Genomic DNA, 72,089 nt, shown 5'->3' on the forward strand with positions numbered 1-72,089 from the left:
CTACAAAATGTATGAAGGCCAAGGATGCCCACGATTTGACGATCTGGTTAATCTGCACAGATAGCTACTATTTCATCAGTCTCACATGAAGCTGTACTCTTTTTTCAAATTTTCCAAGAAATGCTGCTTGAAACTAAAAGCGTAGTGTAAATATTTTGAGCTAAATGTACTCTCTTCTTAATTCCCTTTGCTTTAGTTTCTCTTTTTCTTTAATTTTTTATGGCTGGAAGAATGTAATTAATTCAAGATGGTTTCTCAGAGAGACACTTTCTAGATCCTCCTGGGCATCCTGAAGACATTTACTTGAAATTGGACCAAGGGAAGAGAACCTCTAGTAAATAATTTATTATAGTTGATATTAACTCATCTAGATTGTTTTACTTTTTTTGAAAACTGCATGCTAATGTTCTTAAACAGTGTGAACTATCTGTAGCATCTGGTATTTCTGGAATATCTTTATCACCCCACAACTCTGTTTAGACAAGCACAAATTGGAGTTCAGCATCCCAGTGTATTCCTCTGAAAATGTGCTCTCTTGGCAAGATTTTTTTAAGCCTTGTGGACTTTACCCAGAGTATAGTAAATTGAACTTTGTAGGATGAAAGAAAAATATATTTTTCATATTACTGTTATCAGAAAACTGCCTTTTGGGGAGCTCTTCTTGCTAAAATTGGTGCTCACTCATTTGACCCATCTTCTACAATTTATCTGAAATTTTAAAATGTATATATTTCTGAATTTTGATATAGTAAGAGCCCTTTATATTCCTTAAACAACCACTTTGAAAGAATGACTGGCAATTTAAAAACTAGTACTTATTATTTCAGAGCTTTCTAACATATGATTCATAGGCTGAAAGCTTGCCATTCACTCACTTTCGGCTAGCATCAACATTACCTTCTGAAACGCTACAGAAATGTTTATACATACTGTGTTAACTGTGGGCTCTTCTGAGGATTGACTGGAAATTAAATAATTTATGCTTTTTTTTTCTTTTTTGCTTGGATTCCTACAAATTAAAGCAAAAATAGATATTGTGGTTTTAGAATAAACTAGACTTCACTTTAAGAAATGTACAATGACCCAAAAACTCTTTGCTACATTTTACAACAAATGAAATATTGTTAACAAATGTGCCAGTATTTCTCCGGGCAGTTTATTTGGGAGTTTTCATATAAGTAAGTAACCAGAAAATATGTGTCTTTGCTTAGCTCAGACTTTGGAGCTGGAAGAGGCCTTAAAATTATGTGCGTAAAATCTTCATTTTATTGACAAGAATACCCAGAGCTTCAAAAGAGAAGCGAGTCTGCCAAGAATGGCATAATCTCTTCAGAATTTACAAAGGGGCACCAAGAACCTCTCCATGTCCTCCTTGGAAGTTTGCTGAGGATAACAGAATTGGATAAGGCCAAGGAGAATCCTGGCAGGAACACTGGAAATGCTCAGTGACCCCTAAAAAGGAAGAAAATATCCAGGGTGACAGGCTAAAGAGTCAGAATCAGTCATTTCAGCTGTACCTGTTCCCTCTTACTCTTCACCGGGCCCCATGGCTGCAGTCACCTTTTATGATGATCTGAATCTCTGTCCAGCGCTTAGATACATAAATCAGTGTATGGTTTGCCCGCTATAGGATTTCCACAGAAGTATGTTGCAAGGTCACTGCACGGGAGTGTCCTTCCCACAGGGCCCAACTGGGCTGAAAACTACCATCCCCACCTCCACTCCCCAAGGGTGCTCTGGGCCTAGGGACATGCTGAACTGCTCAATGGAAGCAGCAAATATGCACCTCCCCCAAAGGGCTCCCTAGTTCACTATAAGAAGTCATATGAGCTGGTGGAGTCCCGAATAGTCTACCATTTGCAATGTCTTTGGGGAAATCCACTTTTCAAGTAAATAGCTTGACTGAATGAACTTTATTAACAAAAACTCTGACTTTTTTACTTACAGAAGTGAGAAGGAGGGCATCGATCCCTCCTCATTAATGCCAATTCTTCATAAAATTTCTAAAGGAAGATTTGGCTAATTGTTAGGATATCCAGGGCCTCCAAAGCCATTATAAATAGTATTCTTTGAATTTATAACCAGGGGCCCTTTTTCATATTCCAATAACAATTAGTTCTTGGAGATATATATACCGTGGCATTTTCTTAAAGAAGGCACTTTTACAAATCCATGCCCTTGGACATGTTTTAATGCTTCAGTTGTGTTTTGACATTTTCATGTCTTCATTAGTGAATTCCTGCAAATCTCTTCTCCTTGAAACCATAGCCTGACCCCAACACCTCTCTCTGAGAATCATTTGCCCCCTGAAGGATTAGGGAAATTTTTATTATTTCCAACAATAAAATAATGTGATGTCTTTCTTTGCCTGTACTATGAGGACATCCATTATTCTTCTTTACCCTCCCATTATGCTGAAAATTCAAGGTGGTTTAATTTAATTCAATCCATTGAATCACAGAGTGTTAACCCTGGAGCAGTTAAGTATTTACAAAGTACCAACATTCTGGCCACCACGTACATCAACAATTTTTCCTTCCTCTCCTCTCTACTGAGCATTTTTTTCTGTTGAATATCAGAATTAATGTAGAAAATAATTACTTTAAAAAAAATAAATTGTACCTTCAAGAGGCCTAGGATAAAACTGCTCCAGGAGTACTTGGTCCAATAACACACAGACTGAACAGGGAAGACCAGGAAGAATTCTTAGAGCCACATTATGTCATTCCCAACTTCTAAACCCTTTATCTTTCTGCACACCATTTCCGCAACCAGACTACTGAGCCCCAGAGTCTCCATTTACTGTCTTCCCCAATCCAGAGTTTTGGTATCCAAAACTCTCTCCTTTCTATCTACCTTTATACCTTTTCCTCACAATCTAACAAGCCTCATGAGTGGTCATTAATACCTGATCTCAACCTCACTTTTTTCCAATTTAACCTCTACCGAGGTCTCCAAAATCTTTGCCATCCAGGCTCTATTTTCAATAAAGTAGAAGAAAATATATGGAAGAGCTAAAAAAGCACAGATCTCAACTAGGTGAGTGAGGGTGTTGGTAAAGAATGAGATGAGGGAGAAGAAGACAATAAGAAAAAATTAATTCCAGATTGCCATCTAGGAGTCTGCGAATGTCTTCTTTAGCAGGAATGTGAGGGACCTTCCCTGACGGTCCAGTGGTTGGGACTTGGCCTCCCAGTGCCGGGGTCACAGGTTCATTCCCTGATCAGGGAACTAGGATCCCACGTGCCTCATGGCCAAAAGGAGAGGCACTATTGCAACAAATTCAATAGACACTTAAAAAATTATTTAAAATGAATGTGCAATTCAGTAACACTGAGTTCCAATTCACTTCTTCACCACAGAAGTCATTACAGGTAACCAGTGCCCTGTGGGCCTGAGGGAGTCAGCATGGCTGCATGTCTGTCACTGGAAGTACTGCAGGCTTTCCGAGGCTCTTGTCAGCTCAGCCATTTTATTGATGATTATCATGATTACCTGTTCTTAATTCCGCCTGGACATATATAAACTCTTAAGAGTGTCTGCGGGGAAACAATCCCACAGGGCTCTTTGGTAATCCCTTCTTCTCGTCAGGCACCCAAGGCAGTCAGGAACTTTTCCACATGTCAGAGATAAACCCACTTGTGACAGGCTCAGCCCCATCTAGAGAGTCTATCTTGAGTGGAAATAAAGACCACATGTGCCTCTGTCCTCCTCCATTTTCCCACTTCTACTCAACTTAATAACCTGATTTATTACATTGTTACTTTCATGTGAGGAGGGGGCTTCCATGCAAGCCAGGATAATTAATGACCTTCTTCCTTACCTCCTGAGCAAATTGAGAAATGAGTGAAAGAAAGCGGTCAAATATCCCTAATGACTCCTCATGGCTGAGGTAGAAGATATCAGCTAGCATGAGACCTTAGGCTAACTAAAAATTCAGACTAGGTCAGACTTACTCCTCTCTATAGCACCCCCTCCAAGTCCAAGATCCACACAGGTGAGGCTTGCACAACGGAGGGGCACTGAAGAAACCCTCGACCTTGGGCACTGACCTGAGCTTTATTCTTCACAAATCTACTGATCAGTTAGGCGCTTGTCCTCCCCAGGGTGCTGAGTGAATAAAGGGTGGGGAGAACAGCCAGAAAGAATTAGGGAAAAGCCTCTTGTAATGTAAACCAGAGGTTGGAAGAGGCAACATTTACCTAAAAATGGACCAACCCTACAGAGAGAAATTGAACTCTTTCTTAGTTTAAATTCTCATCTAGAGTTACTAGCCCAGCATTTTTTGGTCTACTTAGTCATTCCAGGAGCAGTTTTGGCCATTTCTGAGGTAGATGCAACCATGGATAACTGTCTTATTTCTCCTTCAACAATATTTACTTCTGAACATTCCTGGCTAATTATATGGCTTGGTCAACCAAGCCAGGCTAGCCAAACCTCCCACAGGAGACACTGCAAGAACTGAACTGCCCAGAGACTGTTCGTTTTCAGGAGAGTCATGGCTGAGCCTAGTCCTTCTGGTTCACTGTACAGAACCCTGTTCAGGCTGAGCAGTTAACTCCTTCAGAGCCATGTGTGGCCTCGGTTGCTCCAGTGGCACTGATTTTACTCCTCAGTTGAGACAGGCAGTACACGATGCACTTGTGGGAATACCTCACCCCTCCTTTGTCTTGTTAAAAACAAACAAACAAAAAAAAAACTGGACAGATGTCCAGGTCTTAGTGTTAAGTTTGTAGGAATAAAGCAGGGTAAGGACTGGTGTCCTGGTCAACAGGATCAGCCTGTGTCCTGGTCAACAGGATCAGCCTGTGTCAGGTGACACACAGCGACAACTATAACTGTGTTGCTATTTGTGTATTATACTATATTATGCATTTCCTAAGGGCAGGGAGGAATAGTACCTTCCTTTGCCACAGTTTCCTTTCTGTGCCTGGTATATTTCTTACAAGGGAAAGGACACAGTGTATCCTGCGAGAAATAGCACTTTAGAGCTTTATCAGCTTATGTGGGGTTCAGCTCTCTCAGTGATTTTGGGAACACATCCCTCCACATGTCTGAGCCTCAGCTTTCTCAACGATAAAATGAACACATAGTAATTGCCTCATGTGTTTATGGTGAAGATTGAATGAGTTCACTTATGTAAAGCACTTAGCGCACTACCTTTAGGACAGTGGCATAAAGTTGATTAAATAACCCCTGCTATGACAATCTACCAAACACAGAAAAGGTAGCATTCAGATACACTCTTCTAGCATTCTCTGAGGCAAAAATTTTGACCAAAGAGTTTGTTCTTCAAAGAGCCATAACTCTAAATGTCTGAGTTATAATTCATTCTTGGCTCTTGTGTTCTAGTCTTGACCTTTTTTAATGGCACTAGCCTACAAGAGCAATAATTTACAATGAAAACAGAAATGGAAGCCATGTCAAGGTGAGATTTCCAGAATGAAATAAAAAGGAATAGGATTTCATATCTTAAAAACCTACATGAGACAGGTCCTAACATCACTCAGTTAAGAAGCAACAGAGCTGTATTTGAACCCATATTTATCTGTTTCCAAAGCACTATCCTTCTTGCTTGCCTGGCTAGTTATCCAACCATTTGCCAAGATAGTTAGTGAATGTTCCTTAAATAAACAAACATGGTGGAAAAAGCCTAAGCTAATGGTAAGTCTAGGTGTACTGAATGATAAGCTCTTATTCAATGATTTTTCTGTAGGTGGTAATTAGAGGGGAAATATTAGTGAAATGGACTGACTATAAATAAATCTCACTGCTTTTGTTTCTAACTCCTCAGTATTTATTCCAGCAACCTCTTTCTTTCTCTGCTGATCTACCTGCCTCCACCATTCTACTTCTCCAGTTCATCCAAGTATTGAATATTACTGCGTTTTGACACATATTAAATACTGTATAAGTACTTGTGGAATGAAAAATCTGTCTATTGTTTGTAGTCAGCATATTCTAAATTTAAATTAGCCCAAACTTTACAAACAGCTCATTTGGCTTGAAACATTAAAAACAAACAACAACAATAACAACAACAAAAACTCAATCAAAAAAATGGGCAGAAGACCAAAGTGGACATTTCTCCAGAGAAAATATATGGATGGCCAAAGGTATATGCAAAGATGCTCAATATTGCTAATTATTAGAGAAATGCAAATCAAAACTAATTATTAGAGAAATGCAAATCAAAACTAATTATTAGAGAAATGCAAATCAAAACTGCAGTGCATAAAATGAGATATCACCTTACACCTGTCAGAATGACCATCATCAACAAACCTACAGACAATAAATGTTGGAGAGGGTGTGGAAGAAATGAAATCCTCCTACACTCTTGGTGGGAATCGAAATCAGTACAGCCACTGAAGAATAAAATGGGAGTTAATTTAAAGTTGAAAATAGAGCTGCCATATGATCCAAGAGATTAGATTCAAGGAATCTAATCTAGTTTGTAGACAGACTGCTTGAAGAACAATGTATAGAGGTTTGTGACATTCTAGAGGAGGCGGTGAGCAACACTATCCCTAAGAAAAAGAAATGCAAGAAGGACTGGTTGGCTGAGAAGGCCTAACTGATAGCTGAGGAAAAGAAGAGAAATGAAAGGCAAGGGAGAAAGGGAAAGATATACCCAACTGAATACAGAGTTCCAGAGAGTAGCAAAGAGAGAAAAGAAAGCCTCCCTCAGTGATCAGTGCAAAGAAATAGAGGAAAACAATAGAATGGGAAAGACTAGAGATCTCTTCAAGAAAATTAGAGCTACCAAGGGAGAATTTCATGCAAAGACGAGCTCAATAAAGGACAGAAATGGTATGGACCTAACAGAAGCAGAAGATATTAAGAAGAGGTGGCAAGAATACACAGAAGAACTATACAATAACAGTCATAATGATGCGGATAACCATGATGGTGTGGTCACTCACCTAGAGCCAGATAACCTCTAGTGTGAAGTAAAGTGGGCCTTAGGTAGCATTACTATGAACAAACCTAGTGGAATTGATGGAATTCTAGCTGAGATATTTAAAATCCTAAAAAATGATACTGTTAAAGTGCTGTCCTCAATATGCCAGCAAATTTAGAAAACTCAGCAATGGCCACAGGACTGGAAAAGGTCAGTTTTCATTCTAATTCCAAATAAGGGCAATGCCAAAGAATATTCATACTACTGTACAATTGTACCCATTTCATATTCTAGCAAAGTAATGCTCAAAATCCTTCAAACTAGGCTTCAACAGTAAGTGAACCAAGAACTTCCAGATGTGCAAGCTGGATTTTAAAAAGGCAGAGATCAAATTGGTACCATCATTGGATCATATAAAAAGCAAAGGAATTCCTAAAATACCTCTACTTCTGCTTCATCAACTATGCTAAAGCCTTTGGCTGTGTGATCACAACAAACTGTGGAAAGATCTTAAAGAGATGGGAATTCAAGACCCTCTTACCTGTCTCCTGAGAAATCTATATGCAGGTCAAGAAGTAACAGAACTAGACATGGAACAACAGACTGGTTCAAAGTTTGGGCTAGGAGTATGTCAAGACTGTATATAGTCACCTTGCTTATGAAGTGTACATCATGTGAAATGGCAGGCTGGATGAATCACAAGCTGGAATCAAGATTGCCCGGAGAAATATTAACAGCCTCATGTATGTAGGTGATACCACTTTAATGGCAGAAAATGAAGAGGAGCTTAAAAGCCTCTTGTTGAGTGTGAAAGAGGAGAGTGAAAAAAAACTGGCTTAAGGCTCAACATTCAAAAAACAAAGATTAAAGCAACAACTCCCATCACTTCATGGCAAATAGAAGGGGAAAAAGTGGAAACAGTGGCAGACTTTATTTTCTTGGGCTCTAAAATCACTGTGGACAGTAGTAACCATGAAATTAAAAGATGGTTGCTCCTTGGAAAGAACGCTGTGGCAAATGTAGACAGCATATTACAAAGCAGAGACATCACTTTGTGACAAAGATCTGTCTTTGTTTTTCCAGTAGTCAAGAATGAATGTGAAGTTGGACCATAAATGCTGAGTGCTGAAGAACTGATGCTTTTGAATTGTGGTGCTGGAGAAGAGTCTTGGGAGTCCCTTGGACAGCAAGGGGATCAAACTAATTAATCCCAAAGGGAATCAACCCTGAATAGTCACTGGAAAGGCTGAAGCTGAAGCTTCAGTACTTTGTCCACTTGATGTGAAGAGCCAACTCGCTGGAAAAGGCCCTGAGGCCGGGAAAGATTGAAGGCAAAAGAAAAAGTGGATGACAGGATGAGATGGTTGGATGGCATCACTGACTCAATGGACGAGTTTGAGCAAACACCAAGAAATAGTGAAGGGCAGGGAAGTCTGGCACGCTGCAGTCCATGGGGTCACAACCATACGATCCAGCAATCCCATATCTAGGCATATATCCAGAGATGAATGTGGTTCAAAAAGACATGTGCACCCCAGTGTTCATTGCAGCACTGTTTATAATAGTCAAGAGAGAGAAGCAACCTAAATGTCCATCAACAAATGAATTGATTTGATAAAAAAGATTTGGTACATATAATCAATGGAGTCTTATTCAACCACTAAAATAGATTGAAATAATGTCATTTGCACCAATGTGGATGGACCTGGAGATTATCATATTAAGTAAAGTCAGACAGAGTAAAAAAAATATTACATCTTATCACTTATGTGTGGAATAAAAAAAAATGATACAAATGAACCTATTTACAAAACAGAAGCAGACTCACAGACTTAACTTATGATTATCAGTGAAGAAGGGTCGTGCAGAGGAAAAGATTGATAGTTTAGGATTGACGTGTACACACTGCTATATTTAAAATAGATAACCCACAAAGACCTAATGTATAGTACACAGCAATCTGCTTGATATTTTGTAATAACCTACATGGGAAAATAATTTTAAAAGAATAGATTCGTGTATATGTAAAACCATAAATAAAAAATAAAGTGAAAAATAGGAAACCATGCTAAGTCGCTTCAGTCGTGTCCGACTCTGTGCGACCCCATAGACGGCAGCCCACCAGGCTTCCCCGTCCCTGGAATTCTCCAGGCAAGAACACGGGAGTGGGTTGCCATTTCCTTCTCCAATGCATGAAAGTGGAAAGTGAAAGTGAAGTCGCTCAGTCATGTTCAACTCTTCGCAACCCCATGGACTGCAGCCTACCAGGCTCCTCCGTCCATGGGATTTTCTAGGCAAAAGTACTGGAGTGGGGTGCCATTGCCTTCTCCGATAGGAAACCATGAGATAAAAAAAAAAAAAAAAACAACCTTGCTTTGCTCTCTCCTTGCAACATTTTGATGTATCTTCTTTGCCTTTAGGTTGTTGAAACTATAATGTGTGACATTCAAGAGGCCTCTGACTTGGCCTCTATTTCTGTCTGTATCCTCATCTGTAATGACACCAGGTATGCAAGTCATACTGAACGGTCTGCATGTTCCGAAACATGTTCCTCCTGGAGATCTTTGTACATGCTTATTCCTGGAATGCTCTACCTACATTCTCTTTGCTCCTTTTCCACTTACTTCTTAGGCCTTAATCTAGGAGGAAGTGTTCTCCAAACTCTCATAAGTTAATAATAGGTACCTTTTTGTGCTTCTTTGTTGATGTGTCTGATGGTATCTATCTACTTCTAGCCTTTCTTATTGACCTATCACCGTTAAACCATAAGCATCCTGATAGCTGCTCTTCTCTCGTTACATTTACTTTTGTATCTTAGGGTCTAGCATTAATGGCTTTCTGAATGAATAAATCAAACAATCAATGAGCAGGGTCACAGACATGAATATGAAAACGATTAGGGTAAATTAGGGGACAGCACACATGCATTAGAGCCCAATGCCTTGGAAGAGTTGACCTTGACAGTACCCCTAATGTCACCACCATTTCACACATGCATCTCCTCGGGAACTTCCAGACCATCTCTGACAACAAGAAGCAAAACCAATCAGTATGGAAATGAAAAGCGTTTGTTGAATTAAATTTGAGTGGAACAAGCAGGAGGGAACACTTCTAAGTCATGGCATTTATATTCAATCTTATAGGTCATTTTATAACTAAACAATAAACTGATCGAGATTATCTAGAAAGACACTCATTCTATAAGGATCAGGGGCCTGCTCTGTGCCAAGAATGCTAAGCAAGGAGGTCATAAAAGTGAATCACACTGAATAAAACCCCCTGGGTCTCAGTTCCCTTAACCTGAGGATTTTTAAAGTACCTATCTCACAGAATCATTGGGAGAATGAAACATGCTAATTCATATAGTTGATTAATGTCAAAAATGTTAGCTATGCTCAGGTGATAATGCAGGTGAAATGATGATGATGGTGGTGGTGGTGGTGGTGGTGATATCACCATATGGAGTTTGAAATCTCATAGATACAGAACTGAATTATTGTTCAACAGTGTGAAAAAGCACCACAAAAAAGAATCAAAAAGAGACAACAGGATAACAAAGAGAGTGATCAACTCTGCCTAGGAGTGGCAAAAAAGATGGAACCTATCATTAAAGCATTACGGAAGAAGAGACAGATATGAGGCTTCAAGAAGTAGCAGGAGTTGCTGGCAATTGAAAGCTCTGTCTTAAGTATCTGAAGGATCTCAATCCTCTTTTTACTTCTTCCTATGATAAGAAGTGTCTTTCCTATACAAGAAGGTGTTAACAACAGAGCCATCTCATCAGGAGAAAATAAATACAGAGGTACAGAAAACATCTTCTTCTTCACTAAGGCTTATTTGTCTGTTCAAATTTTCCAGAAAAGAATTTTAAGGTATTTCAATAAAATATGTTAATCAAGTTGAAGTCTGGATATATTTTAAATTTTAATTTTTTTTAAATGGCTCACCTATCAAAGGGGGATTATCTATCTAATTATTTTCATGGCACCTATCACAGGTATCTTCCTGCTTTGACAAATGCATTCACTTTTAGGCAAAACATATGAGCCAAGAAAATTATAGTGTCTGTCAACCATGGAGGAATCTGGAACTCATGCTTTGCTATGAAAATCATAGACTGTGGAGTTGTAAGATTGTGGCCACTATCCTAAGCTGGAATTGTAGGTCCTTGTGGAAATTATTTTGAAAAGAATCTTTTAACCTGTTATTCACAGGTATTAAGGGCTTCCCAGGTGGCGCTAGTGGTAAAGAACTAGCCTGCCAAACGTTGTTCAGTCGCTCAGTCATGTCAAACTCTTTGCAACCTCATGGACTGCAGCACGCCAGTCCTCCCTGTCCTTCACCATCTCCCAAAACTCACTCAAACACATGTCCATTGAGTCAGTGATGCCATCCAACAATCTCATCCCAGTTGTCCCCTTCTCTTCCTGCCTTCAATATTTCTTAGTATTAGGGCTTTTTCTAATGAGTTGGCTCTTTACATCAGGTGGTCAAAGTATTGGAGTTTCAGCGTCAGCATCAGTCCTTCCGGTGAATATTCAGAACTGATTTATTTTAGGATGGAGTGGTTTGATATCTTTGCAGTCCAAGGAATTCTCAAGAGTCTTTTCCAACATCACAGTTCAGTTCAGTCACATAGTCGTGTCCTACTCTATGCGACCCCATGGACTGTAGCATGCCAGGCCTCTCTACCCATCACCAACTCCCACAGTTAACTCAAACTCATGTCCATTTAGTCGGTGATGCCATCCAACCATCTCATCCTCTTTCATTGCTTCTCCTTCCCTCAATCTTTCGCAGCATCAGGGTCTTTTCAAATGAGTCAGCTCTTTACATCAGGTGGTCAAAGTATTGGAGTTTCAGCTTCAGCCTCAGTCCTTCCAATGAACACCCAGGACTGATATCCTTTAGGATGGACTGGTTGGATCTCCTTCCAGTCAAAGGGACTTTCAAGAGTCTTCTGCAATACCACAGTTCAAAAGCATCAATTCTTCGGTGCTCGGCTTTCTTTATAGTCCAACTTTCACATCCATACATGACTACTGGAAAAACCATAGCCTTGATAAGACAGACTTTTGTTGGCAAAGTAATGTCTCTGCTTTTGAATATGCTGTCTATTGGTCATAACTTTCCTTCCAAGGAGTAAATGTTTTTTAATTTTGTGGCTGCAATCACCATCTGCAGTGATTTTGGAGCCCCAAAAAATAAAGTCTGACACTATTTCCACTGTTTCCCCATCTATTTCCCATGAAGTGATGGGACCAGATGTCATGATCTTAGTTTTCTGAATGTTGAGCTTTAAGCCAACTTTTTCACTCTCCAATTTCACTTTCATTAAGAGGTTCTTTAGTCCTTAATTTTCTGCCATAATGGTGGTGTAATCTGCTTATCTGAGATTATTGATATTTCTCCCAGCAATCTTGATTCCAGCTTGTGCTTCATCCAGCCCAGCGTTTCTCATGATGTACTCTGCATAGAAGTTAAATAAGCAGGGTGACAATATACAACCTTGACAAACTCCTTTCTTGACAAACAACCAGTCTGTTGTTCCATGTCCAGTTCTAACTGTTGCTTCCTGACCTGCAGACAGATTTCCCAAGAGGCAGGTCAGGTGGTCTGGTATTCCTATCTCTTTCAGAATTTTCCAGTTTATTGTCATCCACACAGTCAAAGGCTTTGGCATAGTCAATAAAGCAGAAATAGATGCTTTTCTGAAACTCTCTTGCTTTTTCGATGATCCAGTGGATGTTGGCAATTTGGTCTCTGGTTCTTCTGCCTTTTATAAAACCAGCTTGAATATCTGGAAGTTCACGGTTCACATATTGCTGAAGGCTGGTTTGGAGAATTTTGAGCATTACTTTACTAGCGTGTGAGATGAGTGCAATTGTGCAGTAGTTTGAGCATTCTTTGGCATTGCTTTTCTTAGGGATTAGAATGAAAATTGACATTTTCCAGTCCTGTGGCCACTGCTGAGTTTTCCAAATTTGCTAGCATAGTGAGTGCAGCACTTTCACAGCCTCGTCTTTCAGGATTTGGAATAGCTCAACTGGAATTCCATAACCTCCACTAGCTTTATTCATAGTGATGCCTCCTAAGGCCCACTTGACTTCACATTCCAGCATGTCTGGCTCTAGGTGAATGACCACACCATCGTGATTATATGGGTAGTGATGATCACTTTTGTACAGTTCTTCTGTGTATTCTTGCCCCCTCTTCTTAATATCTTCTGCTTCTGTTAGGTCCATACGGTTTCTATCCTTTATTGGGCCCATCTTTGCATGAAATGTTTCCTTGGTATCTCTAATTTTCTTGAAGAGATCTCTAGACTTTCACATTCTCTTATTGTCCTCTGTTTCTTTGCATTGATCGCTGGAGGAAGGCTTTCTTATTTCTCCTTGCTCTTCTTTGCAAATGGGTATGTCTTTCCTTTTCTCCTTTCCTTTTGGCTTCTCTTCTTTTCACAGCTATTTGTAGGCCTCCTCAGACAGCCATTTTGCATTTTTGTGTTTCTTTTTCTTGGGGATGGTCTTAATTCCTGTCTGCTGTACAATGTTATGAACCTTTGTCCATAGTTCATCAGGCACTCTATCAGATCTAGTCCCTTAAATCTATTTCTCACTTCCTCTGTATAATCATAAGGGATTTGATTTAGATCATACCTGAATGGTCTAGTGGTTTTCCCCACTTTCTTCAATTTAAGTCTGAATTTTGTGATAAGGAGTTCACTATCTGAGCCACAGTTGGCTCCCGGTCTTGTTTTTGCTGACTGTATAGAGCTTTTCCATCTTTGGTTCCAAAGAATATAATTGATCTGGTTTCAGTGTTGGCCATCTGGTGATGTCCATGTGTAGAGTCTTCTCTTGTGTTGTTGGAAGAGGGTGTTTGCTATGACCAGTGCATTCTCTTGGCAAAACTCTGTTAGACTTTGCCTTGCTTCATTCAGTGCTGGGAGCCGTGGCTGTGCTTTGCTGGAGCAGCCGTGAAGAGATACCCCACGTGCAAGGTAAGAGAAACCCAAGTAAGATGGTAGGCACTGAGAGAGGGCATCAGAGGGCAGACAGACTGAAACCACAATCACAGACAACTAGCCAATCTGATCACAGGGACCACAGCCTTGTCTAACTCAATGAAACTAAGCCATGCCATGTGGGGCCACCCAAGATGGAATGGTCATGGTGGAGAGGTCTGACAGAATGTGGTCCACTGGAGAAGGGAATGGCAAACCACTTCAGTATTCTTGCCTTGAGAACCCCATGAACAGTATGAAAAGGCAAAAAGATAGGACACCGAAAGATGAACTCCCCAGGTCAGTAGGTGCCCAATATGCTACTATAGATCAGTGGAGAAATAACTCCAGAAAGAATGAAGAGACAGAGCGAAAGCAAAAACAATACCTAGTTGTGGTGATAGAAACAAGGTTCGATGCTGTAAAGAGTAATATTGCATAGGAACCTGGAATGTTAGGTCCATGAACCAAGGCAAATTGGAAGTGGTCAAACAGGAGATGGCAAGAGTGAACATCGATATTCTAGGAATCAGCAAACTAAAATGGACCGGAATGGGTGAATTTAACTCAGATGACCATTATATCTACCACTGTGAGCAGGAATCTCTTAGGAGAAATAGAGTAACCATCATAGTCAACTAAAGAGTTCGAAATGCAGTACTTGGATGCAGTCTCAAAAATAACAGAATGATCTCTCTTCATTTCCAAGGCAAGCCATTCAATATCACGGTAATCCAAGTTTATGCCCCAACCAGTAACGCTGAAGAAGCTGAAGTTGAACAGTTCTCCGAAGACCTACAAGACCTTTTAGAACTAACATCCCAAAAAGATGTCCTTTTCATTACAGGGAACTGGAATGCAAAAGTAGGAAGTCAAGAAACACCTGGAGCAACAGGCAAATTTGGCCTTGGAGTACAGAATGAAGCAGGGTAAAGGCTAATAGAGTTTTGCCAAGAGAACACACTGGTCACAGCAAACATTAAAGCTCAAAAGCACCAATTCTTTGGTGCTCAGCCTTCTTTATGGTCCAACTCTCACATCCATACATGACTACTGGAAAAACAATAGCTTTGACTAGAAAGACCTTTGCTGGCAAAGCTGCCTTTTAACATGCTGTGTAGGTTTGTCATTGCTTTTCTTCCAAGGAATGCCAGAGACATAAGAGATGTGGGTTCGATCCCTAGGTCAGGAAGATCCCCTGGAAAAGGGCATGGTAACCTGCTTCAGTTTTCTTGCCTGGAGAATCCCATGGACAGAGGAGCCTGGCAGGCTACAGTCCATAGATTCACAAAGAGTTGGGCATGACTGAAGCAACTTCACATCATTGGTATTAAAAATCAAATAGATCCTCAGCCAAAGAGGGCCCCTCACTCCATATTGTTTTCTGTTTTCCTCTGAGTGTTAGGATTACTGTAAAAGGATTCATACACCAGCAATGAGCCTTTCTGCTGCTACAGCAATATCTTATTTCATTTTCAACAAGTATGGAAAAGTGTTACAATCCAAATAGGGCTCCATTTCCCAGAAGCACAACTGCCTGCAAGCTAGACTTGTCCAGCTACGTGAATCTTATTAGCCTCAAGTATCTTCTCCTTTTCACTTGGGTCTACTCGCTATCTAAAGTTCATTCAATTGCTTTTCCTCTTTTTATGTTTATGATGTAAAGTCATTATAAATCCACAGCCAATAAACTAACCAGAAATTAATACTAATGGCAATGATATAACAACAGCAGACATAGAAAATACAGCTGGAATCCATCATAAACAGGCAAAACTGAGCTCCAAAGAGTCCTTCACTCTTCAGTTCATAAAAGGCGGAATGCTGTCAGCCCAGCCACAGGAGGGCAATCAAACTGGTTTTCCTGGACAGGCACAGCAACTCATCGATCAACTCTGTCACTTCAGCCAGAGCTAACAAAAGGAAACGGTTCTCTCTCCTTCCACTCTGGCAGTAGGAAGCCAGGGGCAGCAGGGAAAGAGAAGGGAGGAGGGCGTGATGTGTAGATGTTAAGGCGAGCAGCCAGGCTTGGGGAACCACAGGGGAATCTCAGATGAAACTGCTCTGGGACCCTCAACATAATCCATCACTCATTAAGTGGAACTATGCAGCACTCTTACTTAAAGCCTATATCAGGGATGACTAAGTGATGCAGCTTAGAGACCATGAAAGAGAGGACCATGTAAGAAAAATGGAAACCTTCCTAAAATAGGATTATCTCAGAAAATCTATATGCTATGGTTGGGAAACCCATGAGATGACCAGTTTTCTAGTCAAACAGATTACTGTATGTATAAACTTTGCTGATTATAGATGTTCATTGATTTCATTCATGGATATATTTAATTACCAATAACAAACACATGCACACCCACATGCTAAGCCTTTTTCTAGGTGCTAAGATTTACTTTGGCCACCTGATACGAAGTACTGACTCATTTGAAAAGACCCTGATGCTGCAAAAGATTGAGGCCAGGAGAGGAAGGGGATGACAGCGGATGAGATGGTTGGATGGCATCACCAACTCAATGGACATGAGTCTGAGTAATTTCCGGGAGCTGGTGATGAACAGGGAGGCCTGGCGTGCTGCAGTCCATGGGGTCACAAAGAATAGGACATGACTGAGCAACTGAACTGAGCTAAACTGACTGAAGATTTCGTTTGGAGATTTTTTCCTGCTCTTGTTAGTTTGTTGCTATTTAGTCTTCACACAAAGAAGAGTGAAAGTGTGGCAAAATGGAGATGACCAATGTGTTCTGAGATGATTTCAAGTAAGAGCTTGAGGGGACTCTTGGAAGACGAGGCATTTAGACCTGAGACTTTGACAAGCAAAGTCAAGGGTGACAGGATGTTTCAGAAGAAATACCATAAATGATGGTGCAGTGGTGTGCATGTGTATTGGACTAAGAGTGGACCAGGAAGGCTGGAGCAGTGGTATGTGGAAGAGGGCAGTAGAAGGTAAAAATAGAAACCTAGGGAGTGAGCACCTTTTTGTGTGCTCCCTCAGGCGCGTCAGCCTCTCACTCTTTGTGCCCCCTGCCGGACTCCTCTGCCCATGGAATTCTCCAGGCAAGAAAACTGGAGTGTGCTGCCCTTTCCTCCTCCAGGGATCAAGCCCACTTCTCTTGCACCTCCTGCACTGGCAAGTGGATTCTTTACCACTGTGACACCTGGGAAGCCCCATGAGTACATGTTAGGACCTTGGAATTTACCCTATAGGCATACCCTATAGTTTGTCCAACAAGACATGGTATGTCTTAGAATGATCAGTATACATCAGTGCATGCATTCTCAGTCGCTCAATCATGTGCAATCATGTGCAACTCTTTGTGACTCCATGATCTGTATGCCAGACTCCTCTGTCCATGGGATTTTTCAGGCAAGACTGCTGGAGTGGGTTACCATTTCCTCCTCCAGGGCATCTTCCTGACCCAGGGATCGAACCTGCATTTCCTGCACCTCCTGCATTGCAGGCATATTCTTTACCACTGAACCATGGGAGAAGCTCTATACATCAGTATGAAGGCTCAATTAGAGGAGAGAGATTGAGAGCAGTAAATAAGAAGCTACTTAGTAACTTGTAAGTATTACACTTGCTCCTTGGAAGAAAGTTATGACCAACCTAGACAGCTTATTTTAAAACAGAGACATTACCTTGCCAACAAAGGTCCGTTTAGTCAAAGCTATGGTTTTTCCAGTAGGCATGTATGGATGGGAGAGTATAAAGAAAGCTGAGCGCTGAAGAATTGATGCTTTCAAATTGTGGTGCTGGAGAAGACTCTGGAGAGTCTCTTGGACAGCAAGATCAAACCAGTCCATCCTAAAGGAAATCCACCCTGAATATTCATTGGAAGAACTGATGCTGAAGCTGAAACTCCAATACTTTGGCCACCTGATGTGAAGAGCTGACTCATTTGAAAAGACCCTGATCCTGGGAAATATTGAAGGCAGGAGGAGAAGGAGACGACAGTTGGAGCCATTATCAACTCGATGGACATGAGTTTGAGCAAACTCTTGGAGTTGGTGATGGACAGGGAAGCCTGTTGTGTGACAGTCCATGGGGTTGCAAAGAGTTAGACATGACTGAGCGACTGAACTGAACTGAAGTATCATGTAGAAGGTTCTTGTGATATCCTTGATTAATTAAAAGACAAAATTATTTGGTTATTCACTGGATATAGATTTTCAGGAAAAAGAAAGTTCTAGATCTGTGCTTCCCAAATTTTGATGTTCTTACAAATCACTGATCTGGTTAAAATGTAGATTCAACTCACTAGATCTGTGTAGAGACTAAGACTTTGTATTTCTAGCAAGCTGCTGGTCCATGGGACATGTTTTAAGTAGCAAGACTTGGGACAACTCCTAACTATATCATCCTTGTGAGGATGGCTATATGTTTCATTAAATGTGAACTTTTTGGATCAGAGGAAAATATTGATTCCATTTCTGGACACATTCTGTTTGAGACCCTCCAGTCAAGAGTTAGAGATCAGATTGTTGTTCTAAAACAGGCTACCACTTGACCTAAAGAGCTGGAAATCACTAGATGAGAAGAAAAAGGCAAAAATCTGAGTGGATAAGATTTCCTCAGGAAGATAAATAGTGAAAGGCGGGGGGGGGAGGTTAAAATACTAAATTATGGGAAATCTGGAATAAATGAACAATTAATAATTACTTATGGATGAAACTAATGAGTGAATCCATATTCAAAAAGAAAACTGGGGGAGAAAAGAGGAGAAAGAACCAGAGTGGAGACTGGGAAGGAACAATGAAGAAGGCAAAAGATACCTGGGTCACAGAAGGCCAAAGAGGAAAGCCTCTTGCTGGACAGGGAATGTTCACGATGCCAAATGTTGCTGAGAGCTTGCATGGTCTCATAGGACTCTGTAGTGGATGATGTGGAGTGCCACTCAGACCCTGTCAGGATTGAAGCCCTCCTCCTCCCAGCTGCTAGGAAAGTTTGCTATGATGACTCTCAGCTAAGTCCTTTGTCAGGAACCATCTTCCTCAGCCAGGTTAATCCTCCTTCTCTATGCACGCACGCATGACAAATCGCTCAGCTGTGTCGGACTTTTTGTGACCTTATGGACTGTAGCCCACCAGATTCCTCTCCCCATGGGATTCTCCAGGTGACAGTACTGGAGTGGATTGCCGTGCCCTCATCCAGGGGATCTTCCTGACCCAGGGATTGAACCTGCACCTCTTAACGTCTCCTGCATGGGCAGGCGTGTTCTTTACCACTAGAGCCACCTGGGAGACCCCATGCTCCCTCTCTAGAGGCAACCCAAGTACAAGGTCTGGCCCTGTGTGGATATAAAGCACAGACTCCCGGCTTCGAAGCACAGCTACTCTACAGGGGCGCCCAGCTCAAGAGACCCTCCACAGAAACCGGCTGAGCTCCTTGTTGACACTGCAGGACAGTTCGGCTCCTCTCTCTGCCCCTTCCTGCCTCCTTCCCTCCCTCACAGGCATTGTTTCTGAGAGCACCCCCAGTCAAATTGCATCTCATATAGTCTGTTTTCCAGAAACCTGACCCAAGACAGATGTGAGGTTTATTCTTAGAGACTGTGTTGCAAAAATCATTCATAGTGGCATCCCCCTAAGGCCCTTTCCTGAACTGAGATCTCTCTGTCTCACCTTGCTCAGCCTTTGCATTTTTGTTTCTGAAATTGCACAAGTAGGTGCTGCCACACCATCTGTGCGGAAGAGCCTGGCAAACTGGGGGGCATGGGGAGGCATTTGCTACAAGACGGTTACATTCTCAGCTGTTTGCTCATGTAATCCACATCTTTGCTCACTCCTCCCACTCCTTATTTTGCAGAGAGCTGTTTATGGTGCTCCCCGCTCCTTCCTTGTTTCTACTATCCACCTGCTGCTGCAGAGAATTGCCATGATCTTATGTGTTCTTTAAAATGGAAGGACACGAAGCCCACTAATTAAATCTGCAGATCAAGCTGAAACGCAAGGCATAGCAAAACCACGAAGGACAGGCAAGTAACATAAAGGGGCTGCAGAGCACAGAAATATGGGCAGGAAATTACCAAATGAGCCTCAGCATGAAGGCCTGAAAGCTAATACAGCTGGAAGAAGGGAACCTGAAACACGGCTATTTCAATTTCCAGAGAGAAGCCTGGAAAGCAACAAGTCGAGGAAGAAAAAAGGGAAAAAAAGAACAGGAAGGTGATATTAGATACTTCAACATAAGCTTATGGTGCAAGGGAGCGGAATAAAAACCAGAACACATTTCTTGGCTGCATTTTAAGTCTCATGGCCACAGATGGTTGCAAGGTGACCCCTAGGGGAGGCTGCCATGGCTTAGATCAAGTTTGGTTTTCAGGCACTTGGGTGATAGTGAAATAGGTAAACAGCGGGATATTGGAAGTCAGGGATGGAAACAATCAATGGATGGGAGTGATTGAACACCCAGAAAGGGAGATGGACTGATGTAGGTCATCTCATGGTAAGGGACAGTGAAGACGATGATAAGCATGGGAATGACGTGGGCTCTAGTGAGAAAATGCCTGGCTGGGGTGTGTGCTGTGCTAAATCGCTTCAGTTGTGTCCAACTCTGCGACCCTATGGCCCATAGCCCGTCAGGCTCCTCTGTCCATGGGATTCTCCAGGCAAGAATACTGGAGTGGGTTGCCATGCCCTTCTCCAGGGAATCTTTCTGACCCAGGATCGAACCCAGGTCTCTTAAGTCTCCTACATTAGCAGGCAGGTTCTTTACCACAAGTGCCACCTGGGAAGCTGGGCTACTACTTGTCAAAAGGAGACTAAGTCACAGGAAAGAAAAGGTGGTTTTGAAAAGCTGATAAGTGCCTCCAAATGGGCAGCAACCTTAACACAGCCATCCAGAGACCTGTAAAAGCAACACCGCCGCAGATATAAAGGAGAATGCACATGCAGCTCTTTGGAAAGTGCGTCTGAACCCGAGACAGATTCTGACCTTCTGACAAGGCTGCATCTTCAAACCAGGCACAGTCAGTTCAGATAACATCTGGTCTGTTTTCCTGTTTTTAATTGATTCAAGAAAAAATAGTTGAACAAGTAGAATTTGTGTTCCAAGGTAGAGTTGGTGTTTCACTAACCTATAAGCTTATAGAGAACAGGGACCTTGTCTTGTTCATCTCTGAGTCCCAAGCGTTGAGTACATTAGATATGCTTATTCAGTGTTTTCTGTATCAATTAATGATGGAAAACTGGAAAAATATTCTTTGCAGGGATGTGAAAGTACACACTTTTTTAAAATATAAATTTATTTTTAATTGGATAATAATTGCTTTACAATATTGTGTTGGTTTCTGCCATATATCGACATGAATCAGTCATTGGGGTATGCGTGTTCTCTCCCTTTTGAACCTGCCTCCCATTTCCCAGCCCATCCCACCCCTCTAGGTGGTCACAGAGCACCAGGAGGAGCTCCCTGTGTTACACAGAAGCTCCCCACTAGCTGTCTATTTCACACATGGTAATGGATATATTTAATGCTACTCTCTGAATCTGTCCCGTCCTCTCCTTTCCCCACTGTGTCCAGAAGTCTGTTCTCTGTGTCTGCTTCTCCATTGCTGCCCTGCAAATAAGTTCATCATCAGTTCCATCTTTATAGACTCCATATTTATGCGTTAATATACTCTTTGTTTTTCTCTTTCTGACTTACTTCACTTTGTATAACAGAACACACTTTTGGCAGTCCAGAGACTCATCACCTTTGAGGATCTTTGGGAATTTTCCCCAAACTGTTGGTATTCAAGAAAGATTTGTGCTTCTCTGTCTACCTAGGGCAAAGAGCAACCTTTATCAGAGGTAAAAAACCCTTCTGCATAGGGTTGGGCAGGCTCCCACATTTAAAAATTAGACAGCTTCTTTCTTTCTAAAGTCCGAGTGAGAAATGGAGGAAGCTGACGGGACCTGTTCATTAATTTATTGGATAAATGTTAAGATGCTGTATAGTTTAATGGTTAAGAACATGGTCTAAGAGCCAGATGGCCAGACTTCACATTCTGGCTCTGCTACTTCCTAACTGGGTGTATATTTTGGCAAGTTATCTAACTGAACTGTGTTTCCATTTCTTCATTTGTAAAGCAAGGATGATAATAGTTCCTGATGAATGAGGTTGTTGTGAGGATTAAATTAAATAATCCATGTAAAGCATTTAAAAGGGTGTTGATCAGTAATCTTCCCTTTCTGGGTGTTTGTATGTGTGTGTGTGTGTGTGTGTGCGCACGCAGATACATTGAGCACAGGCCAGGGGCTGGGTACTTTTGCATTCTGAGAGGACAGTGATAAGCAAGATAGGCAAGGTATGAGATCATCAGTTCTGATTAGAGTCAGACTCTAAGTCAGGAGGTGAGTAAAGAAAAACAGTAACTTCAGATGCAGATGAGTTATGTGGAGAAATAACATGACACGATGTGCCACAATAAGCTGCGGAGACCGAGGCACACTATTAGAGAGGCCGGAGGAAGACCCTTGAGAAAGTCAGGGCTAAATCTGAGTGACCAGAAAGAGCCAACCATGTGTGGGTCTGGAGCGGAAGAGACACCAAGTGCAGATGCTGCTTTCCGGGAAGCAAGTCTGTCTTGTTCAAGGAAGACAGAGTGACAAGGGATTGGTGACAAAAGAGAGCAGAGACAGGTGAACTTTAGGAGGGAAGCAAGGGCCAGATGGTGTAGAGCTTTGTTTTCCAAGAGAACAACCTTTGGTTTTGGTTTAAGACAATGGGAAGCCGGCAGAGACTTTTAAACAGAAAGTGATATGATCTGGCTTTGAATTTTTCAAGGATGGCTCAGGTTTTGATGTAGCGAGCAGACAATATGGTTCAAGAAAGAAAGCAAAGGGACTAGGTGGAGGCTATTGTCAGCTGCAGAATCCAGAGAAGTTAACAACCCTAGAGCATAGTATTAGAAATGGGAAGAAAAAAAAAATGTAACAGGTTTAAATTACATTTTAGAATAGAACCAGCTGGATTTCGTGATAGGTTGGATATGGCAGGAAGATGAAAACAGAAGAAACTATTCACATCTTAAGTATCTAGCATTTGATTAAGCTCTGAAAGAAAAAAAATTAGTTTCAAATTATTGATTATACACAGCGCCTGCCTTTAAATGACTTCCAAACTATATTGTTCAGGGACCTGAGAGGAAACAGAATCCCTCTCAGACTTTAAAGAAGGGATAATCTACACAGGTCTGAGCAAAACAAGAGGAGTCAGTAGGCAGGTGAAGAAGACAGTAACCAGCCAGGGTGAGGAGTGAGGGGCCACCACCATGCCGACATTTGAAAAGATGGGAGAAGGGTGTGTGGACACAGCAAGGGAAGGGGAGGGCGGGCTGAGCTGGTAGAGCCGCGCTGACATAGCACCGCCGTGTGAGACAGGCAGCTAGTGGGAAGCTGCCATGTAACACTGGGTGCTCAGCTCAGTGCTCTGCGATGACCCCGAGGGGTGGGGTGGAGGGGTGGGAGGCGGGTGGCAGGGAAGAGACACACACATATATATAACGGTTCATGTTGCTATACAGCAGAAAGTAACACAACATTGTAGTGAAAGTGAAGGTCGCTCAGTCGTGTCCAACTCTTTGTGAGCCCACGGACTATACAGTCCATGGAATTCTCCAGGCCAGAATACTGCAGTGGGCAGCCTTTCCCTTCTCCAGGGGATCTTCCCAATCCCAGGATCGAACCCAGGTCTCCCACATTGCAGGCAGATTCTTTATTAGCTGAGCCACAAGGGAAGCCCAAGAACATAGCATTTATACTTCAATTTTAAAAAAAAGAAGAAAAGGCAAGAGGAGGAAATCTTACCTAGGAGGTTCCGTAAAACATGAAGCCTTGGCGCAGAGCCATCTGGCAGGAGCTACGTGGCACCTAGAGGTGTATGTCACTCCCACAGGCTGTGGCCCAGTGTGCGATGGAAGTGAAGTAGGGACTAAATACTCCGACCTCTCTCCTCTCACACCCCAGTGTCTCGCTAGTGCTTCCCATGACTCCCACTGGAATTCAGACAGCAGAGGAGCCTATGTGATGATCTGAACTGTTGGTCTCCCCGGGGAACAGAAGAGGATGGAGGAAAACACAAGATAGGTCTGGTGTGTTGACAGCACTGAGCAAAAGTTAAAGTGTGCAAATGAGCAACATCGTTAAAGAAGAAGGAAAATATGATCTGGATCCAGTCTAATACCAACTTCAGGGTTTTCACACAGGCTTAGCCCAGAGTCAGCATCCAGTTTAAATTCCTTCAAGCAAAAGACGCAAGGATACAACGCAATTGCCCTTCTTCTCAGTGTGGGTGGTTCCCAGTCCATGGCCATTCTTTTTTCCCCCACAAGGATGGAGGTGTTGGGCTGCACCCAGAAGGCCTATAAACCCTGTACTTGCCCAGCTTCAAGATCCAAGAAAGAGCCAAGAGTCAGCAAAAGAGAAATCAATTTTTTTTTAATTGGAGGACAATTGCTTTACAGTGTTGTGTTGGTTTCTGCCATATAGCAGCGCAAATCAGTCATAACTATACACACACACATATACCCCCTCCCTCCTGGGGGCTTCCCAGTGGCACAGTGGTAAAGAATCTGCCTGCCAATGCAAGAGAAGCAGGAGATGTGGGTTGGATCCCTGGGTGAGGAAGATGCTCCAGAAGGGGAAATGACAGCCCACTCCAGCATTCTTGCCTGGAGAATCCCATGGACAGAGAAGCTGGTGAGCTGCACGCGTCACAAAGAGTGAGACGTGACCGAGTGAACGCACACCTCCTCCTGAACCTCCACCCCACCTCCCCAGCCCCGCCTCCTCACCAGCCCCCTCAAGGTGTCACAGAGCGCCAGGGTGGTCTCCCCGTGTTACACGGCAGCTCCCCGCTGGCACGCTGTTTACACGTGGTAGTGGATATCTGTCAATGCTGCTTTCTCAATTCACCCCGCCCTCCCCTTCCCCAACTGTGTCCACCAGTCTGTCCTCTGTCTCTGTCTCCAGGGATTTAACGGAGGTGGGCGGGAGCCTCTGAAGCGAGGTGCCGGAGCCACACCTTCCCGTGTGCAGGACAGGCACAGTCTCTGCTCTCAGAAGGGAAGGAGTGTAGGTTCAGTAGTTACCAGGGAAACCAACAGAGGGGTGCCAGCACCTCTCCTTTGATGAGACCATCAGCAGCTGGGGCCCGGGCAAGCAGGCAGGGGGTCAGTCGTGAGTCAGGTGTAGGTGAAGCACAGGCTGGCTGGGCAGGGGGTGTGCAGGAGGGCGGCATCTTGAGTGGCCTGACCACACGGCCGGTGAGCACGGTTGCGGGGGGTGATTTAAAATCTCCGTGGCCTCTGAAGCAAAATATACACGTCTTTGTTTTAAGAGTTTTACCACTGCTTACACATAGTAGGGGAAGGAGAGGGTGGGACAAACAGAACAGCACTGAAACATATACATCACCATGTATAAAATAGAGAGCCTGTGGGGATTTGCTCTATGACACGGGGAGCCCAAACTCAGTGCTCTGTGACAGCCTAGAGCACTGGGATGGGGTGGGATGGGGAGGCGGTATGGAGGTCAAGAGCCGGGGGACATGTGTATACCTGTGGCTGATTCATGTTGATGTATAGCAGAAACCAACACAATAATGTAAAGCAATCATTTTCCAGTTAAAAATAAATACATTTTAAAAAGAACAGTTTTACCGCCAGAAACTGCAGAAAAATACACAGAGGGTAATACACAAGAACTAGCACCAGGAAGTTATAAAGCTCACTGCCACGCCCTGGGACCCAGGGCTCCTGCATCTCTCTGAGACAGCGTGCAATGCCAGGTTTTAATAAAACAATTTGACCGAGAAACCTCCACTTCACCTGATCTGTAGCTTTTCAGCTACAGAAACCTCTGTGTCAGGCTTCCTCCACACCACTGCTGGTTGGAAAGAGTTCTTCTGACTCCCTCTGGGTCCTTTTGCCCCTCCCCTGTCTCACTGCCCATATTTACACGCAATTCCTGCAACAGCCAGACACCAAGCCGCTGTGCAAGGGCAGATCCCGGCTCTGAGGAGCTTTGCTCAACATCAGAGCCTGCCTCCCTTCGCTTTCTTATCATAGCTGAGGCTTGGGAAGCCTGGGTGCAGGACAGATCAATTACATGTTAAGCTTTCCCTGTGGCCTTCATCACTATGCCTCCTGGGGCAGCTTGCTGTGCTGATCACATTTATGACTTAACCTAAATTCTTAATACTCCATTTCAGTGCAAAGAAATGACATTCTTATGGAAATGTAACTCTTACCTTAGCCTACCAGACAATTGCCAATATTCCAGGAGTTGTAGATTATAAACTCAATCAGGACACAGATCCTATCTGCCTTGAATTTTACTATATTCCTTGAAGCCTATCTTCATATCTGATATACAGATAATGCTTAATAAATGTCTGCTAAATTCTTGTTACTTAATCTCTAAATCGTGTCTGACTCTTTTGTGAACCCATGGACTGGGGCCCACCGGGCTCCTCGGTCCATGGGATTTCCCAGGCAAAAATACTGGAGTGGGTTGTCATTTCCTTCTCCAGAGATCTTCCTGACTCAGGGATTGAATCCATATCTCCTGAATTAGCAGGCAGTTTCTTTACCACTGGCCAACAGGGAAGTCCATCTGCTAAATACTGAGTAGAAAATTGTTTTGCAGTTTTTAAGTGTCATTCTCGCCTATGCCATCCTAAGCCTGTTCCCTCTGCACACACACAGACATACACACACACACAGACACACACACACACACACACACACACACTTTCTCCATATTTGCACACATAAGACATTCTTGGTGATACTTAAAGCCATCTTTGGCTCAAGGCACCAAGAAAGTTAGCAGTGAGAGAAAGCAGAGAACATTTCTCTAGGACAAGACAAGAAATCTCTCCCTTGGCTTTGTCCCAGGAAGGGCACAGCCCTCATCCTGCTCCAGCTCTGTCCCTGACTGTTCTGAGAACCGTCACCCATTCGCTTCCTGTCCACAATTAAAGGGAGAAATTGAATTCAGTCTCGTCTTTCGCTATTACCTTTACTTCATCAAGTTTTCCATAGAGTAGTGCATCTCCTCCTAAGGAATTTTTGGCCATTCCCGACTAAGCATCTGTATGTCTTTATTCCAATCTTCCCCTCCCATAAAGCCTTGCCTGTTTCTCTTTCTTAACCAAACAGCCAGTCTCCTTTTGTTTTTCTTATAACTAACCCCACCTCTAGCCCCATCTTCACCCCACACATCGTCCCTAGGGCCCCTCCATATGATTATATTTTTGCCTTGTTTAATTACATATTTGTTTCACAACTAGACTATAAAAGTCTTGAGGTAACACCCTGTCTTTTCATCATATTCCCTCCCACATATGCTATCTCCAATCAGAAATATAGTATTTTATTTGGTCCCAGAGCTGCTGTTTCTTTCCAGCTTTGATCTGTTGAAATAAATATTATTTGGAAGAAAAATCTAAAAATAGAAAAAAATAAAAAATAAAAGTAGGTTAACCCCATGAAGGTAAAATACTCTCTGAGAAGTGCAGTTTGAAAGGGTTAAATGCTACTCGAATCCTGTGATCTAGAACTCCTCTGAGAGTTCCTTCTCTCCTCCCTCAGGCATAACACCTCTTGGTCCCACACCTTGGTTTTACAAAAGCAGCAGAAACCTGTCCACAAGCAACACAGGCACAGCAGGTTCATGGATGGGCAGAGACGGCAAAAATATATTAAAAGCATCCTCTCATTGTAGCCCATGGATATAAGGTGGCTCAGTGGTAAAGAAACTGCCTGCCAATTCCAGAGACAAGAGATGCAGATTTGATCCCTGGATGAGGAAGATCCCCTGGAGAAGGAAATGCAGCCCACTCCAGTATTCTTGCCTGGAGAATTCCATGGACAGAGGAGCCTGACAGGCTACAGTACTGGCTGTTGCAAAGAGTCAGACACAACTGAGTAACTGGGCACACACATATCATTGTACACATTGGGTTATGAAGAAGGTGTTTGATAATATTCAGGAAAGAAAAAAAAAAAGAAAAGACAAACCTTACATGTGCACATGGCTTAATATTGAGTAATTCACATCCAGTCTTACAGCTGACCTTCACAATAGCTCTGTGCCGTAGGGTGGTTAGTTATAATCCCCCATTTCACAGATTAGGACACTGAGGATCAGTATTTGAATAACTAGCCTGAGGTCACATAGCTCTAAATGGCAAAGCCAAGTCTCAAAAACTAGGTCTCCTGATTCCTAGATCCAACACTACCAGACAAGCTTCAAATCTTTAGGCAAGACCTGAGGAAATGAGATTTATCTAAAAACATTTATTTCCCAAATAGCGCAAGTAGGCAAGAAGGGTGGAGATCATGGAAATGGTCCTCTAAGGGAGAGGAGACTAAGAAATCTCTTATTACGAATTCCAAGGTGATGTCTCAGAGAGCCATATTTAGGTGTGGATTGCCATTGAAAACCAGAAGCGTTTTTACTTGATTGTTCCAAATTTTACCTGAACAGGGAGTCAGTCGCCTAATAAACAAGATCTGCCCTGGAGCAATGGAAGTCTTTCTGCCCGCAGCACTAACTAAAGGGGAGAAACTGTTTTATCCCAGACCTTAGCAGTAGAGGCCAACTAACCACTCTTTTATCTATCACGCCCTTGTGGCTTCACTCATCACTTCTACAAAGCAACTGATAATTTATGCGGTTTCCTTATGTAAGATCTTAAAGAATTTCCAATGTAAGCTTGCAAGTTTCCAGGCTCTGCTACTTAGGAATGTAAATTATTTACTTGTTTGCCTTTGATATGTTGTTATTTTATCTTGTTACCAACAATTGGGATTTCCCGGAAGAGAAAATTGTACATCTCTCCTATGAAGATACATTTTAATAAAGCATAAAAATTTTCAACCCTCAATTATTCATAGTTGTACAGGGAATACTTAAGATTCCATTCACCAACAAGAATCTATGCAAAGATGTATGCGTGCGTTTTGTTGCCCAGGGGAATAGTACACACAGCCTTCAGATTTGCATAGCCAGAGAGGTTGCTAGGTCTGAGACTACAATGCTCTTCAAATCATCTGACACTTCCAGCATTTAAAAACAGTTGTTCTGTATATGGATCTGAGATGAGAATGACAAAATTCCTTATGGCATCAGAAGAATGCTATTTGCTAATCTGAAAAACAAAACAACCGGCAGCTCCTCAGACAGAATTCATATCTGTTCAGGTGATACATTCTGTTCCGGTGAAAAAGAAAGCAGGAAGAAACTTTGAATTTAAAGCATTGTGGGGAAATTGGTAGAGATCTGGGAGCTTGACTAGGACACCTTAAATTAATAATTAAACCAATTTCTGAATACCAATAAGCCTAAGAGCGAATCCACCGGAATTCAAAAGTCTAAGGATGCAGACAGCCTAGGATCTGGAATAGGTTATCTTTTGATGCTTCTGCCTTCACCCACCCACTGATAAGCATCAGGTGAGTCCTATGGCGAGGAAGCATAAATAAATATTTGGGTAAATAAATATTTGGGCATTGGAAAGCCCGGAGCAAGTGTGATGGAAAGGAAACCCCTTCATTTGAGTGAGAAGCTGAGTATCTAGAAGCAGGTGTGAGAGTCAAAGACAGTTGGGGATTGTGTCTTGGATCCCCAAGCCATCTCCAGATTCAGTGGTTTTCTAGAAAGACTAGAAGAACTCAGAGAAGTGATTATACTCGTGGTTTCAGTTTATTACAGCAGAAGAGTACAGAGTAAGATCAGCAAAGGTCCCAAGCGCACAGGGCAGAGCCCAGGAGAGACGCGGTACAAGCTCCTCTTGCACTCTTGCCCTAGATGTCTTCTCCCAGTGGAGTCCCAGGGAAGGCACTCAGTCCTCCTCCCAGCCATAGTGTGTGACAACAGATGTGAAATATTACCCATCAGGAAAGCCCACCCAAGCCTTGAGGTCCACGGTTTATACCAGGAGTGAGTTGCAGAGGCCTGGAGCATTTCTGACCTGCCTTAGTTGCTTTGTCTGCAGCCCTGGCAGAGGTCAAACTGCTACAGAAGAGCACAAAGCACCCAGCATGAATCACACGGTTAGCCAAACTCTGTCCTGTCCCAGGGCCCCCAGCGAGATACACTCCCTTGTCCGGTAGGGTATTCCGAAGGCTTAGGGGCAGCTCCTAGACCCTGCGAAGGGCCGGCTCTTTACTTAGAATGTGTAAGGTTTGACCCCCTCAGGGCTCCTTGTTGTTGTTTGCTGCTGCTGCTGCTGCTAAGTTGCATCAGTCGTGTCCGACTCTGTACAACCCCATAGATGGCAGCTCACCAGGCTCCTCCATCCCCGGGATTCTCCAGGCAAGAACACTGAAGTGGGTTGCCATTTCCTTCTCCAATGCATGAAAGTGGAAAGTGAAAGTGAAGTCGCTCAGTTGTTTTCGACTCTTAGCGACCCCATGGACTGCAGCCTACCAGGCTCCTCCATCCATGGGATTTCCCAGGCAAGAGTACTGGAGTGGGGTGCCATTGCCTTTTCCTGTTGTTGTTTAGTTGCTTGCAAAGTTGTGCCCAACTCTTTGCAACCCCATGTAGCCCACTAGACACCTCTGCCCAGGGATTTCCCAGGCAAGAATACTGGAGTGAGTTGCCTTTACCTTCTCCAGGAAATCTTTCCGACCCAGGGATCAAACCCACATCTCCTGCATTAGAAGACAGATTCTTTACCACTGAGCCTGGACTGTAGCTCTCAGAGCTGCCGACATAAACTTTTATCACATAGGAACTAAATCATGGAGGGTGCCATGGGAAGCATTAAATATGAGGTAGGGTACAGACAGCTTAACCCAGCCGCAGAGTTTACAAGAGTTAGCAGAAACAGGGGTGGGAACTAGGGAAGAAACTCCAAATCAGTTGTATTCATCCACATAAGATAATGAAATGCCAAAAAGGATGGAAAGGGATTGAAAGGGGCATTTTCAAATGGAGGGATTATATGATGAGATCCACGAAGAGTTCAATTGGGTAGCAGTGTGTAGAACCACATCAACTCATCATAAACAGGAAAGCCTCAATTCCAACATAAACCCTTCCCAGCCAAGAAATCAAATTCCTGTTACAGCCCACTACACGTGTGTAGAAAAGATCCCAGCATTTGGAGTGAAGCTATAGTATTAATAGTTGAGCCCCTGAGATGATTTTCAATTAATGTGTCTAAAATGATGTTCTACTAAAAATAAATGTGTCATAATACAATAAAACTAATTTTTTTGTGATTTTTTTCTTTTTTGTGTGTTTTGCCATTCTAACCATTTTAACAGTCAGGTTTTTGTGCCCAAGGACTTAGGAAACAGAAATGGCAGTCCCTGGAAGAAAGACAGAGAGAAAGTAAGAGAGAGAGGCAGTCCCTCTTTCTATTTTTATGCATTAAAACTTTACACACTTGGGAAAATATAAAGTACATACATCTAAGACAATAAACCAGGCAGAAAATAATCATAAGGACTAGTCAGCCTGCCCCAGCATTTACTCTCAAGGATATTCCACTGAAAGGAGAGGGATGGCAGAGACCACAGGGGTGATTTTGTGCATCCCAGTGGTTGGACTCCAGCGTGAGCTCTAGGAGGTGGCCTGTGCTGCAGAGAACGGGGCCCTGTATCTTAGGCTGATCTTCAAGAAGGAGTCCTCAAACACACACACCCTCACACACACATTTCCTTGCAGCCAGAGTATGCAGATAAGGGCCTTATCGAATACACATTCGTCAAAAAAAGACTCTAGATGAGAAATGACTCCATGGCACTCAGACAAGCTCTGATAGATGGGGCCTTAGAGAACCGCATGCATTTTGCAATACCTAGAACATGGTACAGGAGGATGACCTGCATTTCCTAAGAATGGCCAAGATGTGTCCCATCTGACGGCTAGACCTGACGCCTCAAGCAGTTAGAAGCAAGAGATGTCTCCAAGGGACTCTTGAATGTACTTCTGACCCAACTCTGGTTGGAATAATAGGAGTCTTACAGGATGCTTGTATTATTATATGACAAAGAGGACTCAATGGGCCAACTTTCTAATGCTTTGTTACAAAATAAACTCGCTAGGATGTAAGGAAATCCAGGGAAAATATTGAAATATGATTCCCAAATTGAGAAATAAATCTTCCATACCCTCTAACAGAGTGGCACATTAAAATTAAAAAAAAAAATAAAAAAACTTGTTAAGTTATAGAAAAAGAGTTAAGCTCTACTTCTCACATATGTTGTGGGTCTAGACCTATTTCAATTATGAGATGATTCTACATCATGTAAAATGTGTCGCAGCTAGCACCCTGTGCCCACTGGTCTGCATCTCATTGTGTATAATAATCATTTATGCATCGGTCTCACTAAGATGAACTTCCTGTGAGAAGTATTTACATCTTACATATCTTCACATTTCCCATGGTGCTAGCAGAGTTACTGGACACCCAAACACTTTAGTGAATTTGATAAATGAATAAATGTTATCTTAGAAAAATGGCAAGTATGGGAAACAGAAGTTGGTAAAAAAAAAAAAAAACCACAATGCTACCCATTATGTAAAGTGATCCAGTCCGGTTTCTGCCAAAATACCAGCTGGAACTTTTCAGTGTAATTTGACAGGCTTGGTTAGTGATTCCATGAATCAATGAGTTGTCCTAGATTTGTGTGGACATACTCAGGGAGCCTCAGATAAAATGAGCCTGACCAAGGAGGAATTTGTATTTTTTATGATGTGGGAAATATTGCTGAGAAGAAAAGGCCGTATTTCCACTAGAGTGTATGGAAAATATCCTCTGGGCTGCCAGGAATCTCACTCCCATCTCATCTTGCTCTCTTATATAACCTAATCTCTCACAGGTTCCTAGTATGAAAGACTTCAAACACACACACACATTTCATTTGAACCAGAGTATGCAGATAGGAGCCTTACAGAATATACATTCATCAAAAAAAGAAACATGGAAGAGGTCAAAGGAAGAGAATAAATGACCCAAATTTGTCAAAGCAAAGCAGTGTCCAAGCTGCTTCTGAGAGCAGCTCTGTCTGATGCACTGGATAGGATGCAAAGCTCCAATGCCATTTTGCAGACTGCTGAAAGACAAATGCAACCTTCCACAGTTAAATATTGCACTTATATTCCCTTTGAGTCTATATTTAACTTTAATTTCTGATCAAACTAACTGCTTGTGGGATGACAGAAATTCATTATCATGTGAAAAGCATTTCTCTTGGTGGCATGTACTTGGAAGAGGGAAAAAATAGAACAGTCGCGTGAAAACCAGAGGCTCAGGTTCACAGTGAGCACTCTGTGCACGTCAGAGAGCTCTGTGACTTACTAATATATGCAAAATCCTCTGTAATATGTTAGGTGGGTATTTAGCTGAAAAAATTAAATACTGCCACCACGTGCCATTTAAGGAATGATCCAACCACTTTTGATCAAGTAAGAAGGGATGTGTGCACTTTGCAGAATTTTAAACAAAGCTTAAATAAGATATGTTCCACCCTTCTCCTGTGACACAGCTTAAACTCATCCCAAAGCTACCCTTCCATGGCTGCACACAGAGGTCCCTGCGGAGAAATGTAGTTTCACCATTTCTAAAACCCTCAGGGCTCTAGAACTCTGTTCCAGAGATGACAGTGGTGGCAGAGGTGGTTTAGTTGCTAAGTCGTGTCTGATTCGTGTAACCGCATGGACTAATAGTCCACTAGCCTCCTCTGTCCATGGGATTTCCCAGGCAAGAATACTGGAGTGGCTTGCCATTTCTTTCTCCAGGGGATCTTCCCAACCCAAGGATTAAACCTGCATCTCCTGCGTTGCCGACGGATTCTTTACTGCTGAACCACCAGGGAAGCCACGGAAAATGATACTCCAGAGCAAGAGAAAGTGTCGTTGTAAAGCTCATCATCACAACATTAGAGCATTGGAATTGACATGAAAGACAACCTAGTCCAACCTCCTGTTTGATACTGAAACCCTGTATTTATTGTTGCCAAGTAATCCGGCAGTTTCTGTTATTGGGGGTCAGGGCAAGTCACCCCAAAATATGCCACATTGGCACATTGACTGTTTGAATTAAAGTTACTTAACAGACAGTCAAAGCAAAAGAGATACTCTAATCTTCCTTTCTCTCTCCTGTAAGCAGAAATAAATCTCTCATGTGAAAGGTGCCTGCATCTGAATGTAGAAAAACACTTTTATCACCAGAGATAAGGAATTCAGAGCAGAAAAGCCTGTCTAACCACACCGTGTTACTTCTTTAATTTACTGCCCAAAGTCCAAAATCTGTTTAGAGTCTTCACTAATTCAGTACCCAAAATCTAAGTTTCTTTGTCTTGTCAACTCATCGCAAATGTACTGTTTGTCTAAAAAGTGTACAATCTGCCCGTTTTGGCCACTTTTTGAATTCTACTTTTATGAAATCTCCATGTGCAGAAATTAAACTTTGTCTCTTTTTCTCCTGTTAATTTGTCTTATGTTAATTTTATTATTAGCCCAGACACAAGAACCCAAAAAGAGAAATTTCTGCCTTCCTTGACAGTGTGCTGGCAGAATACCTCTAAGCCTAATAGAGTCTCTTCTACCTTTTATTACAGCCCACTTTTTTGAACCCCTAAGTTACAATACAAGCATCCACTCCATAGACTGTTGTATTTGGGGAAATCAACATCTGATAATGTCACAGCAGCAGTAACCATGGTATTCATTTAGCACTTTCAATGAGCCAGGCATAATGTTTTTACAAATCGAAAATTATGTGAATATTTATTTTAGAATGCAAAGTGAAATCATGATAAATTGCAAATTTCTAAGAAGGTACAAGTACCAAGGATATGACAAAATCCAGAAAACATACTATTTTTCTTAAATAACTTCATCATATATCTGTCACACCTTTATCATTCATGTTTTGGCTATAGGCTCTTTGATCACCTATGTAGTATTATTTTTGACGGTGACATTAGAATGATAAATTAGCTATTCCTCTAACATGGTTGATTAAAATTTGTTTTTATTATTAATGATTTAGGAAACCTTTTCTTTTTACAACTCCATGACGCATCAGTGGTACTGTCAGCAACATTTTACAACTGCTTTCACATTTGGGAAAATCTGGATCAAGTTTGTTACCAACCTTGTAAAGTATTTACAAGTACTTACATTGCCAGTATTTGAAGCTGTTTATATCTCTTTTCCTTTGAGCTAAGTTAGATTCCAGTCTAACTTCTGGTTCCACGCATTTCAAACATTGTTTCTTCTCTGCAATAGATGAAAAGTGAAAGTGAAAGGCACTCAGTCCTGTCGGACTCTGCAACCACGTGGACTGTACAGCCCATGGAATTCTCCAGACCAGAATACTGCAGTGGGTAGCCTTTCCCTTCTCCAGGGAATCTTCCCCACCCAGGGATGGAAGCCAGGTCTCTCACATTGCAGGCGGATTCTTTACCAGCTGAGCCGCAAGGGAAGCCCCTGATGAGAAGTAGACCCGTGTATTTATATTGCTCAAGTCCCTCTCAGGGCAGAGGCCTTGCAATGAGCCCTTGTAAATAAGCTTCATTAACTTCTGTGCGGCCTCCCAGGTAGCCTAGTGTTAAAGAATCCGCCTACCAATGCAGGAGATGTAAGAGAGGCCAGTTTGGTTTCTGGGCCAGGAAGATCCCCCAGAGGTTGACACGACAATCCACTCCAGTATTCTTGCCTGGAGAATTCCACGGACAGAGGAGCCTGGTGGGCTATAGTCCATAGGGTGGCAAAGAGTCAGACAGGACGGGAGCGGCTTAGCAAGCACGCAGACCTAAAATGTCTTGGCCTATGCCAGCTCCTCCTAAGTGCTCAAGACGAGGAAGAAGCTTCTGTGTAAATCCACGCTGCCTATGAAGTAAATGCTACAGTAGTTGATAACCCCACCTATGTTTCCAGTGAAAAAAGTCAGATTTAGCCAAGTTGAATATTTCATAAAGCCAGGATATTAACACTCACCTAGGAAAACCCAGGGACTGTTTCTAACCTCTGTGATGTATTCCTTTAAGGTAGTTTCCCAAACGCTGAAGCTCTCAAATAACTTTGCAGCCATCCTGGTATTCGATTCCCCTACCTCCACTCCCTACCCCATTTTACACACACACACACACACACACACACACACACATGTATGCGTGCACATGTATATTTCTTCACCTAGAAAACTCTCCTAGTTATTTTTTCAAGTCTCAGCTTAAACATTTCTTCTACCCTGAAGATTTTCCTATTTTATCTCCTGGGAATAAATATGGAATTTTAATATATGCTTTTTCTACGTCTTTTGAGATTTTTTATAAGGTTTGTGACTTATACTCTGTTAATATGATGTCTTAAATTGATTTGGTTTTTCTCCCTCCCAAGTTTATTGAAATATCATTGAAGATTGCACTAAGGAAGTTTAAGATGTACAGCATAATTATTTGACTTACATACATCATAAAATTATTTAAATTGATTTGTTTCTAAATGTTACCAACCTTGCTGTCCCGGAATAAATTCATATTAGCCTTGAGGAATCTTCTTTTTATGTAAAGCTAAATTCAGTCTGTTAGTACTTTATTTATAATTTTTATATCTAAGTTTGTGAGACCTGTTAGTTATTTTTGTTTCTTATTGTGACTTTGAATTGGGTATTGCTAAGGTCTGAATACTTTGGCCACCTGATGCAAAGAACTGACTCATTTGAAAAGACCCTGATGCTGGGAAAGATTGAAGTTGGGATGTCATGGAATGTTTAACAGGAGGATTCCTACGTGCTGTTTCTCTTTTTCACACATGTAAATCAAATAGACCCAATTTTGGCTTTAAGTTAACTTCTCGGTCTTTGGGTATCTTGGACTGACAACACTGTGTTGTTAGAGGTGGGTTTTTCCGGTTGATATAGTTTATGCCTCATGCTTAACAGATGGGACAGTCACTGGCCTAAAGCAAGCCTTTGTAGACATATGCATCCATTTAAAAAATATTTTTTCATTAGGCCCAGGTGTTGGTGGCACAGTCTGTCTAACGTAGAGCTTATCAGCTCCAACTAAGCAACGTGTCAGTAAGCAAGCTTGCCATAAGTCCCATGAGGCACCACAGTCTTGTTGCCATCATTGACTAACCATGAAAATTTGGCTGTGGTTTTGAAATAATGGGTTGATTTCTTCCTCATTCAGTACATATATTTTTCCTGATAAAAAGATAAATGGGATCTGTATTTTAAGTGGTTTGTGTTATTTGGGGCAAAGGATTGGGAGCAAACATGCAAACATTTTTTCCTAAGTGTAATTACTGAAAAGCTGATGCAGAACAACTTGACAAATGAAATGCTGCTCACATCCAAATATTTGACCTTGTCCCCAGAAAAGAAACTCAGCCTGGCAGCTGTTGAATGTCTCTGTTCAGAGTGTCAAGGAAGATGATTATACTTTCAAGACAGACCAAAGAAGATGAATATTTTGCATTTTTGATACTCTTAGGAACAAATAACTTATTCGGCAAATGGTGTCTTTTTTACGTTGTTTTTGTTTTGTATTGTGAAACAGGCATGAAGTTGATGTTTTAAGAATCTTATAGATTGGAAACAGAAATAAAGGAAACAGAAATAAAGCTATATTAACAATAGTTATAGCCTTGAATATATTGCATTAAAATCTAGTAAACTTGGTTCTGGATAAGGAAGATAAAAGTGTTCCTGTGTATTTCCTCATATTTACTTTTCTATTTGTAGTTTTAGTGTGTAATATGTTTGTTTAATTATGTCTTGTGTTTGTGGATTACAAGGAATGTCTGTAGTCTGTTTAATACAGAATGAATGTAAAAATTGTTTGAACTGCTTAAAATATAGGCAGGTCCATTGTCGGTTTTCATAGAATTAGGTGTTCTCATTATTGCAAAGTAAGTTGATAGATGGGTTATAACATATCGTGTAGTTTCACCTAAGAGGTGTGGCCTATATAAAAGAAGAATTTGTATCGATCGAGACATATAGGAAGGAAGAGGTGAAAAGTTCAAAGAATGAGTTAAATCCATTTGTCATTAAATTCTCTTTCATAAGTTATAAACGTTTTTTATATATTCATCATTTTATTTGCCATTTTTAACATTCTTTTATTAAAAGCATACATTTTACTTTTCTTTAGCAACTATGAAGTGTCTTGTATATTAGCATTTTTTAGATAGGTGAATATATTTATCAAATCATATATATATATATTTATATTCATACAGATATATAAATATAAATTATATATTTATAAATATATTACATATATCATATATAATATATATTGATATATTATATATCATATATTATATGATATAATGTCATTACATAATATTAATATATTATTAATATAATATATTATGTATTGAAAATATAATTTATATATTATATATTATATATAATAAATTTATATATAATATATGAATTTATTTATAAATATATAATAATATACATAATGATTTATATAATATATACTATTAAATATATGAAATATATATTTAATATATATTTCTATAATACGTAAATTTATTTATAAATATATAAATATATTTCAATAAATTTATATAATATATAAATTATATATTTAATATATAGTATATAATAATATGGGAGAAGGCAATGGCACCCCACTCCAGTACTCTTGCCTGGAAAATCCCATGGACGGAGGAGCCTGGTAGGCTGCAGTCCATGGGGTCGCTAAGAGTCAGACATGACTGAATATATAATATATAATATATAATATATAATATATAATATAATGTATTATACTATATACTATATAATATTAATATATAATAATATATAATATATATTATATTATATATACTTTATAATAATACATAATATAATATACATCATATGTATGATATACATAATATATAATATTATATTAATAATACATATATAATATATATTATATTTATAAAATATTTAATATTATATTATATAATATTAAGTATTAATATAAATTAATTATTTATAAAAATTAAATTAATATAAATTAGATATTAAGTATAATATGATATTATAACATTGTAAAATATAATATATATTATATTATATATATAATATTAAATATATTAATATATATTAATTAATATGTTAATATCAATATACATTATATTAATATTATATATTAATATATATATAAATATTAATATATAAAATTCAATATAACACATAACATATATAATATATAATATACAATATAATATAATATATATTAATATTAATATTGAAAATATTAATATATTAATATAGTATAATATATTATAATGTTTATATATAATTTAATATACTTGAATATTATAATTTAATTTAATTATAATATAATTATATTATATATAATATATACATTATATATGATAGATATATATATAATATATATAATATATAAAATATTATATATATTATATATAATGTATATATATCACTATATATTAATAATATGTATTATATGTTATATATTATATAATGATATATACATTACATATATAAAGCCTGGAGAATCCCAGGGATGGCAGAGCCTCATGGGCTGCATTTTTGGGGTTGCACAGAGTTGGACATGACTGAAGCGACCCAGCAGCAGCAGCAGCATACACACATATATAATATATATTATTAATATATAATATTATATATATTATAATAATACATATTATATTATATATTATATACATTATATATATTTTATATATACATAATTATACATAGATAATATACATATTATATACATATTATATTACATTTTATATACATTTTAATTATATTAATATGTATAATAAAATACATACTATATAAAATATGTATAATTATATATATTACACAATATATACATATTGATATATACATATTATATTACACATATAATATACATATATACATATATATACATAATTATATATATTATATATAATGTATAATATATATATTTATATATAATTTATAAATTTTATCAATATTTACATTATAAATATATAAATGTATATATATAATATATATATAATATATATATGTGTTGCGGCAGGGGTTCAAAAAGTCCTATAGGTACTTTAGAAGGGACTCCTTGAGGGTAAAGGAAAAAATCATTTATGGCTGTTATATCAACGGCAGCACTGCCGGATGTTGAGGGTTTGAGGGAAAAGATAGAATTTGCCCCTGGTTTTTGTTGTAGGGGACCTGGGGTTTCCACTGTTTGGAGTTTCCCGCAATAGATTTTCCTTCAATATCAAATTTAGATTTACAATCTTTGGCCCGATGCATTCCTCTACTGCAGGAAGGGCAGATTCTTGGAGGTTTTTCATTAGTCTTCTTAGGGCAGTCCCTTTTTACATGGTTTTTATCTCCACATGTAAAGCATCCTTCATTTCCCTTTCTAAAGACAGTAGCAATTGTCTCAGCTAGCATTTGCCTCTTTTGAGTGTCTGATCCTAGATTAAGACAAGCCTTCATATAATCAATAATAGTCCCAGTCTCATGAATTGGAGCTATAGCTCTTTGACATTCTTGATTTGCATTCTATTAGCAAGTAATTTACCTAGCTATTTCTTGGTTTCTTCTCTGATCACAGTAAGGGAAATAGCAGTTTCTAATCTAGCTAAAAAATTAGCATAACTTTCATTCAGTTCAGTCTCTCAGTCATGTCTGACTCTTTGCGACACCATGAATCACAGCACGCCAGACCTCCCTGTCCATCACCAACTCCCGGAGTTTACTCAAACTAATGTCCATCTAGTCCGTGATGCCATCCAGCCATCTCATCCTCTGTCATCCCCTTCTCCTCCTGCCCCCAATCCCTCTCAGCATCAGAGTCTTTTCCAATGAATCAACTCTTCGCATGAGGTGGCCAAAGTACTGGAGTTTCAGCTTTAGCATCATTCCTTCCAAAGAACACCCAGGACTGATCTCCTTTAGAATGGACTAGTTGGATCTCCTTGCAGTCCAAGGGACTCTCAAAAGTCTTCTCCAACACCACAGTTCAAAAGCATCAACTCTTCGGCACTCAGCTTTCGTCACTGTCCAAATCTCACATCCATACATGACTACTGGAAAAACCATAGCCTTGACTAGAGGGACCTTTATTGGCAAAGTAATGTCTCTGCTTTTCAATATGCTATCTAGGTTGGTCATAACTTTCCTTCCAAGGAGTAAACATCTTTTAATTTCATTTAATTTCACTGCAATCACCATCTGCAGTGATTTCAGAACCAAAAAAAATAGTCTTACACTGTTTCCAATGTTTCCCCATCTATTTCCCATGAAGTGATGGGACCAATGCCATGATCTTCGTTTTCTGAATGTTCAACTTTAAGCCAACTTTTTCACTCTCCTCTTTCACTTTCATCAAGAGGCTTTTTAGTTCCTCTTCAATTTCTGCCATAAAGGTGGTGTCATCTGCATATCTGAGGTAATTGATATTTCTCCCGGCAATCTTGATTCTAGCTTGTGTTTCTTCCAGCCCAGCGTTTCTCATGATGTACTCTGCATATAAGTTAAATAAGCAGGGTGACAATATACAGCCTTGATGAACTCCTTTTCCTATTTGGAACCAGTCTGTTGTTCCATGTCCCGTTTTAACTGTTGCTTCCTGACCTGCTATAGGTTTCGCAAGAGGTAGGTCAGGTGATCTGGTAGTCCCATCTCTTTCAGAATTTTCCACAGTTTATTGTGATCCACACAAAGGCTTTGGCACAGTCAATAAAGCAGAAATAGATGTTTTTCTGGAACTCTCTTGCTTTTTCCATGATCCAGCAGATGTTGGCAATTTGATCTCTGGTTCCTCTGCCTTTTCTAAAACCAGCTTGAACATCAGGAAGTTCACGGTTCACGTATTGCTGAAGCCTGGCTTGGAGATTTTTGAGCATTACTTTACTAGCATGTGAGATGAGTGCAATTGTGTGGCTCTAGGTGAGTGATCACACCATCATGATTATCTGGGTCATGAAGATCTTTTTTGTACAGTTCTTCTGTGTATTCTTGCCACCTCTTCTTAATATCTTCTGCTTCTGTTAGGTCCATACAATTTCTGTCCTTTATCAAGCCCATCTTTGCAAGAAATGTTCCCTTGGTAGCTCTAATTTTCTTGAAAAGATCTCTAGTCTTTCCCATTCTTTTGTTTTCCTCTATTTCTTTGCACTGATCCCTGAGGAAGGCTTCTTATCTCTTCTTGCTATTCTTTGGAACTCTGCATTCAGATGCATTTATCTTTCCTTTTCTCCTTTGCTTTTCACTTCTCTTCTTTCCACATCTATTTGTAAGGCCTCCTCAGACAGCCATTTTGCTTTTTTGCATTTCTTTTCCATGGGGATGATCTTGATCCCTGTCTCTTGTACAATGTCACGAACCTCCGTCCATGGTTCATCAGGCACTCTGTCTATTAGATCTAGAGTCTTAAATCTATATCTCATTCCATTGTATAATCATAAAGGATTTGATTTAGGTCATACCTGAATTGTCTAGTTTTCCCTACTTTCTTCAATTTAAGTCTGAATTTAGCAATAAGGAGTTCATGATGTGAGCCACAGTCAGCTCCCAGTTTTGTTTTTGCTGACTGTATAGAGCTTCTCCATCTTTGGCTGCAAAGAGTATAATCAATCTGATTTTGGTGTCGACCATCTGGTGATGTCCATGTGTAGAGTTTTCTCATGTGTTGTTGGTAGAGGGTGTTTGCTATGACCAGTGCGTTCTTTTGGCAAAACTCTATTAGTTTTTGCCTTGCTTCATTACGTATTCCAAGACTAAATTTGCCTGTTACTCCAGGTGTTTCTTGACTTCCTACTTTTGCATTCCAGTCCCCTATAATGCAAAGAATATCTTTTGGGGCTGTTAGTTCTAAAAGGTTTTGTAGATCTTCATAGAACCATTCAACTTCAGCTTCTTCAGCATTACTGATTGGGGCATAGGCTTGGATTACTGTGGTATTGAATGGTTTGCCGTGGAAATGAAAGGAATCATTCTGTCGTTTTTGAGCTGCATCCTAGTACTGCATTTTGGACTCTTTTGTTGACCATGATGGCTACTCCATTTCTTCTAAGGGATTCCTGCCCACAGTAGTAGATATAATGGTCATCTGAGTTAAATTCACCCATTCCAGTCCATCAGTTCACTGATTTCCTAGAATGTCGACGTTCACTCTTGCCATCTCCTGTTTGACCACTTCCAATTTGCCTTGATTCATGGACCTGACACTCCAGGTTCCTATGCAGTATTGCTCTTTACAGCATACTTGGGCCTTTGGGAGACGATTAGATCATTAGGTGTCTCATGAGTGTGAGTAACGCACTTAGAGACTCCAGAGAGCTCGCTTGCTCCCCATGAGCATGTGAGGCTTCAGCTAGAAGTCTGTGATCCAGAAGAGGACCCTAAACCAACAAAGCTGATACCCTGATCTCAGAATTTCAGTCTCTAGAACTGTGAGAAATACATTTCTGTTGTTTATAAGCTATCCAGTCTGTCTTGTTTTGTTATAGCAGCCTGAACCAACAAAGACAGATTTTAAGAGCATGGTAGTGGTTTAGTTGCTAAGTCATGTCTAACTCTTTGCAACCCCATGAACTATATCCCACTAGGCTCCTCGGTCCAGGGGATTTCCTGGGTTAAAATTCTGGTACGCTTCTTTAATCTGAGGATTACTCTCTCTATCATCTACATTGGAAAGTTCTTAGCTAAAATCGTTCTGAATATTGTTTCTTCTTCGTTTTCCCTATTCCCTCCTTCTAGGAGTCCTATCAGAGTCTCATATTACACTTCATCATCCTACCCTCTCTTTCTATAATATTCACATCAACTCTACACACATTTTGGCTCTACTTTAAAATATATCCAAAATTTCGTTACTTATATTGTCTTCTTCTCTACCCTGGTCCTAATCATTATCTCTCCCTTAGGTTTCTGAGATCGCCTTCTAATTGCCCTCTTTATTCCCCCATTTTTCCCCTTACAGGTTACTCTCAAAACAGTGGCCAGAAGGGTCCTGGTAGAAATGTTTTTCAGATCATGCAATGCCCACTCAAAACCCTTCAGTGGCTTCTCATTCCCCTCCAAGCAGAAGTTGGCTTTACACTGGCTGATAGAAGGTGTTTTTCTCACCTTTTTTTTTTTTTTTAAATAAGGGCAGCCTTTCCAAGGTCTCACTCTGCCCCGTCGTAGGCTCTTCCACAGTTTCCACGTGTCCACCTTTAGAATATTGTTTTAAACGCCCTCTGTGTTTCTAGCACGTGAGAATTTTCACTTCTTTCTTTTGAACTCAGATGCTTCTTTCTTTCTTTTTTGGTCATGTTGTATTTAGTATTTCTTTTTATCAGTAATAAGACACTTTCTCTTAGCTCAACCCACCATATTGCAGTTAAAAGATACCCATTATAGATTTTTAGTTAAAAAAAAAAAAAGTAGCAGAAATAAATTCTAAAAGAATTTTAAACCTAAACCTTATCATATTGAAATAAGTATCAATTTAAAATACAGGTTATGGAGCTCATGATATGGAGTCTCAGCTGTTCTATTTGTCTACTCAACTTGAGTCAATGATTTAAGTATCTGTGCCTTTATTTCACTAAATATAAAATAAGGATAGCAGTAGCACCTACATTTTAGAGTTTTCTGAACATTAAATTGTTTTGATACTCAGAGATTTTTATTTTTTTTATTTTTTTAGTTTTCTTATTTTTTTTTTTACTTTTTTTTTATTTTATTTTATTTTTAAACTTTACATAATTGTATTAGTTTTGCCAAATATCAAAATGAATCCACCACAGGCATACATGTGTTCCACATCCTGAACCCTCCTCCCTCCTCCCTCCCCACACCATCCCTCTGGGTCATCCCAGTGCACCAGCCCCAAGCATCCAGTATCGCGCATTGAACCTGGACTGGCAACTCGTTTCTTACATGATATTCTACATGTTTCAATGTCACTCTCCCAAATCTTCCCACCCTCTCCCTCTCCCACAGAGTCCATAAGACTGTTCTATACATCAGTGTCTCTTTTGCTGTCTCGTACACCAGGTTATTGTTACCATCTTTCTAAATTCCATATATATGCATTAGTATACTGTATTTATGTTTTTCCTTCTGGCTTACTTCACTCTGTATAATAGGCTCCAGTTTCATCCACCTCATTAGAACTGATTCAAATGTATTCTTTTTAATGGCTGAGTAATACTCCATTGTGTATATGTACCACAGCTTTCTTATCCATTCATCTGCTGATGGACATCTAGGTTGCTTCCATGTCCTGGCTATTATAAACAGTGCTGCGATGAACATTGGGGTACACGTGTCTCTTTCCCTTCTGGTTTCCTTAGTGTGTATGCCCAGCAGTGGGATTGCTGGATCACAAGGCAGTTCTATTTCCAGTTTTTTAAGGAATCTCCACACTGTTCTCCATAGTGGCTGTACTAGTTTGCATTCCCACCAACAGTGTAAGAGGGTTCCCTTTTCTCCACACCCTCTCCAGCACTTATTATTTGTAGACTTCTGGATTGCAGCCATTCTGACTGGTGTGAAATGGTACCCCATAGTGGTTTTGATTTGCATTTCTCTGATAATGAGTGATGTTGAGCATCTTTTCATGTGTTTGTTAGCCATCTGTATGTCTTCTTTGGAGAAATGTCTATTCAGTTCTTTGGCCCATTTTTTGATTGGGTCATTTATTTTTCTGGAGTTGAGCTGTAGGAGTTGCTTGTATATTTTTGAGATTAGTTGTTTGTCAGTTGCTTCATTTGCTATTATTTTCTCCCATTCTGAAGGCTGTCTTTTCACCTTGCTTATAGTTTCCTTTGATGTGAAGAAGCTTTTAAGTTTAATTAGGTCCCATTTGTTTATTTTTGCTTTTATTTCCAATATTCTGGGAGGTGGGTCATAGAAGATCCTGCTGTGATGTATGTCAGAGAGTGTTTTGCCTATGTTCTCCTCTAGGAGTTTTATAGTTTCTGGTCTTACGTTGAGATCTTTAATCCATTTTGAGTTTATTTTTGTGTATGGTGTTAGAAAGTGGTCTAGTTTCATTCTTTTACAAGTGGTTGACCAGATTTCCCAGCACCGCTTGTTAAAGAGATTGTCTTTAACCCACTGTATATTCTTGCCTCCTTTGTCAAAGATAAGGTGTCCATATGTGCGTGGATTTATCTCTGGGCTTTCTATTTTATTCCATTGATCTATATTTCTGTCTTTGTGCCAGTACCATACTGTCTTGATAACTGTGGCTTTGTAGTAGAGCCTGAAGTCAGGTAGGTTGATTCCTCCAGTTCCATTCTTCTTTCTCAAGATCGCTTTGGCTATTCGAGGTTTTTTGTATTTCCATACAAATTGTGAAATTATTTGTTCTAGCTCTGTGAAGAATACTGTTGGTAGCTTGATAGGGATTGCGTTGAATCTATAAATTGCTTTGGGTAGTATACTCATTTTCACTATATTGATTCTTCCAATCCATGAACATGGTATATTTCTCCATCTATTAGTGTCCTCTTTGATTTCTTTCACCAGTGTTTTATAGTTTTCTATATATAGGTCTTTAGTTTCTTTAGGTAGATATATTCCTAAGTATTTTATTCTTTCCGTTGCAATGGTGAATGGAATTGTTTCCTTAATTTCTCTCTCTGTTTTCTCATTATTAGTGTATAGGAATGCAAGGGATTTCTGTGTGTTGATTTTATATCCTGCAACTTTACTATAGTCATTGATTAGTTCTAGTAATTTTCTAGTGGAATCTTTAGGGTTTTCTATGTAGAGGATCATGTCATCTGCAAATAGTGAGAGTTTTACTTCTTCTTTTCCAATTTGGATTCCTTTTATTTCTTTTTCTGCTCTGATTGCTGTGGCCAAAACTTCCAAAACTATGTTGAATAGTAATGGTGAAAGTGGGCACCCTTGTCTTGTTCCTGACTTTAGAGGAAATGCTTTCAATTTTTCACCATTAAGGATAATGTTTGCTGTGGGTTTGTCATATATAGCTTTTATTATGTTGAGGTATGTTCCTTCTATTCCTGCTTTCTGGAGAGTTTTTATCATAAATGGATGTTGAATTTTGTCAAAGGCTTTCTCTGCATCTATTGAGATAATCATATGGTTTTTATTTTTCAATTTCTTAATGTGGTGTATTACATTGATTCATTTGTGGATATTGAAGAATCCTTGCATCCCTGGGATAAAGCCCACTTGATCATGGTGTATGATCTTTTTAATGTGTTGTTGGATTCTGATTGCTAGAATTTTGTTAAGGATTTTTGCATCTATGTTCATCAGTGATATTGGCCTGTAGTTTTCTTTTTTTGTGGCATCTTTGTCAGGTTTTGGTATTAGGGTGATGGTGGCCTCATAGAATGAGTTTGGAAGTTTACCTTCCTCTGCAATTTTCTGGAAGAGTTTGAGCAGGATAGGTGTCAGCTCTTCTCTAAATTTTTGGTAGAATTCAGCTGTGAAGCCGTCTGGACCTAGGCTTTTGTTTGCTGGAAGATTTTTGATTACAGTTTCAATTTCCATGCTTGTGATGGGTCTGTTAAGATTTTCTATTTCTTCCTGGTCCAGTTTTGGAAAGTTGTACTTTTCTAAGAATTTGTCCATTTCTTCCACGTTGTCCATTTTATTGGCATATAATTGTTGATAGTAGTCTCTTATGATCCTTTGTATTTCTGTGTTGTCTGTTGTGATCTCTCCATTTTTGTTTCTAATTTTGTTGATTTGGTTTTTCTCCCTTTGTTTCTTGATGAGTCTGGCTAATGGCTTGTCAATTTTATTTATCCTTTCAAAGAAGCAGCTTTTGGTTTTGTTGATTTTTGCTATGGTCTCTTTTGTTTCTTTTGCATTTATTTCTGCTCTAATTTTTAAGATTTCTTTCCTTCTACTAACCCTGGGGTTCTTCATTTCTTCCTTTTCTAGTTGCTTTAGGTGTAGAGTTAGGTTATTTATTTGACTTTTTTCTTGTTTCTTGAGGTGTGCCTGTATTGCTATGAACTTTCCCCTTAGGACTGCTTTTACCGTGTCCCACAGGTTTTGGGTTGTTGTGTTTTCATTTTCATTCGTTTCTATGCAAATTTTGATTTCTTTTTTGATTTCTTCTGTGATTTGTTGGTTATTCAGCAGCGTGTTGTTCAGCCTCCATATGTTGGAATTTTTAATAGTTTTTCTCCTGTAATTGAGATCTAATCTTACTGCATTGTGGTCAGAAAAAATGCTTGGGATGATTTCTATTTTTTTGAATTTACCAAGGCTAGCTTTATGGCCCAGGATGTGATCTATCCTGGAGAAGGTTCCATGTGCGCTTGAGAAAAAGGTGAAATTCACTGTTTTGGGATGAAATGTCCTATAGATATCAATTAGGTCTAACTGGTCTATTGTATCGTTTAAAGTTTGTGTTTCCTTGTTAATTTTCTGTTTAGTTGATCTATCCATAGGTGTGAGTGGGGTATTAAAGTCTCCCACTATTATTGTGTTATTGTTAATTTCTCCTTTCGTACTTGTTAGCATTTGTCTTACATACTGCGGTGCTCCCGTGTTGGGTGCATATATATTTATAATTGTTATATCTTCTTCTTGGATTGATCCTTTGATCATTATGTAGTGACCTTCTTTGTCTCTTTTCACAGCCTTTGTTTTAAAGTCTATTTTATCTGATATGAGTATTGCTACTCCTGCTTTCTTTTGGTCCCTATTTGCATGGAAAATCTTTTGCCAGCCCTTCACTTTCAGTCTGTATGTGTCCCCTGTTTTGAGGTGGGTCTGCTGTAGACAACATATGTAGGGGTCTTGTTTTTGTATCCATTCAGCCAGTCTTTGTCTTTTGGTTGGGGCATTCAACCCATTTACGTTTAAGGTAATTACTGATAAGTATGATCCCGTTGCCATTTACTTTATTGTTTTGGGTTCGAGTTTATACACCGTTTTTGTGTTTCCTGTCTAGAGAATATCCTTTAGTATTTGTTGGAGAGCTGATTTGGTGGTGCAGAATTCTCTCAGCTTTTGCTTGTCTGAAAAGCTTTTGATTTCTCCTTCATACTTGAATGAGATCCTTGCTGGGCACAATAATCTGGGCTGTAGGTTATTTTCTTTCATCATTTTAAGTATGTCTTGCCATTCCCTCCTGGCTTGAAGAGTTTCTATTGAAAGATCAGCTGTTATCCTTATGGGAATTCCCTTGTGTGTTATTTGTTGTTTTTCCCTTGCTGCTTTTAATATTTGTTCTTTGTGTTTGATCTTTGTTAATTTGATTAATATGTGTCTTGGGGTGTTTCTCCTTGGGTTTATCCTGTTTGGGACTCTCTGGGTTTCTTGGACTTGGGTGATTATTTCCTTCCCCATTTTAGGGAAGTTTTGCACTATTATCTCCTCAAGTATTTTCTCATGGTCTTTCTTTTTGTCTTCTTCTTCTGGAACCCCTATGATTCGAATGTTGTAGCGTTTAATATTGTCCTGGAGGTCTCTGAGATTGTCCTCATTTCTTTTAATTCGTTTTTCTTTTATCCTCTCTGATTCATTTATTTCTACCATTCTATCTTCTAATTCACTAATCCTATCTTCTGCCTCTGTTATTCTACTATTTGTTGCCTCCAGAGTGTTTTTAATTTCATTTATTGCATTATTCATTATATATTGACTCTTTTTTAATCTCTTCTAGGTCCTTGTTAAACCTTTCTTGCATCTTCTCAATCCTTGTCTCCAGGCTGTTTATCTGTGATTCCATTTTAGTTTCAAGATTTTGGATCAATTTCACTATCATTATACGGAATTCTTTATCAGGTAGATTCCCTATCTCTTCCTCTTTTGTTTGGTTTGGTGGGCATTTATCCTGTTCCTTTATCTGCTGAGTATTCCTCTGTCTCTTCATCTTGTTTAAATTGCTGAGTTTGGGGTGTCCTTTATGTATTCTGGCAGTTTGTGGAGTTCTCTTTATTGTGGCGTTTCCTAACTGTGTGTGGGTTTGTACAGGTGGCTTGTCAAGGTTTCCTGGTTAGGGAAGCTTGTGTCGGTGTTCTGGTGGGTGGAGCTGTATTTCTTCTCTCTGGAGTGCAATGAAATGTCCAGTAGTGAGTTATGAGATGTCTATAGTTTTGGGGTGACTTTGGGCAGCCTGTATCTTGAAGCTCAGGGCTGTGTTCCTTTGTTGCTGGAGAATTTGCTTGGTATGTCTTGCCCTGGAACTTACTGGCCCTTGTGTGGTGCTTGGTTTCAGTGTTGGTATGGAGGCATTTGATGAGCTCCTGTCAATTAATGTTCCTGGGAGTCAGGAGTTGCCTGGAGTCAGGGTTTGGACTTAAGTCTCCTGCTTCCGGTTATCAGTCTTATTTTTACAGTAGTTTCAAAACTTCTCCTTCTATACAGCACCATTGATAAAACATCTACATTAAAGATGAAAAATTTCTCTACGATGAGGGTCACTCAGAGAGGTTCACAGGGTTACATGGAGAAGAGAAGAGGGAGGAGGGAGTTAGAGGTGACCCAAATGAGATGAGGTGAATCAATAATGGAGAGAGTGGGCTAGCCAGTAGTCACTTCCTTATGTGCACTCCACAACTGGACCATTCAGAGATCTTCACGGGGTTATACAGAGAAGAGAAGGAGGAGGAAGGTGACAGAGGTGGCCAGAAGGATAAAAGGGGGGAATGAAAAGGAGGGAGACAGATCCAGCCAGTAATCAGTTCCCTAAGTGTTCTCCACCGTCTGGAACACACAGAAATTCACAGAGTTGGGTAGAGTAGAAGGGTTAGGGAGGAGACACAGGCGACCTGGTGGAGAAAAAGGAGAGTCTAAAGGGAGAGAGAGCAGTCAAGCCAGTATTCTTGCTCCCTAGTGAAAAATGGGTCCTGAAGATTGGGTTCTTAAAGGTACAAAATTGGTAACAAATACATAAAAGCAAAAATTAAAAATCTAGAGTAGAGTTTGGAATTTCAAAAATACGATGTTAAAGAAAAGAAGAAGGAAAAGAAAGAGAGAAAAAATGAACAAACAAAAACAAACAAGGTCGCGAAAATTGTAAAGAAAGTACAGGTACAAAATTGATAACTAATACCAAAAAGCAAAAATTAAAAATCTAGAGTAGAGTTTGGAATTTCAAAAATACGATGTTAAAGAAAAGAAGAAGGAAAAGAAAGAGAGAAAAAATGAACAAACAAAAACAAACAAGGTCGCGAAAATTGTAAAGAAAGTACAGGTACAAAATTGATAACTAATACCAAAAAGCAAAAATTAAAAATCTAGAGTAGAGTTTGGAATTTCAAAAATACAATGTTAAAAAAAAAAGAAGAAGAAGAAAAATAGAGAAAACAGACAAACAAAAACAAACAATGTCACAAAAATTATAAAGAAAATACAGGTACAAAATTGATATTATTCAGATATACAATGTTATATAGAAGAAGAAGAGAAAGAAACAGAGAAGAAGAAAAAAAGAAGTCACAGAAATTATATAAAAAAAAACTATAGGTACAAAATTGATAACAAATACCAAAAAGCGAAAATTAAAAATCTAGAGTAGAGTTTGGAATTTCAAAAATACAATGTTAAAGAAAAGAAAAAAAACAAGGTCAAAAAATTATAAAATATATATATATGAAGTTTGCTGAAGAAGAAAAAAATAGGGTCTTTTTTTTTTTTTTTGCAAAGTAATAGGTTATAAAAGTGAAAATTAAAGGAACAATAGAGGACTTAAAAAAATTTTTTTTAATTAAAAAAAAAGAAAGAATGATCGTAAAAATAATAAAAATATATCTAGGACTTTCTTGGTGTTGTTGTGGGTTCAGTTCATTTTTGGCTAGTTCCTTGGTCAGACTTATATTTCTCAAGATCTATAGGCCCCTTCCTATGTAGCCCGTAGTAATCACAGGGTTTTGGTCTATTGCCTGTAGCTTCCAAGGCGTTTCCCTCTGTTATATCTTCTTCTGTTTGCTAGTCTCTTCAGTATCTGGTTTCTGCCCTGACACAAAGGGGACGGTGGAGGACACTTTTTTTTTTGTTTTTTTTTTTTTTTTAGGCTTACTTGTTCAGTCGCGCTGTGGGGAGGGAGGGAGGAATGCTCCTTTCGAAGAGTTGGGTTGCTTTTCTGGGTGCCTGATGTCCTCTGCCGGCATTCAGAAGTTGTTTCGTGGAATTTACTCGACGTTTAAATGCTCTTTTGATAAATTTGTGGGGGAGAAAGTGTTCTCCCGGTCCTACTCCTCCGCCATCTTGGCTCCTCCTCAGAGATTTTTAAACAGCATCAGGCATGATCATTAAGTACTTCTGAGACTTCATCTTCTTCAGTAACACTGTAATTAAGTACTACATATGGGATCCAATCCAATTGCTTTGTGAACCACTCACAGTTAGATTCTTTTTGCATTCTTAAAGTCCAAAAGTTTTGGCAAATAATTCATATTCCTAAAATACTTGTTGATTAAAAACTGTTTAATATATATATTACACATATTGAATATTAAAAGCTCCTTTATATATATAAAAATTCAGTTACTCAAGTCATACTATTCTAGTTTCCAGGGTTAATAATTTATTTTTAATAAAATTATAATTTTTTTCTTGCTGCTGTTGTTGTTCAATTGCTAAGTGGTGTCCGGCTCTTGCAACCCTATGGATGGTAGCACACCAAGCTTCTCTGTCCTCCACTATGTCCCAGAGTTTGTTCACATTCATGTCTGTTGAGTCCATGATGCTATCTAACCATTTCATCCTCTGCTGCCCACTTCTCCTCCTGCCTTCAATCTTTCCCAGCATCAGGGTCTTTTCCAATGAGTCGGCTCTTCTCATCAGGTGGTCAAAGTATTGGAGCTTCAGCTTCAGCATCAGTCCTCCCAATGAACATTCAGGACTGATTTCCTTTAGGATTGACTGGTTTAATCTCCTTGCAGTCCAAAGGACTCTCAAGAGTCTTACCCAGCATCACAATTCGAAAGCATCAATTCTTCAGCACTCAGCCTTCTTAAAGGTCCAACTTTCACTTCCATACATGACTACTGGAAAAATCTTGATAATAAAATAAAAAATAAAAAGATAATGAATATAATAAGTAATAATACCTTCCTCAACAAATTACCCTGAGGTTCTAGAGCAAACCTGAATAAGAATCAAATTTGAAAATTCAATAACTACATTCTTATGGGAATAATAGTATTCTGATAAACATTTAAATCAATTAAATATAACAAAAATATAATTTTGATATATACTTTTTACAAATAGAAAATCAGATTTTTAAAAACTGGAAGATGCATCAGATACAATAAGTATTAATAATAATCACTGTATCTGTGGCTGGGTTCCAAAGCTGGACTGAGGGATGATTGCATGAATCTGGAAATGTACTGAAATGACTTAAGGATCACTTTAAGGATGATTCTTAAAATGGTGGATTTTATGGTATATAAATTGTACCTCAATAAAGCTATTTTCTGAAAAGGAAAAAATAAAATCCTGTTATTAACAATAAAAATTAGAAAGTGTGTAGGGGAATGGTGGCAAAAATAAGACACATCAACTTTATCATTTTTATAGATAAATGTTGAATAGACAAGACTGATTTTTTAAATTATTTTGACTATAATCCACAATAACATGCATCTTTTTCATTATTATTCGGCAAAAACACGCATCTTTCTTATTCAGCATCTTGCTATATTTGATTGTGAGGTAAAATGAGTTTTTAATGTGGATCGCAGCTCAAGACTTGAAATACAATGCACGAAATTGGGTTTATGACCCACTAATGTGTTGTGACCCACATTTTAAAGATCAATGACTGACCTTGTGTTTTCTTGATTTTTATAATTAAGATGTTGGTTCAATTATTACTTTATAAACACATCTTGGAAATAAAAAATTTTATACAGATGTGTAAGATCTACAGTCTAAAAAATACACTTAAAAACAAAATATACATATGTATATATGTAATAAAAATGTATCAGCAAGGCAACACACAGAAAAAAAAATGGAAAACATAAATAAGAATTTAACAATAAAAACAATTTGTTCAAAATAGATGAAAACAGGTTAAACATTATAATTGTACTGCAAATAATCTAAAACTAGGTCTAAGCAATCTTATCATGTGCTGTTAAAAATAACAAAAATCAATAAGTTTATAATGATAAGTTCTGGTAAAGACATAATAGAAAAATTAAAATATGGTTTAATATATAAAAATCTACTAGAATTCCAGAGAAAATTCAGTTTAAAAGGCAAAAGATATTTTGTTTAAAGGTATAATTCAATGAGAAACTAATAAAATGTTTGCAAGGCATTTGATTAGTAAGAACTTTTTAATACTTTTATAACCATTTATGTGAGATGCTTCTATAAATCAATATTGTATTATTTATCTTTTGCTCTGCAAATTATTCAAAATGTAGCTGTGAAATCAACCAACATTTGTTATCTCAGTTTCTGTGGGTCAGGAATTCAGTAGCAGCTTAGCTGGTGGCTCTGGCTCACAGTCTCCAGATTACGGTGGCTCAGGAGGGCTGCGGTCACTTAAACCCTTGACTGGCGGTGAGGAGTCATTGCCCAGATCATCCATTCACATGCTTATTGACAGAAGGCCTCAGTGCTCTCCCAGATGAGCCTCTCCATGGGACTGCTTGAGGGTGTACACAGCAATGGCAGCTGATTTCCCCCGGACAGAGCAATCTAACGTGTTCTATAACAAATCCTTGGGGATCATATGCAGTCACTCTGCCACATTCGACCAAACAGAAAGACCCTGAAACAAGGTAGAAGGAGACTATGTAAAGGCCTGGAGATTGGAAGCAGAAATTGTTGTAGCTCAACTTGGAGGCTGGCAACCATAAGTTTAAAAAAAAACACTGCCCCAAATTCACAAAGGCTACAAGCTTCAAAACACAAAGAGATACAAAAATTAAACAAAACTCCCTAACAATTTTTAAGAATAAATACTGTGAATAATATTTGCCATATGGTAAAAAAAAAAAAAAATTATGTCTGAAAAACCAAGTGTTGAGAATTAGGAGCAATAGAACCCTTACCTTTCTGTGCTGCTGTGCTGTCTTTAGTCACTCAGTCGTGTCTGACTTTTCACGACCCCACGGACTATCTAGTCCATGGAACTCTCCAGGCCAGAATACTGGAGCGGGTAACCTTTCCCTTCTCCAGGGGATCTTCCCAACCCAGGGATCGAACCCAGGTCTCCTGCATTGCGGGTGGATTCTTTACAAGCTAAGCCATAAGGGAAGCCCAAGAGCACTGCAGTGGGTTGCCTATCCCTTCACTAGCAGATTTTTCCGACCCAGGAATCTAACTGGAGTCTCCTGCATTGCAGGTAGATTCATTACCAGTTGAGCTATCAGGGAAGCCAGTATTATCTACTAAAGTTCTGAATCTCCTAATACCCAGTAATACTGCTGCATAGAATTTCTTGCTCTACCCTATATAGCTTCTTTCATATACACAACAGAGGATATGTCCAAGGATTATTTTAGCCACATGATTTATAATTGTAAAAAAGCTAGAAATATGATCATTTGCGTTTGTTTAGTCATCTCTCAGTATATTGAATGGTGAAACATCAAAATTTTATTTTTCTAGTTTTTTATTTCTCAAATGTACTATTATGAGTTATATCAGAAACAAAAAGCCCAATGGGTAAAACAAAACATGCCTAAAAATAAATTAATAAAAATAAAATAATATGAGCCTAGAAGTAAAGTGAGTGAAAGGAAGAAAGGACTGGAAATAAGTGTTTAATATGAAGTGATTCAGAGACAATGCAGACAATGCTATCCCTTAGCCTTCTGATCCCATGCTAAAATGCAAGAAAAAAGGACCAAGTTTAAATCCAACTTCTTAGAGCTTGGGTGGCAACCATGACCCTTGTCAGTGTCAGTTCTGGGGATTAAAAGGGCAAGATTGAAGTGTAGTTTTCTGATGGCCCTGGGCCTAATGATGGAGTTGATACTAAACAATAGAACCTTCCCAGAAGGTGTATCATTTCCAAAGCTTATGATTCTCTGGAGCAACTTTGACTTGGGCTTCCTGGAATTTAGAATACACACAGCCATTATTCCAAAAATAATTTTCAAAAGCCTCAGCGGCTTATAAAGGGTAGTACCTTTCAGGCACCACACGTCTGTTGCTGCCACTGTGAACTGACTGGATGGGAAGCAGTGGTCGGGGATGGAGGGACAGAGACTGGGAGATATGTTCGGCTGCGTCTTCCTTTCTCAGCAGCCTCACTTCCCAGGCCTTTTCCCATGGTCTCTGCCCTGTCCCACCTTCGCTGGCAAGGCCTCCAGGAGGTTCAGCCAATAGAGCGCCTGCTCTGTGTAATGCTGGCCTGGTCTCCTGGATGCTCTTGGCATGGACATACTGGTTCACGAGTGAACATCAGGCTCTGGCATGACTTGACATTAGAGGATGCCAGGCTCAGGTCCTCTCTGGGTCTCAGCCACCTGCGTCCGAGACCAGGATTGCTTCCGTCTTTTGAAGGACAATGGGCATTCTTCACTACTTGTCAGAGTGAACCCTAAGTTTTCACTTTTCTATAGTTTCTCTAGGGATGTATATCTTGTTTCAGATATGTTCTTCAAAATAAATCTGCTTGGAATCTAACAGTGGATATAAACAGTCAGCCTCACAATTATAGTATACGGTTGTGATCATGTAAAATAAAAGCTAACACTTGTAGAGCATCTGTTCTAGTCATTGCTATAAGGGCTTACATAAATCAGATCAGTTAAGCCATACAAAAGTATCCTATTTTATAGATGACAAACAGAAGGCACAGAAAGACCTAACCTCTGAGTTTCTGCTCTTACATCCTACTTGACATTACACTGAGGGCTAGGGAAGCACAGACAAGGTACATTAATGCCTGCTTCAGAAGCTGGGAGAAGGAAATACAAACAGCAGCGTTTGAAAAGCATCATTCAGTCATTCAGCTCTTCTGACTGGCTGAACAGAGACCCTCTCCTTTCTCACTCTTTACTCCCACTGATGCACTCTCAAAAATAATAATAATAATAATAATAATCTCCTTGTAGATAAAAAGGCTGCTCTTATATCACAAAGGTAAGATGACCTGGTACTCTCCAAATTAGCCCTCGTTTTCCATTTACAGAAAAATGGGTCAGGAAGTTCTCAATATAAGGATGTTGTACATGATAGAAGCTCAGAAACCTCAGTCACAGTTACTACGTTCACTGTGTCTAGACTCAGCTCTCTCTCCATGCTGACCATTACCTATGAGATTAACCACAACATATCAACAACACCAAAAATTATTTTCTTCACTTACTGAGCACTTACTGTGAGCCAAGTGCCAAGCACTTTATATGAATGATGTCTTTAAATCCTCAAAACAATAGAGTCAATAGGGTTTGATTATTATAATTTTACAGATGAAGAGTCTTAAATAAGAGAACAAGTGATTTGCTTTAAATCACACAGAGAGGAAACAGTACATCTCCTCTGGGTTATAAGTCCCATCTCCAAAGCCTTTGCTCATGACCATTTCATTTCCTCCCTCCTTTTGCCCCTTGACTGACTCCAGCACTCCTTGTTTGAGGGCGTCATGCCTGGGGCCAGCCTTCCACTTCAAGGAAGCCATCATTCTTGCATACATGGATCCTTTGAGCCTTAGGGCAGCCAATTCAGATAAACTGCAATCCCAAAGGAAGGCACAAACGTATTTTGTGCAAATCGGCTCCCAAGCATTTCCCAAGTAGATGATTACACTGATTTCACTGCGTTTTATTTCTTGTGGCTTTTCACTTGAAGTTTTCCCTGTTTTCCAGGAAAACAAATCTTCCAAATAACTAAATAAATATCTCAAAGGAAAAGCGTTATAAACACCTTCAAATACCAGCAATGGGCGTGTGCGGGGCTCTGAACGTCTATAAGCTGTAGTCTCATGTCTTCAGTATCAAGGCTTTTCCATCAACTCCACTCATGACCTGCAAGTCCAAGGTCCAGGAATGCTGATGTATTTCACACTCACCTCCAATAATGGGCATTTTCTCTCTTGTGTAAGTTTTTCTTGCTGTGCCTTCTATTTAGAGTGCCCTTCTCCTTTTTTTGTACATCTTCTGTTTGCCTGAACCAACTCATTTTAAAGACCAGCTTAAATTCATCCCTCTCTATGATGCCTCTATCAATAGTCCCATTTTGAAAGTGATTGCTTTCTATTTCACAGAACCATTGCATTTTGTGTAAGCCTCTTTTTTACCCTTATAACCCTGGGATATGTGTACTAGTCTAGAGTTATGTATAAGCATGCCTGTATGTATCCCTGGATTTTAATGTCTTTATATGAATCTCTATGTGTGTGTGTGTCTTTACATTTATGATTTTACTCCAGGACTTGCCCCTTCTACAGTTTCTACCACATAGGAGAGGCTAAAATAGATTCATTGAATCAAAGAATAAATGAATGAAAATTTTTCCCCAGTGACCCTTATTAAGGTTAAGAATATAAATCTTGCTTTAACAAATTGGCTAAAAGATGAAAAATTCCACACACACACACACACACACTCACACAGAAGCAAAGAACGGAAGTAGGGAGGGAGGAGTGATATTGATATGAATGCATGAAGCTGCTCTTTAGATTACTAACATGTGATGATTGGCAGATATGGGACACTGTTCTAAATACTTCACCCATATTAGCTCATTTAATCCCTACAAAACCCTAAAAGATAGAGACTAGTAATATTCACAGTGTGCAGATGAGAAAATTGAGTTGCAAAGAGGTTACTAGTTTGTTCAAAGGTAGAAGATGGTGGAGTGAGTGGAGGCCTGCATGTTACAGGCACTGTTGATCCCTAGCATACTAAATGTATAAACCTTTAGTTAAAACGCTGATAAACAGAAAAAAAGTACTATTTACAATACATTTGATTTCTCATTCCTGTCACAGGAAGCCTGCTTGAGGCCCTTGACTCTTGTTAATCTCTGTCATCCACCATCACCCAAAACAAAGACTCATTATAATAGTATAACAGAGAAAAGGAACAACAGAGTTAATAAGGAAGACGGGCTTCCCCGATGGCTCAGCTGGTAAAGAATCTGCATGCGATGCAGGAGACCTGGGTCGGGAAGATCCCCTGGAGAAGGGAACGGCTACCCGCTCCAGTATTCTGACCTGGAGAATTCCATGGACTGTATAGTCCATGGGTTCGCAAAAAGTCAGACATGACTGAGCGACTTTCACTTTACTTAATAAGGAAGACCCTTCAAGACACCTCTAGTAAAGCAGACTCGTGGACTGGCTTTATATCCTACCATGTATGATTTAGCTTCAAAGGAATATGATTGAAGTCACTCAATGGATGTTTATATTTGTTTAAAAGTATCAATTCTCTTTTTTCTAGGCTGAACTGAGTTAAAAAAAAAATTATCAGGCTTTCCTTTTGGATAGTTTAAGAAATGTCACTTTTTTAGCTCCCCCCCCCACAAAAAAAACCTGATTATTTAGGTCGTGACATGAGCTCCCTAGAGAGAATAAGGAAAATTTAATTACATGCTTAATTCAGAATAAAAGAATTATGACTGCCTAATTCCACACTACTTAGGAGAAGTCTTCTTTTCCCCTGCATCTTTCTTTGAGTCCCTCTTTATCACACACACAGTAGCCCTCAGACTCTTTCAGTGTTCAGAGCTGAGGGACATTCTGCTTTAGGGACATTCTGAATGCACTATACAAATAGCTTTACTTTTACCATATGTGGTAGCCTGTGTCAAAGATGATCTCCAATGACCTCTGCCTCATAGTATTTTTGCTCTTGTATAGCCGTTCTCCTACACACTTACTAGGGCTGATTTTGTAAGCATTAGGATATCATGGAAACGGTAGCTGGTGACTTCTAAGGCTGGGTCATCAAAGACACAGTGGCTATCTTCCTGCTCTCTTTCGGTCACTTGTTCTGGCAGAAGCCAGCTGCCATGTGGCGAGGACGCTCAAGCAGCCCGCCGGAGAGGCCAACGTGGCAAGAGACTGAGCCTCCTGCCATCAGCCAGTAAAGCAGCCAAAGCCTTGTGCCAACAGCCGTGTGAGTGAGCTCTCTTGGAACTGGATTTTCCCATCCCAGTCAAGTCTTCAGATGCCTGCATCCCTGGCCAACATCATGGCTGTAATCTCATTGAAGATCCAAGACAGAATCATCCAGAGGAGCTGTTCCTAAATTTCTGATCTATGGAAACTGCAATAATAAATGTTTATTTTTAAGCCACTAAATTTTGAAATACTTTGTTACACAGCAGTAGGTAGCTAATTTCAGAACTGATGATACTTTTTCCCAATGTCTTTTTACCCATTATCACATGTTTTTGTCTTCCCAAGAAGTCTTGATGAAAATGCTTTTATAGTATTGATAGATCAAGGTTAAAAATAATCACATAGCTATGAAGTGCTTGAATTTTCCTTGAACCCAGATCTGTCTGCATTCAAATTCCAGTTTCTCAAACAGTCTACTGAAGCATCTCCCAATGCTTGTTGGTGCTACTGTTGTTATTATTGTTGTTCAGTTGCTAAGTCATATCCAGCTCTTTGCCCCCTCATGGACTGCAGCACACCAGGCTTCACTTGTCCTCCACTATCTCCCGGAGCTTTTTCAAGCTCACGTCCATTGAGTAGGTGATACGATTTAACCATCTCATCCTCTGTTGACCCCTTCTCCAGCCCTCAATCTTTCCCAGCATCAGGGTCTTTTTCAATGAGTTGGACTCTTCACATCAGGTGTGAAGGCCAATGCCTTATTTTTGTTAAATCATCAAAGTAACCGTCAGGACCAGTAGCTTATCGGTCCAGCTACTGGTCTACAGGAGTTTCCCATACCAGGAACTAAAACCTCTCAGCCAGAGTGTTCAGTGTTTCAAAAGATTGCCTTTGTTTTTTCACTAGCTTATTAACTACTGTGGGGGGAAAAAAGTATTTAAAACAGCCAGCATAAAATTCATACAGTCTGTGTTATGTGGTAGGTTACCCCATAACCTTCTCTCCTGATAGTCACTATAAGGCTGCTATTTAAGGAAGTCATTATTCCAATGCTTTACATTAAACTGGATAGATTTATGAATTGATACTTAGCTGCCAATAGAAGGATTCTTTTTCTCCCCACATTTTCTCTTCTTTAGGCCCAAAGCAACACCAACTGGTAATCTTCTCAAGCAATGTACAGTCATCCCAGGTGAGAGAGACAGAACTATCTGGCAAAATGACAAGACTTCCAAAAAGAATACTTTTTAGGTTCTGCATTTCTAGTTCACTGCCGTCTGTGGATAGGGTTGCAAAGTCCCAGGAAAGGCTGACTGATAGAGGAGCAACTTGTCAAACAGCACATGAGATGAGATGAAGGTGGTTTTAAAATAGCAATGATAATGAGTAGCCTTATATAGCTTTTAATTTTATAAAATCTCTTTACATGCATTTGCTTTCAGGATTCTTAACATTCTATAAGAAATTATGATGATGTCAAAGAGGATGACAGTGTCAACTATTATTATCTCTATCTTACAGATCAGGAAATTGAGGTTCAGAGAAATCAGGTAAATCACTCAAAGTCATGAAGCTGGTAATAGGACCTGGGATTCAAACCCCAGGCTTGATTTCATCCCCAGTGGCCTTTTGTGAACCTGACTTATGGATCAATCATCTTTGGGCATGTCGTTCAGGGGGCACCTTGACTCGGCAATAGTAGATCCTCAATGTATTTTATTTAGACCACTGAAAATCGGATGGAGCTTATATTGCAAGTGAAGGAGGAAGGAAAAACTGAGTTCACAGGGAGCCAGTCCTATTGTTGCTTTCCTTCCCTTCTTCCTTCTGTGAATATCGAGCAAGCAAACAAAAGATGAGATGCAAATGAACTGTATTGCAACTAGATTCCAGAATGACACCCTAAATGGAGACATTTTCTCATCTGCCTTGTATCATTCTGCTTCCTGACAAATGGTGTGACTCTTCTCTGGAAAACAGCATGCAGTCACTTCTAGGCATGAGGGTCATATACCCTTTCCCCCCTCACCTCCTGCACACTGTCATTTGAATAATCAGAGTGAAACGTGGGCAGTGGTAGCCTGGTTTTCCCCAGAAGGCCTGGCTCGGTTGTGCCTTCGGGACTGTTCTCATTTCAGTTCAGCACAGTTTAGGTGGTAAACAGCTCACCTAAAAAATGTTGCTTCCACGCGATTCAGCCAGGACATCCAGGCCCATTAATTAAAGCCAGATTCGCAGATAATCTTAGGATACGTATGTGAGGTCTAGGTGAGACCTATTTACGTCTATTTTAAGAGGTAAATAGCAATTTCAGGGCCAGTGTGAGTCCCTGGTTCTTGCCTCCCCCTCCCTCCTGACCTCTCCCTCTCTCTCTCCCCAGAAGCAGCACAGTTCAATGCCTCACCACAAACAGCAAAACCATCCCATCCAGGGTGCTTGCTCAGTGATTTGCTTGTCCTGGTTGATCTGTTTATCCTGAGTTAAGGCTTTGTGAGGAGTTGATGAACACTTTATCTGTGTTCTTTTCGTAGAAAAAATAACATCTGAGCCTCAACACGATGGATGTCTCAGGAGTTTTATTTGTGTGAGTCTGTGTGTGTCTGTGTGTATTGTTGTGTTCCTTTGAGACTTCACCAAATTTTGTATCCATTTCACTAAATAAATTATAGAGAGAGTGTTATGGTTGATCTTTTTATTCCTTTCCTTACTTTAGAAGGTAAAATTTAAATGCATTCTTTTTCTTAAAAAGAAAAGTCACACTGTGAGAGACCATTGATTTACATTACTTTGTGTGGATGGAAACATATGCTGATGAAGAAAAAGAAAAACCAAATCACCTGTCCATGAAAATATAAGCTTAGATGTGAGCTAATTTGCCCAGCTTTACAGCTTCAGTATTATTTCTCATTGATCAGTGTGCTTTAGTTTTCTTTCACATTAAACAACTATGCCTTTTCTCCCAGGGATTTAGAGTTTTAGAACTATGTGTTCAAACAGTTAATATCTGAGGGACTTGTGGTGACTGCAACAGGCAGCTCTGATGTAAATTGTACTCTCCATGTAAAAATACAGTCTTCAGCTATTAAGTACAATGGATATGGTTTCTGAGTGCCTGTCTAAAATGATTTAAATGCCTTATATGTCCAAACTCAAATAACTACACTTTAAAATACTGCAAGCACATTCATTAATTAGATTAGCCTTTAAACTTCTATTGTTAACTAGAACCCCATTTTGAAATTTGAACTGAATTTTCCATGGCTTATTATAGTCATTACAGCTTATCACTAAGATGTGATTCGCCAGAATTCCAGAAGCATATACCAATCATATGTCCCTAATTTTCTCAATGAATGCCAGCCTTGCTTAGTATTTTCATATATTTTTATATAGCCATTATAAAAGCACAGGATTATTGACAAATGGTTACTTTCTAACTATAGAACTAAAACAAGATTCTAATAAGGGTGTTCTGTTTGCACATGCTAGTATACAGTCTGCCCTACGGGTTAAGGGTGTCAGATTATTACCACTAAAGTTAGCTGGCACTTTTAATTGCACCAAATGGTGTTATAATTGTGGGAAAGTCTCCCATTAAAAATGCTATTTTCCTGAATTTCCATTGTGTGTAAACCAATGGGTATTTGAAGAGTTCTTGCAGAATTAGAATTGATCATGAGGGATCAGTAGAAAATGGGACTAGAGTCTGTGGCAGGGTGACTGGCTCTGTGATTTCAGATCTCAGCTGTTCTCACCAAAGAATTGTAAAAATGAAATTCACAAAGACAAGTTATCCTGGGCTTCAAAACAAGATTTCAAAAGATCAGGGGTCATTCATTTGCAATACTTTATTTGAGTTGATTGACTTAAAATCAATGCAATAACTTTGAAAACTCATCTTTTTAAATCTTCGCACTATTTTTTTTTTTTAAAGTAAGACAACTTTATAGCTTTAATAATTGCCTGTCACTGAAACATTCTGTGAGGATTTTGCTTCCTTCATTATTAGGTATCTGGCCTTTGGAATTAGCCAGATCCCACTCACACTGTAACTCTTCCACACAAGCACAGTACACTTGGAGCAAGCTGCTTATCCTTCCTTGGCCTTCATTTCTTCGTCACCCACGTGTGGATACAGTGAATTTCACAGTCTTTGTAAGGCTTAAATGAAGCAGGCTGTTCAAAGGCTCCAAGCAGACTTCTTAGCACATAGTAAAATCCAAAATGATAAAAATTACTATAATGACAGTGAGTCTACTTACCAATTTGCAAGTGGCCTGAATCATTAAGAAATATTTAAATATGGACATTTTTATTTTATTTCATAAATAGCATTATTTCATGAATCACAGTATCCGTCACAGAACTGTGAAAAGGTACTATGTGATTTATTAAGAAGATACCCAAAATATAAATCCAAAAGCTCTCTTTTTTAGAATAATATATCACACATACATACACACACACCCCCCTCTGGAAAAGAGTAATTCCTAATTTCCTGTAAATGCAGTTCTTCCCAGAGGAGACTCTGAAGAGCCCACAGCCTGGTCCTGGGGAGGGGGTTAAAACTGCAGATTCCCCTCCTCTACTTCTTTTTTCCTATCTGCTCAAAAGGCAGCTTAGCTAAGGCCCAACCAGTACTGTTTTCTCCTCTACCACAAGTTCCATCACAACTTAAGAGGTAGTTTGAGGTGATTTCCTACTGCTTTTAAATATGTGGGCTTCAGGGTCAGCTCTGACTTCTAATTGTAGTTATCATACTAGCTTGCTTTGTGACTTGGGCTAGTTATTTAAACCACTGGAGCCTCTATGTTCTCACTCATAAAATGGCAATAATATTTCAAGGGCTACTGTGAGAGTTAACTATTTAATAAAAAGAAGCTCATATTAAAATGTGTCCCAGTTCCAGGTATAGTAAATGGCAGTCTTTATTTTAAAAATATCCCCAATGACTTTGAGGTGTCTCAAGTTGACTAAGCTAAACTACATTCTTTAGAATGCCCCCTTCCAGTATGTTTTCAGATAGGGTGAGCCACAGGAGATGATTTTTCAGGACAGTGAGAGAATGGAATGTAGCAGTCATTTTGTAGCATACCTTCTCTTGACGGTTTAATTAAATTCCAGTTGCTGTTGTGAAGATATTTTACTGATGTAATTAAAGTCCTAACTGACTTTAAATGAGATAGATTGTCCTGGTGGGCCTCACTTAATCAGTTGGAAGCCTTTAAAGAGTGTATTGCTCTCTAAGAGAGAGAGAGAGATAGACAGACAGACACTCCCACCTGTGGATAACAAACTCTGCCTTGTGTCCATGGGGTTTTAGTTTACTCATGAATGTCCTGTGGACTGCAGATTTGCTTAGCCATCAAAATTAATTACATAAAATAGTGTACTGTTAGCTGATGATAGAAAGATTCACAATATATCTGTATGTAGGCATATAGGTATGTAAATGTATATACACATTACTGGTTCTGCTTCTCTGGTTGAACTTTGATTGATACAATACTTAATTTGATGGCTATCCTTTCCATTTTATTTTGATCCTAATCATATGTAGATTTTGTTCCTATATTTGACCATGCTGAATAAAATTCAAAAAAAAAAAAATAGATTCAGATTTAAGATAGAAGAATGCTCCAAGCTCACCACTTTTTAGCAGCATGTAAATGTGGGCAAAAATTTAATCTCCCATGTATATATGTGAGTGAAATTGTCACCACATTGTCTACTCCATCATAAAGACTCAGTAAGGGTTATATCCCTTAGCTTCTCTCTCTCTCTAGCTCACAAGATTTAAGAAGAATGAAATGAACTAAGATATATGCTCTTTTTTATTAATTTAAGAAATAACTTTTAAAAATTAACTATATGCTGAGCAGTGTTAAAATAATTTAAAACATTAGCTAGCTTAATTCAAACAGTAATCCTATGGAGGGGGCTTCTCTGATAGCTCAGTTGGTAAAGAATCTGCCTGCAATACAGAAGACCCCAGTTTGATTCCTGAGTGGGGAAGCTCCTCTGGAGAAGCAACAGGCTACCCACTCCAGTATTCGTGGGCTTTCCTTGTGGCTCAGCTGGTAAAAGAGTAATCCTATGGAGTAGATAATTTTATAACCATTTCCATTATATAGATGAAGAAACTGAACAAAGAGGTTAGGTACCTTGCCTAAGGCCACACAAGTGATAATTTGAATCTAGTTTCAGAGTCAATGCTTTTGGCAAATTATGCTATATACTATGAATGTGAAGACAACATGAAAGTTAGAGAATTGTAAATATAGTACAAATTTAAAATATTGCTCTTTTAGTTTGCTACAGCTACTATAACAAAATATCACAGGCTGATGGGGAGAGTAAATAACCATGGGCTGATGGGGAGTGTAAATAACAGGAATACACTTTATCAGTTTGAGGTAAGACCTAGGCGTCAGCAGGTAGCTTCTGCTGAGGTCTCTGTCCTTGGCTTGCAGACGGCCACCTCCTCACTGTGTCTCCACTCGGTCATTTTTCGCTGTGTCAGAACCCCACTGTCTCTTGGTGTTGCCAGATTTTCTCCTCTTATAAAAACACCAGTCAGATTGTATTAGGGCCCATGAGAACAGCCTCATTTTAATTCAGTTACCTCTTTAAAGGCTATACCTTCAAATACAGTCACACTCTGAAGCACTGAGTTCATTCAACGTGAATTTTTGGAGAGCACAATTCAATCCATAACAATTACTGTTCTAAACAGTCATTGTACAGTATTATGTCTCTAACATCGTACCTACATTAGGTAGCTAGTAACTATACAGTGAGAGATTGAGCAGATGAGTAGATAAATGTGGAATGGTTCATCCTGAACTGTGCTAGGATCTCTGCTCTATCTTCTACATTCTGACTTCTGGAAAATTTTAAAGCATTTTTGTTATTTCCTACCTTATTTATGTCATATCTTATTTATAGAGGATTTCAGGTGGTAAAGGATCTGCTTACAATGCAGGAGATCCAGGTTCAATCTCTGGGTCAGGAAGACCCCTGGAGAAGAGAATGGCTACCCACTCCAGTATTCTTGCCTGGAGAATTCCATGGACAGAGGAGTCTGAAGTACTATATAGTCCATGGGGTCACAAAGGGTTGGACATGACTGAGTGGCTAACACTAGGAAACTGCAGAACTGATTATTTATTTCTTTGATATTACATTCTTAACATTACTAGCCAAAATGCTTTAAGCCCAAAGAAAATGGGCTCTACAGAAACCGACAAATTTCAGAGTTGTCATAAGAAAAATCAATGCCTAGAGGAACTGAGAAATGTTCTCATAAGAAAGGGGGAAGTGAGGCAAAGGATAACTAAAAAGAAAGATAGCACCTGGAGGGTTTTTTAAAAATATCTTGCAAGCTAGGACAATAGACAGGGGATAGCCAGAGTAACTTAAAATTTCAATAACTAGAAGACTGCACACATTCATAGCTGCTTTAAAGAAAGGAGACTCTTCAGCTCAGAGTTCCCAATCCTTATATTCAAAACAAGTCAGAAGCTAAAATCAACGAACGATCTCTTTTGTAAATTAACAGCACAACGTCAGGGTTTTTTTTCTCCAATATTCTAAGAATTGTTTTGCTTAATACATGGAAGAGAAACCCTGAAGGATTATTAAGGAGGAAAATGAGAGAAGCTTCCTTTTACTGAGCCCCTACTATGTACTAATTGAAATAGCTATTAACAACATTTACTGGATATTTAATATTATCCAGTCACTATGTTCTTTGCGGTTTTGCTTATTCACCATCATAAGAAGCTTATAAAACAGGCATTACTATAATCCTCATTTTATGGATGAGGAAAGGACTGTAAAGATGTAAAATATCTTGACCAGAGTATAATCGGCTTTGGGCCCATGAAGTAAAACTAGAATCTCAAGGCTTAGGCTTCCCTGGCGGCACAGTAGTAAGTAAAGAATCCGCCTGCAATACAGGAGATGCAAGAGAGGCAGGTTCAATCCCTGGGTCAGGAATATCCCCTGCAGCAGGAAATGGAAAACTGCTTCAGTATTCTTGCCTGGAAAATCCCATGGACAGAGGTGACTGGTGGGCTGTCCAGTCTGTGGGGCTACAGAGAGGCGGACACAATTGAATGATAAGCATACACACACACAGGGCTTAAAGACCTTAGGACAAAGGTTACCATTATTCCACTTGATCCTATCAACACTAGGATGTTCAGGTCTTAACCTATCATGTCAGTGAAAAAACAAAAACAAGGAAATGCTGGGTGACCATTTGCCTTAGGTCACACAGCTAGTAAGTCACAAAGTCAGAATGGAATTCCAGGTTTCTATCCCTCCAGATTCCTTCCAAGTATGTCATACTGCCTTTCTCTGTGGTGTCTCTCAGAATGGTTGATAGAGGGAAATAACAGGAATATTAAAACATTATTTCTTTCTTTATCTAAGAAAGCACTGTATCCTAAATAGAAGGGTATTTCCGACTAGAATATTTATAAAGGTTAATGAGAAACAAAATGAACCAAAACCAGCAAGGAGATATTCTCAGCTATAAATATCAAACTTATACATTTCTAATTATATAAGAAAATATCCCAGGCAGAAAGTCAAATTTTTCCATCAGATGCAGGTGAATCATCTGAGCAACACTTTCACCATTTTCTATCTCTATTTTGAGGTTAACTCTGACTGAACATTGGCAGCATCACTCTACTCAATCAAATGTTGCTGAATTACAATGTAGGTGCTTAAAAGGGGAATTGAGGACTCAACTGTCTCAGTGAGGAACTTCTCACAAAGTCAAAGAAGATTATCTGTGATTGCGCTTGTCTTTATCTATGGAAATTATGAAGGTGTTTTATATTTTTACTAAAAGTTGAGAAAGGGGTACAAAGTGATGCAGTGAATTGGGCCTTTTTTTTTTTTTAATGGAAGTAGACTTTTGCACATTTGACAGCATGCATCTTGTGAAGGCCTCCTTTTTCACCAACAAGATTCATGATTCATAAGACAGAGGCCCTGGTGACATCTATGAGCATCAATTTGGACAGCTTTGATGACCTCAGTGACAGTAAATCTCCAAGTTTGGGGAGGAGCCATATGGGGATAACAGCCATGATCCAAAGTGAGTAGAGAATCCAGGGCAAATTCCCTTGGCCCACAAGGAATCCCTTAACAGGTTCCCAATCACTTCATACTTGCCAGGAATTCATCATATGTTAAGCTAGCTTTTATTAAAGCCAGTTCTTTCTGATACTAACAAGGAAAAAGAAAAATAGAGGGGGTCAGATGATAAATTGCCTTAGGTCACAGAGCTGGCAACTAACAAGATGCCTTATCCATCAGACTAATGGCATCTTCTTTGTTAGCCTTACCCACCCTCATGTATTACAACTTACTAGACACAGGAGGTTTCAGAGTGTTCAAAACACCTAGAACACTGACATCCACAATCACCATCTTTTTCTGATTGCTTCCTGTGGCATTCATCATCCTGCCTTCCCTATTTCTTTTAATGTCATCAGTTCTTCTTTCCAAGTCATACAGGCTCAAAACCAGAGTCATGTTAAACTCCTCTGTTTACCAAGTCCTGCAAATTCTACTTCCACAGCATTTCTAGAAAGATACCATCACCTTGTGTTCAGTCTTTCACACGTGTCTGACATTTTGCAACCCCATGGAGCACAGCATGCCAGGCTTCCCTGCCCTTCCCCATCTCCTGGAGTTTATTCAAACTCATGTCCATTGAGTTCACAATGTCATCCAACCATCTCATATTCTGGGTCCCCCTTCTTCTCTGGCCCTCAAATCTTTCCCAGCATCAGGTTATTTTCCAATGAATCAACTCTTTATGTTAGGTGGCCAAAGTATTGGAGCTTCAGCTTCAGCATTGATTTCTTTTAGGATTGACTATCTCCTTGCTGTCCAAGGACTCTCAGGAGTCTTCTCCAACACCACAGTTTGAAAACATTAATTCTTCAGTGCTCAGCCTTCTTTATGGTGCAACTCTCACATCCATACATGACTACGAGGAAAACCGTAGCTTTGACTATGTGGACCTTTGTCAGCAGAGTGATGTCTCTGCTTTTTAATATGCTGTCTGGGTTTGTCATAACTTTTTTTCATCCAAATTAAGCTTTCTAACAAGTCATGTCACTCCCCTAATCAAAAAACTTTTCTCCCAAGTTATCCTATGTGAGTTTTACTGTATCCTACTTCATTTTGAAAGCCTTACATCAAACATTCCATGTCATACAAGTTCAGTATGATCCTTTTAAATTCATTAATTTTTAAAAATAACTTTTAGGTGGCACATCTTATTTCTCTTAGTCTTCTTATCTTCCACTCTAGTATTTGGAATTTTTCAAAGGACAGAAACCACATCACATTTTCCATCTTTCGTAATTGCCAAGTAGGTAATCCATAAATGTTCATTTCAGCAGAGTCCAACCCAATAAAATAAACTGGAATTAAAGTGTCAAGGCTTGCCTAGAGCTAAACTCTCAAGCTGAAGTGAAATAAAACAAATCCATAAGAACATTAACCTACTACTACACATCATGGTGCATCTATTAACTGTTAGGCACCGACTTAGATGCTTAGGACAAAGAGGAAAAGATGACCCCTGAATGGGTCCTGCTCTCAGCAGCATCCACTCTAAGGGAAAATGAGTGAAAAAATGAATGTTAGACAACACAGAAGTGCTAACTCACACTTGAGGAAAGAAAACCAAGATGGACCAGAAGAATGACACAAATCAATGTCATGGTAAGTACAACTTGATTTCCTTTAAGCCAGCTCCCTGGTGAGCACCTGGTCCATTATTTTTTAAGGACCTGGAAATAAATAGTACCAGCTCTCTGCCTGATGTTCACATGTGATGAAGTACACACAGCTTATATCCTCCCCTATTTGTTTCTTTCACATCAGCAGTATAAAAATGGCCTTCCCGCTATCATTGTAAGCAACATGCCTTTACCACATGGGCTTACTAGAAGAAGTCATGAGCCTGGGGTGGGGGAGGGGCGAGCACCAGTTTTTTAATGTAGGGAATCTCACTCTTTCCTGGTGAGAATTGTAGGGGCAGGATAGGAAAGGGAGTGCATTACAAAGGCTGGAATATTACAAGCAATTCAAATGGCTGTGTTAAAATGGAAATCACATAAATATTAGAAGCGTGCTTTTCTGGCTAGAGGCTCTGCAGACCCAACTGCCAACAGGAATGAATTTTAATGACTAGTTTATAACCTCTGAGATGCTTGAAAATCTACCACAGTTGTAGTTAAAATGTAATACTATTATAGCACTTGTGCAATTAACAATTCTTCAGGGAATGTACCCTGCTGGAAATTTTAAGTTGGCCTCGCATTGGAAAACGAAGCTATTTCTGATCATTTAAGATGGAATGTGTCTAATTTATTGATCTGTAAATGTTACCAAAATATCTAACCCCCAAATATTGAATCACATTACTACACAATTCAGTCTCTCCATGGGATAAATGTAAATATTAACATAAAAACTGACATTTATGTTGGTTTAGTTTCCCATTTTTATGAACACAGTCACTTCTTTTTAAATCGCTTGGGTCTTGAAAGCACAGTGAAGAAAACATTACAGACTCCAAATGCAGGTGCCAATAGAAGCGTTATGTCACGGAGCCGCTGCTTTGTGGCCTAAGTAAGCTTCGTTTTCCACGTTCTAATGTATTGCCATGAACTCCCCGGGCAGCATCTCCATTAAAAAGTATGGTTTGGGTAATGGTTGCTTATTAGGAGGAGAGCAGCTCCTAATATTATAAAGACTTAGTCACGACCCCTTGTAGCTTTCACTAAGATCTAAAACTCTATCTCATAAACTCTCGGATGATAGGGAGTGAAAAGGAAATGGCTTTTAAATCTATACCTCAAAATATCCTTTTTCCTTTTCAGAGAACACAAAAACCAATGCTTCATATAAAATCAAACTAAATATATCCCTGAGATCCAGGGCACACCATGCACAGAGCAAACATATGGAGTTGTATATATAGTCTTGAAATCCCAAATTCCCACCATTCAAATGATTCCTTGGCTAAAGTATGTCTTCACAAGGTTTCTCTTAAAATTTTTTGTTCTCTGATGAGCCACCTTCTATACATGAACATATTTTAATTTCCATTTTTTTCTCAGTGACCCTTTACAAGTGAGAAGAGTTCTAAGAAATTGGCCACAGAATGGGTAAATTTTGTTTCAGGACAAAGAAGGAAAAGAAATGAGTTGAATGT

Source organism: Bos indicus x Bos taurus, chromosome 29 (assembly GCF_003369695.1).
Source record: "Bos indicus x Bos taurus breed Angus x Brahman F1 hybrid chromosome 29, Bos_hybrid_MaternalHap_v2.0, whole genome shotgun sequence".
Taxonomy (NCBI): Eukaryota; Metazoa; Chordata; class Mammalia; order Artiodactyla; family Bovidae; genus Bos; species Bos indicus x Bos taurus.